General features: G+C 43.6%; 1 long non-coding RNA gene and 1 pseudogene across 1 annotated transcript; both read left to right on the top strand.

Moving 5' to 3' along the window:
• Positions 1-948: 948 nt before the first annotated feature.
• LOC141103976 (U2 spliceosomal RNA) lies at positions 949-1,033 on the top strand (annotated as a pseudogene).
• A 26,731-nt stretch (positions 1,034-27,764) lies between these two features.
• On the top strand, positions 27,765-60,171 carry LOC141103586 (uncharacterized). Its single transcript, XR_012235338.1, has 2 exons — positions 27,765-28,393; positions 59,896-60,171. It is a non-coding gene; the product is annotated as an uncharacterized lncRNA (long non-coding RNA).
• Positions 60,172-69,345: the final 9,174 nt, after the last annotated feature.

Genomic DNA, 69,345 nt, shown 5'->3' on the forward strand with positions numbered 1-69,345 from the left:
TCACTGCTGAACCTGATTCAAACCACCTATGGCTGGCTTAAGGCACTCCCAGCAATAGTCGCACTTCTGTGTGCTCCGCATACTATGCAGAGTTTATAGCTCTGCATTGTACATGATGACACTATGGGAACGCCCGAAGAACCATAAGGAGAGGAGGAGAGCGCCAGAGCTGATTGGAATGGGGGTAAGGTAACGCGGTCTCTTCAGCTCCCCCTAGACTCTTCAGCAGTGCTGGGGTCCCCACTATAAGGGTATATTTAGTCTAATCTCTGGGTTGGGTCTTTACAAAATATTAAAGAAGAACCATGAGATGCTCTAACAATACATTTCACTGCGTTTATGCATTGTATAATATCACAAATGCGTTTTACTGTGCAGGCTGGTGTGAATAAACCCTAATGCTAAGTTCACACCTAACTGCTGATGTGCGATGCGTTAAAACACAAATGTTTTTATGCATTCTTATGATCGTATGAGCCTATTCAAAATGTATGGACTGGCATGCATCTCAGTGGGCCAGAAAGCAGACCTGCACCTTTTTTTTTTTGACAGTGCACCACAATGTAACACACCTGCTGCTGGAGTCCCCTTCAGAATGAACGCCGTTGCATTGCACCATCACAAGTAGCGTTAGGTGTGGTAATGTATGCAGGCATGTGCGCTTTCCCACAATGCAATGGTGTTGAAAGGAGCCTGAGTCTGTGTCCACACTTGTGTGGCATAAAAACAAGTGTTGTGCTTGCAATGTTATTTATTGTTAATGCCATCCTAAAAACATCAAGAAAAACGTCCAAAAAATACGCAAAGCTCAAAAAAAAAAAAAGTTTTTTGCTGTGTTTGTCACCAGTAGTAGGGCACCGCATTGAAATGAAAGGGGCTGTATGAAATTGGTATAACCGCATATGGAAGAAAAATGAATGTACAGTGAGGGAAAAAAGTATTTGATCCCCTGCTTCTCAGCCTTTTGGCTAAGATCAAGTGTAGTATCTGTTCTGATCAGTTTCCAGAGGAGGCGATGTTGTACCGACCAATAGTGGGAAGGGCACATGCAAATCCGATGGTGTAATTGGACCTGGACAGACGGTTGAGGGAAAGTCATCATCTGTTGCCCATGGGGGCTTCAGTGGGCCTACCCAACCAGTCTAGAAAGGACCTCCTGGTGAGGATGGGTGCTGCACATGGGTCTGGCCGGAGGGTCGGGTCCCTGGCCTTCTGGCCTGGATTGTGGTAGCTCTAGCTACGGACAGTTATTCGGGAGAGAACGCTTACTTCCCCTTTGAGTGGGGGGGAGTGGCCAGTATTTCCTGAATGTAATTAGGTAGGAGTGATGGGAGCGACGGTGGAGCCTGATGGTAAAGGGCTCTCACCAAGCTTCTGGATCTCCATGCCTTTCTGCCTGTGGTGGGGGCTGCTGTGGTCTGGGCTGTGGGTCGGGGTTGAACTTGAAAGCCTATGGAGTAGTGCCCCTGGAGTGGCAGACCAGGGGTGCCATAGAATCACTGTGTGTGGCAGACACTTTGATTTTGGGCACCAAGGTCACTGCACCATAACACGCTTTTTAAGCACCTGCCTCTTGGGCCGGGCCTTTTGGCTAGGACCAGAGGAATTTTTTATTCCTGGCCGGAGGGCCTGGTCATTGTTTTACACAATGGCCACTTCTTTCACTCTCCTCTTCACTATCCCTTTCCCCACTTTTTATTTATTTTGAAAACCTATGTTTTGTCACGTCTTGTCTTTCACGTTTTTGCACGTTTGATTAGTAAGGATGCGGGTCCTCGGGCCAGCCCTGAACGTCTTGGGTGGGGGTGGACATGGCCTTCTGGCTTAGTTCGCCCTCTCTCATGGGGTCTCCCTTCGGGGGAGCCCCACCTAGTACTTGGGTGGGTCCTGTCTCGGCAGGCCCTCCAGAGAACGGGGTCTGTCTGGTTTCGGCCGGACAGACCATTGTAAGTACCTTTGTCCCCGCAGGAGCCTAACGCCCCGGGGGATCAGGGAATTGGCACGTCTTGTGTACCCGTGGCACTTTTTTGTGAGCACTCTTTATGTGTGTGCACATTTTTTATGCACCGGGTGAAGTTTTTGGGGTGTGTTTTGCACGCCATAGGCTTTCAATAAAAAAAAAAAAAAATTTGATCCCCTGCTGATTTTGTACGTTTGCCCACTGACAAAGAAATGATCAGTCTATAATTTTAATGGTAGGTTTATTTTAACAGTGAGAGACAGAATAACAACTAAAATATTCAAAAAAACGCTTTTCAAAAAAGTTATAAATTGATTTGCATTTTAATGAGTGAAATAAGTATTTGACCCCTTCGCAAAACATGACTTAGTAATTGGTGGCAAAACCTTTGCTGGCAATCACAGAGGTCAGACGTTTCTTGTAGTTGGCCACCAGGTTTGCACACATCTCAGGAGAGATTTTGTCCCACTGCTCTTTGCAGAGCCTCTCCAAGTCATTAAGGTTTTGAGGCTGACGTTTGGTTACTCGAACCTTCAGCTCCCTCCACATATTTTCTATGGGTCTATGGGATTAAGGTCTGTAGACTGGCTAGGCCCATAACCTTAATGTGCTTCTTTTTGAGCCACTCCTTTGTTGCCTTGGCCGTGTGTTTTGGGTCATTGTCATGCTGGAATACCCATCCACAACCTATTTTTAATGCCTTGGCTGAGGGAACGAAGTTCTCACCCAAGATTTGACGGTACATAGTCCTGTCCGTCGTCCCTTTGATGCAGTGAAGTTGTCCTGTCCCCTTAGCAGAAATACACCCCCAAAGCATAATGTTTCCACCTCCATGTTTGATGGTGGGGAAGGTGTTCTTGGGGTCATAGGCAGAGTTCCTCCTCCTTCTCCTCCTCCAAACATAGTGAGTTGAGTCAAAGAACTTGATTTTAGTCTCATCTGACCACAACACTTTCACCCAGTTCTCCTCTGAATCTTTCAGATGTTCATTAGCAAACTTCAGATGGGCCTGTACATGTGCTTTCTTGAGCAGAGGGACCTTTTGTTTTACCAATTGTTTTCTTGGTGACTATGGTCCCAGCTTCCTTGAGATCATTGACAAGATTCTCCCATGTAGTTCTGGGCTGATTCCTCATTGTTCTCATGGTCATTGAAACTGCACAAGGTGAGATCTTGCATGGAGCCCCAGACCGAGGGAGATTGACAGTTATTTTGTATTTCTTCCATTTGAGAATAACTGTTGTCACCCTCTCACCAAGATGCTTGCCGATGGTCTTGTAGTCCATTCCTTGTGTAGGTCTACAATCCTGACATCCTTGAACAGCTCTTTGGTCTTGGCCATGGTGGAGAGATTGGAATCTGATTGCTTCTGTGGACAGGTGTCTTTTATACAAGTAACAAACTGAGATTAGGAGCACTCCCTTTAAGGGAGTGCTCCTAATCTCAGCTTGTTACCTGTATAGAAGACACCTGGGAGCCAGAAATCTTGCTGACTGATAGGGGATCAAATACTTATTTTACTCATTAAAATGCAAATCAATTTATAACTTTTTTGAAATGCGTTTTTCTGGATATTTTTGTTGTTATGCTGTCTCTCACTGTTAAAATACACCGACCATTACAATTATAGACTGATCATTTCTTTGTCAGCGGGCAAATGTACAAAATCAGCAGGGGATCAAATACTTTTTTCCCCTCACTGTATTGTATGGGCTTAGTTACATAGTGTACGTGCGTTTAAAAAGTACAGCATGCTTCATTTTTCCACACTGTAAACCCACCACAAACATATATGATTGCGTGTGAATGCATGTAAACACAACTTAGTAAAAAAAATTAAGATATTTTAAAAAAACGCAACGCAAATTCATGTAAACACACTGAACATGTATATAAATGCACAGTGAACAAGGGAATTGTGGTGCAAACAAGCCCTAAAGCACAGCTGTGCAGCATGAAAAGAGGACTGAGTGGACATTCAAGGTTGCATTCACACCTGAGGGTATATTTTTCAGGCAGAAAGTCGCACGTTTTTGCAGCGATTTTGTACAAGTCAAAAGGTCACCAATGTAAAAAGCAGAAAAACGCCTGTAATCTGCCTAAAAAGAAGCTTGTGTTCTTTTTTGAGATTCAGGTGTTTTGCTTCAGGTGACAAAACGCTCAGATGTGACCAGGTGCCATTGAAATGAATGAGATTTGTTGGGCATTTTCCATGCATTTTTTTCTGGTGTTTTACGATCTGAAAACGCTCAGGTGTGAATGCAGCCTAAAAGCGCGCTTTTGTCGCGCCTTTCACAAACAGGCTGCAATTGTGAGTCACAATCGCGGTACCGTTATTGGCACCCCCAAGCATGGGTAGCAGACGTATGTTTTGTTGCTTGACAAAATGCGCTACAACCACTCCAAAATGACGCCCCATGACTGAAAAAGGTTCTGGAGCTACTTTGGGGACCCTTGTCATGCTGCCCTAGGCGTGCGCGAGTTAACATGGAGTTCCACCCAAAAATGGAACTTCCGCTTTTCGGAATCCTCTCCCCCTCCGGTGTCACATTTGGCACCTTTCAGGGGGGAGGGGAGAGCAAATACCTGTATAATCCAGGTTTTTGCTCCCACTTTCGGGCATAGATAGCCACGGTACCCGCAGATCTCTATGCCATGTCCGGCCCCTCCTCCGTCCCCCTCGCTGTCTTCTGGGAGACACACAGGTCCCAGAAGACAGAAGGGACCAGTGAGATCACGCATCGCGACTTGCGCATGCGCAGTAGGGAACCAGGCTGTGAAGCTGCAAGGCTTCACTTCCTGATTCCCTTACCGAAGATGGCGCCGTCTCCACCCGATAGCGGAGGTGGCTTCGGGTGCCGACATTGCGGGCGCCCTGAACAGGTAAGTGCCCTTATTTTAAAAGTCAGCAGCTGCAGTATTTGTAGCAGCTGACTTTAAAAAAAAAAAAAAATCGGCAGAACTTCGCTTCAACACGTGAAAAATGTGCGAAGAAAAAAAACGCAAGTGGGAACTCGCTCAGGTGTGAATGGGCATGCGGTTAGGATTCACTGCTGGTGGAGGCTGTTACACAATCACCTTGTTTATCATCCATAGAAATCACCACTTTTGGACACTTGATGGTGTTTTTTGTGAATATTATATTTACGGACTTTCCTAGCATTTTTTTTTAGATTCATTACGTTTTCTGTTTGTTCATGCGCTGCACTGCCTTTTTACCATAGTGAATGGACATGCTGATGGATGCTATATATAAAATGAAAAACTAAAAATAGAAACAATGTTTTGGAAACATAAATCCACATCAATAGCAATATTTACAATCACAGTGACATATACAATTGACAATATTGATGTTAAGAGTTAAATATTTACATTTTGTCTTTATTTAATAATTCTATTTTAGTAGTAAAGAATTGGGTTGGGTAGCTGGCGATGGCAGAGTATTTGGGAAGGACGCTGAGTGCTGATTTGTCTGGAGGGGAGTCACAAGCCCTTTTTTTGGGGAAGGGGGGGGGGTGTAAGGTAGGGTGGGTCTCAGACAGGCCTCTGTTCTTTCTCAGCCTTCCACACATCACATGACAGGAATACCGGCGGGGCCTCGCCCTCCATCCCCCTCCTTCTTCTTGTCTGCTTCACAGCTCTGGAATCCAGTGAGCTAGAAGAGCTGGCTACATTCCTGACACAAGCATTCTCCCTGGGGAAGGTGGGGGAGGCAGCTTTACATCCTGCCCTCTTTAGGAAGATGTGGAAGGAAGAGGGGAGGGGGGGAATGTATTGTCCTGTTTGGGAAATCTTAACCCCTTCTCACGTTATCGATGCGACACGTAAAGAGGTTGTGGAGAGACGCGCTTCGCTGTATTTCACTGTGCTGTGTGTGTGCAATTATATATCTACAGTACAGTAATAGTGTCCATACACGATTCGATAAACGCTTGATTTCTTTTCCTATTGATCTCTTCCGATAAGAGCGATCAACAACCCTTTCAATCAATAGGCCACACACAGACAGGTGGATTTCCATCAAGCACAATCATAAACTATCAATCACGTTTCTCTTTCCACCATGTCGTCTTATAATCTGATGGGAATGTGCTTATTTATTTCAGGTACTTTTATTATTATTAATAATAATTAATAAAGGTACTTCTATAGCGCCGTCAATTTTACGCATCGCTTTACATATACATTGTGCATTCACATCAGTCCTTGACACCGGGGTCCAGTCCTTGACAAGCAAGGTCCATAAAGACATGGATGAGTGAGTTTGGGGTGGAGGAATTTGACTGGCCTGCACAGAGTCCGGACCCCAACCCGATAGAACACCTTTGGGATAAATTAGAGTGGAGACTGCATGCCAGGCCTTCTCTCCAACATCAGTGCCTGACCTCACAAATGTGCTTCTGGAAGAATGGTCAAACATTCCCATAGACACACTACTAAACCTTGTGGAGAGCCTTCCCAGAAGAGTTGAAGCTGTTATAGCTGCAAAGGGTGGGCCAACTCAATATTGAACCCTACAGACTAAGACTGGGATGCCATATAGACCCCTTTCACAGTGGGGCGCTTTTCAGGCATTTTAGTGCTAAAAATAGTGCCTGAAAATCACATCTCAAGCCACCCCAGTGTGAAAGCCCGAGTGTTTTCACGCTGGGGCAGTGTGCCTGCAGGACAGGAGAAAAAGTCCTGCAAGCAGCATCTTTGGGACGGTGAGGGAGTGGTGTATACATCACTCCTCCACCACCCCTGCCCATTGAAATGAATGGGCAGCTGTGCCGAAGCGCCTGCAAAGCCGCAAAAAAGACGCTATTAACCCTTTCTTCGGCCGCTAGCGGGGGTTAAAAGCGCTAATGGAACTGCTAATGGACCCGCCGCCCCAGTGTGAAAGGGGTCTAAAGTTCACGTACGTGTAAAGGCAGGCATCCCAATACTTTTGGTAATATAGTATATGTCTAAATTGATCTGGCTATTTGATTGTTTGCAGATTTGATTGTTTTGATTGATTCGCACATTGATCAGATAAAAGGATTGAAGCATATGTGGCCACCGTAACACAAAGCAGGCAATCAGCAATTAAATTGCTGAATATTGATGAAAGGTATGATGTGGTAGCCAAGTTGTTAGCACTGTGGCCATGTAGGGATCACTGCCTGCGTTGAGTTTGTATGTTCTCTTCCTGTTTGTGTGGGTTTATTCTGGGCGATCTGGTTTCCTCCCACATTCCAAGACCTACTAATAGGGGAGCCATTCCTGCCAGCATAAAGCATCAATGTGGCGGGTGGACCATAACGCTGGGCTGCCAGATATACAGCATGAGTTCATGGGGCTCCACTGTTCTGTGCTGAGAGCACGCTCCTAGTACACTGACCAATCTGTGATCAGCAATTCCCTGTCAGCATTTATGTTCAGGAGCCAGTGGGATGTGATCGGAAACTCCACCTTCCTGTGTTAAAATCCACTTAACCACTCAAGGACTTGGGCTCTTTTTTAAAGTTAAAAACAGTTTTTTTTTGCTAGAAATTACTTTCAACCCCCAAACATTATACATTTTTTTCTAATACTCTAGAGAATAAAATGGCGGTCGTGGCAATACTTTCTGTCACACCGTATTTGCGCAGCAGTCTTACAAGCGCACTTTTTTGGGGAAAAAATACACTTTTTTGAATTTAAAAAATAAGACAACAGTAAAGTTAGTCCAATTTTTTTTTATATTGTGAAAGATAATGTTACGCCGAGTAAATTGATACCCAACATGTCACGCTTCAAAATTGCGCCCGCTCGTGGAATGGCGACAAACTTTTACCCTTAAAAATCTCCATAGGCGACGTTTAAAACATTCTACAGGTTGCATGTTTTGAGTTACAGAGGAGATTTAGGGCTAGAATTATTGCTCTCACTCTACCGATCGCAGAGATACCTCAGATGTGTGGTTTGAACACCGTTTTCATATGCAGGCGCTACTCACGTATGCGTTCGCTTCTGCACACGAGCTCGGCAGGATGGGGCGCGTTTAAAAAAAAATTTTCTTATTTATTTTACCTTTTTATTTTTACACTGTTTTAAAAAAGAATTAAAAAATTGTGTTACTTTTATTCCTATTACAAAGAATGTAAACATCCCTTGTAATAGAAAGAAAGCATGACAGGTCCTCTTAAATATGAGATCTGGAGTCAAAAAGAACTCAGATCTCATATTTACACTAAAATGCAATAAAAAACAAAAAACAAAAAAAAAATTTATGATTTAAAAAAAAAATAACCTTTAAGAGCTATGGGCAGAAATTACATTTTGACGTCACTTCCACCCTGCAATGTCATGGAGACGGGTGGGGGCCATCTTCCCCTCACTCGTCTCTATGCACAGCCACAGAGAGGACCGGATCGCCTCCGCCTCAGCCAACGGCTCCGGTAAGCGGCGGAGGGCATCGGAGCGCGGCGGGAGGGGGGCCTCTCCCGCCGCTGATAAAAGTGACCTCGTGGTGAATCCGTCGCAAAGACCACTTTGATCTTGTAGCGGAACACGAGGATACTGGGGTTATGGCAGATAGCTTGAGCGTCTCTGTGCCCTCCAGGGGATGTATATCAAACCCAATTGATAGCTCCTCCAGTGTTGTTACACACTTCCACATGGACTAGTAAATGGATATCTTATATGGGCTTTTTTGTGCCCTGTGATGATTGGTGGAGCTTTGGTGGTGTGAAAATTCACCCCTGTATCTGATTGGCAACTTTTGATCCTTTCCCTTGCTAGGAATGAACCCAGATTTTGGAGGTACATGGCAACAGATAGTGAGACCTTTTTTCTGTACTATTTGAAACCTGGATGTGTCCTGAGGAAGTCTTTAGAATGAAACGCGTAGACGCATCGGGGCTCACATTATGTATATCCTCACATAGATGCTTTTTACATTTTTTGACAATGTCTTTGTTATTTATGCATTTGTATTTAATAAAATTTACTATATTGTTATTTTGAATATGATCTTTTTGATTTGCTGTGCCTCTAAAGTCCAACCAGGGGCTCTTTGTTAAAAAAAAAAAACCCTCCCCTTTTTCTTTTTTCCTGACAATTCAATTATACGGACGTGGCTATAGGAGTGTTTTCTCTTTATATCTGTGCTGTAAGGCAGAAGTGCTAACCACTGTGCTGCCCCCATTTATTAGGGTTTGGAATATATGACTTTTAATTAACCACTTGCTGAACGCCAATATATGACGGCATAATGGCAGCGGTGGGCAAATGGGCTTACCTGTATGTCCCCTTTAATTGGCGGGGCTAGTGGGCGCGCCCGCCGCGTACGTGTGACCGTGCCCGCGGGACCCGCGGACTCGATGTCCGACGGTCTCCCGGCGATCGTGTCACGGAGCCTCAGAACGGGGAAGTGCCTATGTAAACAAGGCATTTCCCCGTTCTGCCTTGTGACATGACAGAGATCACTGCTCCCTGTCATCGGGAGCAGTGATCACTGTCATGTGAGTAGTAGCCCATCCCCCCCACAGTTAGAATTACTCCCTAGGACACACTTAACCCCTTGATCGCCCCCTAGTGTTTAACTCCTTCTTTGCCAGTGTCATTTACATAGTAATCAGTGCATTTTTATAGCACTGATCGCTGTATAAATTACAATGGTTCCAAAATAGTGTCAAAAGTGTCCGATGTGTCCGCCATAATGTCGCAGTCACGATAAAAATCTCAGATCGCCGCCATTACTAATTAAAAAAATGAATAAAAAAAATGCCATAAAACTATCCCCTATTTTGTAGACGCTATAACTTTTGCGCAAACCAATCAATATACGCTTATTGCGATTCTTTTACCAAAAATATGTAGAAGAATAGATATCAGCCTAAACTGAGGAAAAAATGTGTTTTTTTTATATATTTTTGGGGGGTATTTATTATAGCAAAAAATAAAAAATATTGCTTTTTTTTTTCAAAATTGTCACTCTTTTTTGTTTATAGCGCAAAAAATAAACGCAGAGGCAATCAAATACCACCAAAAGAAAGCTCTATTTGTGGGAAAAAAAGGACGACAATTTTGTTTGGGTACAACGTTGCACGACCGCGCAATTGTCAGTTAAAGGGACGCAGTGCCGAATTGCAAACAGTGCTGTGGTCAGGAAGGGGGTAAAATCTTCTGGGACTGAAGCGGTTAAAGTGCATCTATACAATCTCACTAGAAGTCTGCTTTCTACATATCTATTACTAGATATTCTGAACTGAGGAATAGGAATAGTAAGAAGATCAGGTACTCCATACTAAACCCCCAAGATGTTTTTTTCCACCTTATTTTTTATGGATGAGAACGGAAAAAAGGCATCACGCTGTTCACATGTTCCATTGAAGCTGAGATCCCGCGTTCCCACAATACTCTGGGGAAAGCCAATCGCCTGGACTAGTGATTGGGTGGAGACATGCAAAGAAGGCGGATAGCAGCTGATTAGCATTGACCTTAGTCAGTCTTGGCGGCTTCAGTACATGAAGGCCATTGGAGAAGACAGGCTGGTTAAAATTTTATAGTGGATGCTAATCAGACAGCAGAGAACGTGGCACCTCTTCTAGCTGCATCTGATATACAGTATAAATAGACGGAGCAGTGTGCGGAGAATCTTCTGCTATGTTCTCCTCCATTACAGCACTGATATATTTATTTGCAATGATGGATTTTTATGATTTTCTCATGTTTATTCAGTACTGATATATTTATTACTCAGACCTTTACAGAACACTGCTTGAAGCTCGCTGATAGTCTGCTAACAGCTTGTTTAAAACAACAGCTCTCCCATTAAGATTTGTGGTAATCGCTCCCAGATTGGAGCTGAAGGGCTCTTTAAGGGTTTTGTGAATGCTACTGGAAGCTTACTGGAAGCTCTGGAAATGCCTTGTTAACACTCGCTGTGCACATCACTCTTCTGATTTCTATTTACTAACCCAAGTCCTTATGAACACGACCTCTAATCCTGACATTGGGCTTCCTGGATACAGACAGATCAGCTCTCTGCTATTCTTCAGACAGATATAAAATAACACAAATGAATGAAGCCCTGTATTTGTTAAGGCTTCATGCATGTGGCTGTGCAAGGCCCATACAGTGTGCAGAGCTTGTGCAATTTCCGTATATACTCGAGTATAAGCCGACCCGAATATAAGCCGAGGCACCTAATTTTACCACAAAAAAACTGGGAAAACGTATTGACTCGAGTATAAGCCTAGGGTGGAAAATGCAGCAGCTACTGGGTAAACAATGCCCATCTGCAGCCTCACTGTGCCCATATGCAACCTCACTGTGCCCACCTGTATCATCAGTGCCCATCTGCAGCCTCACTGTGCCCACCTGTATCATCAGTGCCCATCTGCAGCCTCACTGTGCCCATCTTCAGCCGTACCTTTGATAACTAAAACAGCAGGTGTCTCCCACTGTGTCATACAGTCTGTTCGGCGGCCGTCCATTGTAACAAAGCCCCACCTTCTCCTGGTCTGTGGTAGAAGGAACACTGATTCAGTTTACCAGCATTGTATCAGTGTTCCATCTATTACGGACGAGGAGGAGGCGGAGCTTTGTTACAGTGGACGGCCACCAAACAGATTGTATGACACAGAGGGAGACACCCGCTGTATTAGTTATCGAAGGTACGGCTGCAGATGGGCACAGTGAGGCTGCACCCTCACTCGAGTATAAGCTGAGGGGGGCTTTTTCAGCATAAAAAAGTTGGCTTATACTCGCATATATATGGTACTCTCCCAGGAGCCACAGCCACTTATTCAGATGCATTAGAACAGTGGTCTCCAAACTGCAGCCTGAGCGCCAGATGCACCCTTTCCTTGCCTTTATCTAGCCCTTGAACACCAACAAGAAGGCACCATTCCTTCCGCTGATACCAATGAAGGGGCACTAGTCCGTCCCATAAAATCCATGATTGGTACTATTCCACCTCCTATTACAAGAGACTATTCTTCAGACTGACACCAACGATGGGGTACTATTCCTTTCCTTGATATCAACAATTGGCAGTATTCCTCCCACTAATACCAATAATGAAGCATTATATACTCCTATTGACACAAAAGCATTTTCTACTCTGGCCAAATTCTGACTCCAAGACAGTCTGAAGGACAGTAAACCGGCCCTTTGTTTAGAAAATTTGAAGAACCCTGCATTAGAAGATGTAGATTTATCTGAGTGTGTGCCGGCAATTGCATAAAGCACCTGTATGCACACAGATGTATGCTCCGAACACACACTGTGGGGCAGATTTACTAAAACTGGAGCACACAGAATCTGGTGCAGCTGTGCATAGTAACCAATCAGCTTGTAGGTTGTAGTGTCAAACCTTAATTGAACAAGCTGACGTTAGAAGCTAATTGGTTACTATGCACAGCTGCACCAGATTCTGTGTGCACAAGTTTTAGTAAACCTACCCCTATCTGTGCATGGCACCCAAAGGCGTCCTTAACAATCATTGACAGCGGGAAGCTGTCATATGTATTAGCTGTAGTATTACTGCTAATAGTGTTCTTTAACACTCGTGATAAGGCTTACCACCCTTTGAAAAGCAATCAGTGGTGGATCACTTTTTACTTGAGGTATAGCAGCAGCTGAAAGGCTTAAGTAGATGCTACTGCCACCACCTGACACCTTTTTTTTTTTAAATGTTGAATGGCAATTTGACATTGCGAGACCACACCGCAGCTGCAATCCAAGCTTTTGGCTTGTGGTTTCCGATGCAGCCCTATTGATCTCAATGGGCGGCCTAAATGGCTCGCTGAGAGGCTGAGCCAGGTGCTGGTCCAGGCATGTGAGCGGTTCCCGACTTGATTGTCGCGATCTTGCCCGAGCCTGGACCGGCTCTGTGACGTCAGCTTCAGCCCGCTGTCTGCTGAAAACGGGTCACAGGAGTGCTGAACAAACTGCACTCCCGTGATCCACAGAAGTACAGCCAAACGAGCTTTGGCTGTACTTTTCCTTTTAGCTCTGGCCATACATTTCTTGATAAGGTGACATCTGACATCAGAATGATGTCATTCCCAGCTTGTACTGATTCCTAAATACAAAAGGCTTGCAGAGCTAGCCACAGCTTATGCACAGATGTTTCTATGACATGAAAACATAGCCGAACCTCCCAGGATGTCGTCGCGTCAATATGCCTGAGCAAAGCAGGTAGTACGAATGGTGATTTCACTGTCAACGGGATACTAATCCATCGCCTGGCATGACATGACACGTTCACACTGTTCATTCTTCAAGCATTGGTGGATGGGGGACAGAACAGTGACTGACTTACTTCTTCTGCCACTGCTAGCTCCGCATTTTCCTGATTGCATCACTTTGTTAACCCTTCCAGTATCTCCCCGTATTTTGCACTGTTTTAGTTAAAAAACAGCGTTCAATGATATCATCAAGAAATACGTAACAACCTTGTGATGGATTTCATTGGCACATAATGTTATAAATGTATGCAACTGTGTTATTTATCAAAACAGAATACATAAAAGGACAGCCAATTAAAAGTTTTCTTTAGTTGCTATTGGAAGCAGCTCCAGGTTTGTGCACATTTTCTTTTCTCCAGTTTTAGTGAATCCGCCCCATTGGTTTCAAATATTCCCTTATACCTTAAACAGGGCTTATGGGAGGGCTTATATGATATCCTGAACTCCTGGTGGTACAGTGCATTGAAAAAGTATTCATACCCCTTGAAATTTTCACCATTTTGTCATGTTACAACCAAGAACGTAAATGTATTTTATTGGGATTTTATGTTATAGACCAACTCAAAGTGGCACATAATTGTGAAGTGGAAGAAAAATGATAATGGTTTTCCAAATTAAAAAAATAATATACTTGAAAAGTGTGGCATGCATTTGTATTCAGCCCCCCCGAGTCAATACTTTGTAGAACCACTATTCACTGCAATTACGGCTGCAAGTCTTTTTGGGGATGTCTCTACCAGCTTTGCACATCTAGAGAGTTACATTTTTGTCTTATCTTCTTTACATAGCTCAAGCTATGCCAGATTTTCAAGTTTTGCCACAGATTCTCAATTGGATTTAGGTCTGGACTTTGACTGGGCCATTCTAACACATGAATATGCTTTAATCTAAAGCATTCCATTCTAGCTCTGGCTGTATGTTGCAGACTCTAATGCCCCGTACACACGATAAGATTTTCCAACGGAAAATGTTCTATGGGAGCTTGTTGTCGGAAATTCCGACCCTGTGTAGGCTCGATCAGACATTTTCCATCGGAATTTCCGTCACACAAAATTTGAGAGCTGGTTCTCAAATTTTCCGACAACAAAATCTGTTGTCATAAATTCCGATCGTGTGTACACAATTCCGACGCACAAAGTTCTACGCATGTTTGGAATCAAGCAGAAGACCCTCACTGGCTAATGAACTAAATTTTTCTCGGCTCGTCATACGTGTTGTACGTCACCCCGTTCTTGACATTCGGAACTTCTGACCAACTTTGCGTGACTGTGTGTATGCAAAACAAGTTTGAGCCAACATCCGTTGGAAAAAAAACATGAATTTCGTTGTTGGAAAATCCTATCGTGTGTACAGGGTGTTACAGGTTTCTTCTAAGATTGCTCCATCCATCTTCCAGGGGCGGATCCAGAGTCTAGTCTCGGGAGGGGCACTTCCAGAAAATACGTTTTTTTGGGGGCAATTTATCGGAGAAATGGCTGGTGTTGGCGCTTCAATCATCCCGGCAGCATGGTTGATATGGTGTAAGGATGATTGAAGCGCGTTATTTCTATTACTACATTGTTATATGAAATGAAATAGTTCAACTCATCATAATGCAGAATCAGTGGGAGCCCTGAGTGTGTCACTTGCCACGTCGCCTGCCACCAGATGCAGCTTGTCACTTGCCATGTCACCTGCCACACATTGAGGATTGTCACTTGCCAAGTCGCCTGTCACCAGATGCAGATTGTCACTTGCAATGTCACCTGCCACACGTTGCGCATTGTCATTTGCCACATGTACAGATTGTCACTTGCCACATTGCCTGCCGCATGTTGCGAATTGTCTCTTGCTGTGTCACTTTCCTGCTAAGGTGGTGTCCCAGAGTCTGGCAGCAGATTACCAGTCAGGCAGAAGAGAGATGATGTCATCTCTCTGCTTCCCACGGCTGCCTGCACAGTGAGGGCGGAACTGCACTGCAGGGATGGTGCCAGGCGGTGAGAAATGATATCATCTCTCTGTTCCCCCGCCTGCTGGCTCCCTGATTGGCCAGCCGTCCGCTCACACACTGAGCCGCCCAGCTGCTCGTCTGCTCTCTCACCCACCCACCGAGCCTCCCGCCTGCTCACCAACTGAGCCGGCCGAGGAGCCACCCTCTCCCTCACCCGTGGAGCCGCCCGCTCTTTCACCCGCGGAGCAGCCCGCCCACTCACTCACCCGCATTCCTGGGGTGTCCCGTTGCCCCCCCCGTGTTAATTGTCCACCGCACATAGCGTTTTGCTTTTAGGCCAAAAAAAAAAATCAATTTTGGTCTCATCTGACCAGAGCACCTTCTTCCACATGTTTGCTGTATCCCCCACATGGCTTTTCGCAAACTGCAAACGGGACTTCTTATGGATTTCTTTCAACAATGGCTTTCTTATTGACACTCTTCCATAAACGCCAGATTTGTGGAGTGCACCACTAATCGTTGTCCTGTGATTCTTCCACCTGAGCTGTGGATCTTTGCAGCTCCTCCAGAGTTACCATGGGCCTCTTGGCTGCGTCTCTGACATGTCTTGGTAGGTTTGCAGTTGTGCCATACTCTTTTCATTTTTGGATGATGGATTGAACAGTGCTCCGTGAGATGTTCAAACCTTGGAATATTTTTTTTCATAACCTAACCCTGCTTTAAACTTCTCCACAACTTTATCCCTGACCTGTCTGGTGTGTTCTTTGGCCTTTGGCCTTAGTGTTTGTTCACTAAGGTTCTCTAACAAAGCTCTAAGGGCTTCACAGAACAGCTGTATTTATACTGAGATTAGGTCACACACAGGTGGACTCTATTTACTAATTAGGTGACTTCTGAAGGCAATTGATTCCACTAGATATCAGTCAGGGGTATCAGAGTTAAGGGGGCCGAATATAAATGCACGACACACTTTGTGTTGCTCTATTACATAAAATCCCAATGTAAATACATTTACGTTTTTGGTTGTAGCGTGACAAAATGTGGAAAATGTCAAGGGGTATGAATACTTTTTCGAAGGCACTGTATGTCGTTGCCATTGATGGATTGAAATTCAGCCGGTCTAGCAGGGACTGGTGTCATTTTGATCCGTGTGTGGCCGTTCCCATTCGCCAGAAGTCGATTGTTGAAAAACTGATTAGTATATTCTGACAACAGGTCCCATTTTTAGAATACAATGTCCCGGTGGGGGGATTTCTCTATCCACCTCGTTGGTATGGATAAAGGAATATTCATTTTTTTTTTCCTGTTGGCTGAATGATGAAAAACTACTCATCTGTGGCCAGCTTACGTTTGTACATCTTTGTATATGGTGAGCTGGCGATATTTGTACTATGACAGTGTGAAGTTTTCTGTTCTCTCTCTCCGATTAAAGGGCATCTGTTATTTTCCTTCGTCTGCTTCCTCTAGCGTGCAAAGTCTCGCTCATAAGCTGAAAGACAGGTTCAGACTTTTTTCTCAGGAGAATATAGAAAGTACACAAAAGGAAGTACTGAAAGTATTACAACAAGTGTAATAACCGAGAGTAACATTTCAAAGAGGTGAGCAGGAAAAAAAATAATAAACAAATAGGAATACCCAAATACTCAATGTGAGTAATACGTGGCACAGAAATAAGTAAAAACAGCGAATCTAAAGTAGTCCTAGACAGGCAGACCTGTACCTGAAAACAACAGAACATTACAGATATGCTAAAAAAGAAAGTTAGGCTACAGTTATACAGCCACACCTGGGTGACCAGGGGTGGCCACTGGCAAGAATCAGTAGATTGTCACTAGTGGTTCAACGCTGCCTGTACACATTGGGTGCGAACAGCAGCAGTTTGTGACGAAAGCGGATGTCAGACCCCCTGTCCTTCTCGCCAGCACGTGACAAAGAACTGGCCAATCTCACACCACATAACAATGCCATTCTCAGCTGCACCCTGCACAAAGATATTTCAGCTTGCGGGACCACAGTTTCAATACTCTTCAAAATAGGGTTTAATAATGAAAAGGTCAAAATGGTGAAAATAAAATATTTTACAGAAAAGGGGTGTTACAAAGAAATAAATAGACAATAAAACAACAGAGAAATAAAAAGGTGTTGAAAAGGAAGAATACTTGCAAATCCTGGTTTAAGCAGAGTCCAGCGAAAATCAGCAAAAACGGTACAGTGGCTCTCACAAGTCCTTTTAGGTGTTCTTTGGGTTTATGTTAATGAGAGCTATCAAACTGTCCTAACCAGGGCTTTTTTTGTCAAACAATAGGTGCTGGAACTCAACCACGACCCCCCAACCCCCCCCCCCACACACACACACACACACACACACACACGCCCTCCAAATCACATCAAATAGTGGGTGTGGTCAGTCAAATTTCAGGAACAGTAGGGGGTCTTAAAGGGGCATTAAATACCAGGATTGCATTACATACAGAGTGCAGAGTTCAAGGGGTTACAGTGCAGAGCTGTCACTTATAAACACAGAAACCAGACTTCTGTGTTTACAAGTGATTGTGGTGAGCAGCCCCCCCCCCAAGGGTCTGAGCCAGAGTTGGTGGAACCCCAAGTTCCCCCTGAAAAAAAGCCCTGGTCCTAACATTCTTTTCTCTGGGCTCAAAGGGGTGTTGACAGAGGTCATCTGACCAATTAAGCATCCGAGGAGTGGCCATCGTGTTTATAACTGTACCTCCTTTACACGCAGTTTTGTACTAATATCATTATCTTCCAATATGTGCAGGTTGCATTCTAGAAACAGGTTTATTATTGTTCAGCATTCAATTTTCTGTCCAGTGATACCAAACACAGAGTATTTTGGATGAGCCTGTCACCCAGGAGGTATCTGACTGCTATCTCACCCTCTGTATGTGCTAACTTAGTCATGTATGACCTTGATTTGTTCAGTATGATATTCCCCCTTCAAATATATATTCTTAAAGTGGAAGTCCATGCAAAATCTAAAAATCCCTGCATCTATAGTCACCAGGGATCTAACACTAACCTCTCTATCCCTGTAAAGAAAAAACTAGTATACATAACTTTTTGGAAGCCGATCTGACCCGCTTTGACCGGATCCCACGCTGAACTGTCAACCGTGGCTTCACTGTGTAGGCGGTTGCAGAGGAGACGGAGGACAACGTCACTTCCTATTCATTTCACAGCCATTGTCCTCTGTGTCCTCTGCAGAGTTTCCGGTGCTGGAGATCGGGTCGGAGCGGGTCAGATCGGCTTCCTGTTCAATTGTATGAATTGTGTGTGGATTTTGTTAGGTTGTGAATTGGGCAGAGGTCTACAGTACATAGTCGGCAAGTGCATAATATAGGCCATACCCCTCTCCTTTCACTTAACTAAAAATTGTATTTTAAAATACTTTTTTTCAGTGCCAAGCTGGTACTTCTTACCTAGGTCAGCCAGCTTCCTGCAATACCAATGTATTGTACTGTACACATGCAGTAGTGACTCACGGGGAAAGTTGACTCCCGATAATGTAATCAAAAAAGGTGGCACAGGACCTCAGTTTGGGGAGGTGGAGCAGCAAATTAATGCTGAATAATGCTTGATTTGCTGGATGTGAAAGTGTTCTAAGGAAAACCCTACAAAAAAGGGATAAAAAAATTCTGAGGAATTTTGGTTTGCTGCTTGGTGACTCCACAGGCATGTTTTAGCATGCCCAATGTATATACTCAATTCACGCACACAGGAAGCACAGCATTACAACTCGAAACTTTGATCATATGCAAATACAGAGGACTTTCGGTGAGAATATATATCATATAAAGGGGCAAAATTTCTTGTATTGTATTGTATTGTATGTCACGACTTTACAAATGCAAACATATAGTGAACCTGGACTTTTAGGCTATGCTATGAATTGGCACCATTTATAGCGAGAATGTTTACAAATTGACACGGATACATAGCTAAGTATTAGCCTGATAGTTCAGGTGATACTTTAGTTTTGGGGGTAACTAGGTTAAAGGTGGGTAAAGGGTTAGGTGTTAAAGTAGACCAACTCAAAAAAGTAAAGATCTATTATTATATAGGAAACATCTAGAAATGTTAATTGTGCCTAAGCATGAAAAAGTTACAATTTGTCTTGCATTCCTCCTGAAAAATAGCAGTGCACTTCCTTGCCTTAAGTCTCAGCACCACTATATCCGCAGTGTGAGATCATCTAAGACACTGCTGCCTCTGACTGCTAGTTTCAGGAGATATGGAATGAGATTTCAGATTCAGAATACTTTAATTCTCGAAGGCTGCTGATGTCACTACTGCACTGCTCACTGTTCTCCTTGCTGGAGGGGAAGCTGTACCTGAGGCCCTGCAGTGGAAAGATTTCCCTGCTTCTGTTTTATTCATTATGTGGATCTGTGCTTTAAGTTTACGTTTCAATAGTTTGTTTGACAGACCTGCACATGCACATTTTAGTTATATAAACTTCTCCTTCGAGAATCATTCCCATTGAACCCTCACTTCCTCACAAAATGGCAAGGGGAACTTAACCTCATGAAGAAGATGTTGACAGGTACTAATGTAAACCCACAATGCCTTCATCTCTACCAAAAAACAGGAAAGAAATTATAAAATTGTGTCCAGATGGTAAAGATGCCCTTCAGTTTTGCACAAAATTGATGCTTCCTTACCAAATGTTTGTTGTGGATGCATGAATGGCACAGGAACTATGACCCATATTTGGGGGACTTGCCTATTACTCAGTTTTCGGATAAAATTCCACAATTGTACTATAAACTGGTAGGGGAAAAGATCCCCAATACTCCTCTGGTCACAATTTTGACCATGCTGCCTGGCTCTTACATACAGGATAAGAAAGGCCTACTTTGCCACTTTCTCACAGCAGCCAGATCTCTTATATCCAGAAACTGGCATAAAGTAGGTACCCCTTCTCTTACGGAGTGGGCATGTAAAATGGACTCTCTGAGCCACCTGAAACAAATGATCTACTGGCAATTAAAACGTTTACGGGATCACATGACTGTGTAAAACTACTTTTCATATTCCTCTAAATTTGTAACATACTTCGACTGAGGGACTCCCCCTTAGAGGGAGTATAGTTTTATACTACCTGTGACATGAGTGTGGACGTGCTGGGGGTGGCGACAGGCCCCAATCCAGTTTCCCTCCCCCCCTCCCTTTTTTCTTTCTTCTCCCTTTTACCTCCCCCTTTCTCTATGCCTCCTATCCTCTCTTTTTCTTCATCTCCATATATACATGGTGGTCATTGACCCTCCATCCTGAAAGAGTTAATGGACCTGCTTGGTAACAGCTCTATACTTTAACCTCCTTGCGGAGAAAGAGGCTCCTCCTCAGTGTGAAAGAGGCTCTTAGACCGCTTTCACACTGAGGGCACTTGACAGGTGCTATAGCGCTAAAAGTAGCGCCTGCAAAGCCCTTTTAATCCTTTTTTGGCCGCTAGTGGGGGTTAAAAGCGCCCTGCTAGCAGCCGAAAAGTGCTGCTAAAACGACGGTAAAGCGCCACTAAAAATAGCAGTGCTTTACCGCCGATGCCCCCAACGCCCCAGTGTGAAAGGGCTCTTACAGCTTAGGCTCCATGTCAAGAAGGTCAACAGCCACGTTGGTTTATTTCGGGGCTAGCCTTTACCATATTCCAGCTTGAGGTGCACATATATTCTCACTTCTGATTTCTATAGATGGGAGTCTAAGCTAATAGTTGCATACTTTTCCTAGATTGCATTAGTTGAGCTATGCAGAGCTGGTATTATTGTTCCATGTTCAGGTCTCGTAAAGGGCGAATGTCTATGTCAATGTATATCTCCAACATTGTTTTTTTTTTTTAGTGTGGATATGTCTGTCACGAATTCACACCCCAACGGCTACTAACTAACCGCGACGTGCGTTCCGTGACCGGGGTATATGAGGAACTAAGGGAATAAGGGGGAACTTATACTGCGCATGTAAGACTGGCTGCAGTACTTTCACAGCCTACACTACCTTTGGCCACCACTAGAGGGAGACTCCACTCCAATCCAGCTAGCTGACCACACACAGGCAGATACAAATCTTACATACAATCTGGTGCACTCTAAGGGTTGGGGAGCAGTCTAGCAATTACTATACACTTCTAGGGTTCCTCCAGCTATCCTGCAAGCTTGAACCCCGGTGTTAATCACTCTTCCCACTGTCCCCACACCCACACACCAGACACACAATAAACGATAGCCTGCCACCACCCAACAGTTTGTCCGCAGACTGGTCTGCTGAGCCACCACACACACACAGATCTCTGTCTGGAAGATCTGTTAGCTTACAATCTGCATGCAATCTGCCAACACACAGTGCAATTGCATACCGATTGATACGTAACTTAAACCGAGTACTTAGGCACTAAAATACAACAACCTCTCCAGAGATATGAGTCCTAGCTTAGTACACAGAAGTCACTTATTAATTTTATCATTTAATATCCCGAAAGTGGGCAGTGCATATAAGATATACAAAGAAAAAAGATTTACCAAAAAAGATACAAAAAATGCAGAAAGACACACAATTGGCAATTTGCTATGAAAATAAAAAGGGATAAAAACAGAAATAAACTTTACCAAGTAAATCTTTCCGTTAGTAGAAGCATACTGGAACATGTGGGAACTCCCCAGTTTCGAACTGGCTTCGTGGAAGAACAATGTCCATATCTCAGGCTACCCAATTTATTGAAATATGGATGCGGGCTGGACTTTAGCCCTTGGCCAATCAACCCTGGGGGGGTGTTCCTGTCTCAGCCCACAAATGTTTTGTGTTCTGAAATGACCAGAGTCACATTGGCCCAGAACGGCGCTGATTGCTGGGTCATGGATAGGATTTCCGATACCAGCGCATCATGCCGATCGCAACAGTACCAATCACTGCCTGCCTGCCGCAATCAGGCGCCATATAACGGTTTTGTGTGGTTCTCTAGGATTCCACCTCTGCTAAACATACAGAGTTACATGTACACGTAACCCATCACGTGTACGATCAAAAGGAATTATTTTCGTCTCTCTGCCGTTAATATTTTAGCTTTTATGAGAGATAAAAATGGTTCCTTAGATCTCTCGATATTAATCAAAGCTTACAGACTGTCCGGAGCCTTGTGAATGCCCCCTGCAGATCTGTGTAGCCAAGATGACTAGCAGATTCCTTTGAGCCTCAGGAAGGTGGCAATCTATGTTTACTCAAATGGGAACTTTTATTGGCATCTAGGTGTCACTTAGATCCTAGAAAAAACTATCTCTGTACTTTCAAATGCTAATGAAAGAACATATGTGCATGACTGACATAGAATACTATATTTCTAATAACCCAGAATTAAACTACATCTACAGATCACACCACATCTAGTTAAGGCAAAACTATCCTACGCTTATATTTTCGTCACATCTCCCCCTTCCAGATGACGCACAGCTGAGCCTAAACGGGTCAGCTAACGCGTCTGCATGGAAGATTCCCTATGATGGGGGTGAAGGTTCCCCCAACTGAAGCTTGGCACCACCGACATTTCAGCCTGTCCCTTTGCAGATAGGAGAGGGCGACCGCACCCCTCTCTGACTGATCCTAAGGGGTCTGGATCAGGATTGGCCAGTAGATTGCCCTGCGGATCCACTTCATCCACTGGCCACTGACTACCTACTGAAAGGGTACAGGCAAATTTGTCATTGTGTGTTGTCAGCATTCTCAGCCATTGGCCCTGGCCATCTGGTGGTACTCTATGAGCTACCACACCCAGATGTTTGAGCCTGGCATAAGGCCGTCCCTGGGTGGTCCGGGCCTGGTTCCATGACTTGGGTACCAGGGCCTCCACTCTTTGGCCTGTCTCCCACACTTTTTCTCGTTCTGCCTCAACAGAAGGCCTGCCAGCACAACCCCTGAATTCCTCTACGCTGACACCAAACATATCAGCCTGTAGGAACTCAGTGCCATCAGCTGCAGCCTCTGAGAGAGCAGATTCAGATAGGGTCAGTTTTCCCCCATAATCCTGTGGTTCTTCCCCTGTTATGCACAGCAATGAATCCTCAATCATGATACTCATAGCTGTGGGGACAGAGGATAAAGCCACAAAACACTTTATTCTGCCAGGGGTCATCCTTTGACCCGTGTCACACTTTCCTACTCTGTCCTCCTCAGCAGAAGGCCTGCCAGCACAACACCTCAGTTCCTCCGGGCCAACATCAGACTTATCAGCCAGAAAGTACTCGGTGTTGTCAGCTGCAGCTGCTGAGATGGTAGGCCCTGATGGGGCCAGATTTTCCCTGTCACCCTGTAACATTCCCTCTGTGACACACAGCAACGAATCCGCAATAGCAGTACTCGCAACTGTGGTGACAGAGGAGAAGATCACAGAAGACTGAATTTCACTGGAGGTTGTCCTTTGACCCACATCACATACTCCTACTCCATCCTCAGCAGAGCATCTGTTGGCACAACACCTGAGTTCTTCTGGGCTGGCAACAACTGTATCATCCCCTAAGAACTCAGTGCTGTCAGCTGCAACTGCCAAGGGAGTAAAGTCAGATTGGATCAGATTTGCCCCCTCACCCTGTGGTCTTTCCTCTGTGATGCACAGCCCAGAATCCACAATGGAAGTACTGGTAGCTGTGATGGCAGAGGAGCAAACCACAGAAGACTTTGCCTCACATAAGGTTACAAGCACACCTTGCTTGTCCGTACCAGGATCTACTGAAACACAGTTTTCCTTTTCAGCAGGTACTTCAAAACATTCCTTTTCTTTACAAATGGTTACAGAGTCACAGTCCTGTTCCCTGTTCACCCTCATCCCGCCATCCCCAACTGACCGCCCGTCAGCCAGACCTCTGTACTCCTCCAGGCTGATGTCAATTTTAACAGCCTCAGGGGACTCAGAGTGATCTGCCACAGACGCCAGGGAGACAACAGTGTGAGGGGACCTCAGGCCTGCTTGACCAAGTTCACAAGGGTCCGACCCAGTTGGATTGGGCCCTTTCACAGACTGTCCCTCTGTAGCAGTGGGCAATGACCAGTTTGGGGCAGACCGGTTAGCCCCAGGAGTCACCACTGCAGCAGAGGGAACGTCTGCAAGGCACAGATCATGACTTTTTACATCACACAAAACATTATCAATTTCAGAGTTTATTCTGACTTTAGTTTCCTCTCTGGGCCTTGGCTCCAGAAACCCATTAGGGCCAGGACCTGGCACACAGTCACTAGTCCCCTGACCCTCCCCAGAGTTCCCAACGTGCACTGAGTCACCCAACAGTACTTTACGTGAATCCGGGGCTTCAGGTGGAGATGCAGGTTTCAGGGGGGATGAATTTGGCTCATAGCGGGCTACCAACTGCACCCGGTCAGTACCCGATAGTACATTACTGGCATCTGCTATGCCTACTTCTCTCACTTTGCTTTTTGATCCTCTGAGCAAAGCAACACAAGCTGTTGGTAACACAGGGATGACTCCTCCAACCCCTGTGATAACTGTGGCTTTCTTTGGGACCACATCCTCATGGCTCCTCGATCCTGAAAGAGCTAGGACATCCGTGGATCCCGTATCTCGGAGTCCGACTGAAACATTATTACCTGCGGTAACCAGCTGCAGGGTATCCACACGGCCTCCTACATTTGTGGGATCTGCTCTGCCCACTTCTTTCACCTGGCTTTCAGATTCCTGGTTCAACGAAACACAAGCCATAGGCATGGCAGGGATGGCTCCTCCGCCTCCTGTGACAACCATGGCTTCCCCTGGGATCACATCCTCACAGCTCCTCAATCCTGGAAGAGCTAGGACATCCATGGATCCCATAGCTTGGAGTCCAACTGTAACACTGTTACCTGCGGTAACCAGCTGCAGGCTATCCGCATGGCCTCCTACATTTGTGGGATCTGCTCTGCCCACTTCTTTCACTTGGCTTTCAGATTCCTGGTTCAACGAAACACAAGCCATAGGCACGGCAGGGATGGCTCCTCCACCTCCTGTGACAACCATGGCTTCCCCTGGGATCACATCCTCACAGCTCCTCAATCCTGGAAGAGCTAGGACATCCTCTGATCCCATAGCTTGGAGTCCAACTGTAACACTGTTACCTGCGGTAACCAGCTGCAGGCTATCCGCATGGCCTCCTACATACGTGGGATCTGCTCTGCCCACTTCTTTCATTTGACTTTCAGAGTCCAGGTTCAACGAAACACAAGCCATAGGCATGGCAGAGATGGCTCCTCCACCTCCGGTGACAAACATGGCTTCCCCTGGGATCACATCCTCACAGCACCTCAATCCTGGAAGAGCTAGGACATCCTCTGATCCCATACCTCGGAGTCCGACTGTAACGCTGTTACTTACGGTAACTGGCTGCAGGTTATCCGCTCGGTCTCCTACATTTTCCCCAACAAGCAACACAGTAGGGGGAGCACTTTTTACACTTGCTGGTGGGCTAGGCCTCCTCCTCTTTGGACAAAGGCTTGAGTAATGTCCACCTTGGTTACAGACAAAACACTTCAAGGTTTCCACAGATGTAGGTCTGGCTCTTGTAGTTCTTGATGCAGATAGAGGTGATGTTGCATTTCCATGCTGGATTTGGGTACTGTTCAGTTTGTGCTCTCTCTCTCTTTGCTTCATCTGCTGTAGTGATTTCTTCCGCTGAGAGGGTTTGAGAACAGAATCATGCTGTCTCACACAGTCATCTGGAATGGCACAGTCTCTGGGTTTAGATGCCATGGTGAACTGTTCATGGTCATCCTCTATCAACGCACATAAAAGCTGGGTCCTCGTCTTGCCGACTGTACTGATGCCTCTTAGCTCACAGAGGTCAATCGCGGTCTCTTCGGATTGCCTCTTGTACCAGCATATCATCTCGTGGGTTACCATCTCCAAGTTTTTTGCCCAAATAAAAGATAGAAAAGAAAAAACAAGAGGGGGTGGGGAGCAAATAGCCAAGTATGTCTTCTACAAAACAAAAATTATGCACTGAGTGAGCTTCTGTAGGTCAGTTGCTTCTAACAAGCTTCCAACCTTTAGTACACAGGTTAAATGAATAAACCATGTACTAATGTACTAAGCAAATTCCGCTCGCTGCCGCCAATCTGTCACGAATTCACACCCCAACGGCTACTAACTAACCGCGACGTGCGTTCCGTGACCGGGGTATATGAGGAACTAAGGGAATAAGGGGGAACTTATACTGCGCATGTAAGACTGGCTGCAGTACTTTCACAGCCTACACTACCTTTGGCCACCACTAGAGGGAGACTCCACTCCAATCCAGCTAGCTGACCACACACAGGCAGATACAAATCTTACATACAATCTGGTGCACTCTAAGGGTTGGGGAGCAGTCTAGCAATTACTATACACTTCTAGGGTTCCTCCAGCTATCCTGCAAGCTTGAACCCCGGTGTTAATCACTCTTCCCACTGTCCCCACACCCACACACCAGACACACAATAAACGATAGCCTGCCACCACCCAACAGTTTGTCCGCAGACTGGTCTGCTGAGCCACCACACACACACAGATCTCTGTCTGGAAGATCTGTTAGCTTACAATCTGCATGCAATCTGCCAACACACAGTGCAATTGCATACCGATTGATACGTAACTTAAACCGAGTACTTAGGCACTAAAATACAACAACCTCTCCAGAGATATGAGTCCTAGCTTAGTACACAGAAGTCACTTATTAATTTTATCATTTAATATCCCGAAAGTGGGCAGTGCATATAAGATATACAAAGAAAAAAGATTTACCAAAAAAGATACAAAAAATGCAGAAAGACACACAATTGGCAATTTGCTATGAAAATAAAAAGGGATAAAAACAGAAATAAACTTTACCAAGTAAATCTTTCCGTTAGTAGAAGCATACTGGAACATGTGGGAACTCCCCAGTTTCGAACTGGCTTCGTGGAAGAACAATGTCCATATCTCAGGCTACCCAATTTATTGAAATATGGATGCGGGCTGGACTTTAGCCCTTGGCCAATCAACCCTGGGGGGGTGTTCCTGTCTCAGCCCACAAATGTTTTGTGTTCTGAAATGACCAGAGTCACATTGGCCCAGAACGGCGCTGATTGCTGGGTCATGGATAGGATTTCCGATACCAGCGCATCATGCCGATCGCAACAGTACCAATCACTGCCTGCCTGCCGCAATCAGGCGCCATATAACGGTTTTGTGTGGTTCTCTAGGATTCCACCTCTGCTAAACATACAGAGTTACATGTACACGTAACCCATCACGTGTACGATCAAAAGGAATTATTTTCGTCTCTCTGCCGTTAATATTTTAGCTTTTATGAGAGATAAAAATGGTTCCTTAGATCTCTCGATATTAATCAAAGCTTACAGACTGTCCGGAGCCTTGTGAATGCCCCCTGCAGATCTGTGTAGCCAAGATGACTAGCAGATTCCTTTGAGCCTCAGGAAGGTGGCAATCTATGTTTACTCAAATGGGAACTTTTATTGGCATCTAGGTGTCACTTAGATCCTAGAAAAAACTATCTCTGTACTTTCAAATGCTAATGAAAGAACATATGTGCATGACTGACATAGAATACTATATTTCTAATAACCCAGAATTAAACTACATCTACAGATCACACCACATCTAGTTAAGGCAAAACTATCCTACGCTTATATTTTCGTCACAATGTCCTACTCTATTGACAAGTCTGATCATTGGAGGAGAGCAGCCTGAGTTCCCAGCATAGTGTTCTCCAGCTTAGTGTGGTCAGTTTTTAATAGGAAAGGAAGGGGAGTAGCAGAAACACCAGGGATTTCACATAAAGGATGCAATACAGAGAGAACAGGATACGTTCTCATACAAGTACGTGGTACAGCAGCCACATATCAGGAATTTGAAGTGTTTAAAGGTCCACAGCCAACTGTCTTGCATTGGAATTCTGTTGCTTTTAAATGACCATACTGGACTTTATCTATCCTATAGCCTATACATGACTGCCTCTCAATTCAAGAATGCAGCAGAAACATTGCCAAACCCCTTTTTCCTCTATGGCGGCTTTGAGAAAGCCACACAAGGTTAAGTAAATATTCCTTTAGAGATCCATATAATCATGTCAGCTGTGATATACCCAGATGTATGATCAACCCCCCTGCGGCAGAACAGTTATAAATATCTTATTGGCAGAATGATACCAGCACGCCTGTTGCCTGTTGTCTCTGGGCTTCGTAGGAACCGTCAGATGAAAATGGGTTAAGCGGAGTGCTGCTGGTGGCTGGAAGCACACGACAAATTAACAAGAGTGTCAGAAATACACAAAGAAGGTGAGTCACCCAGCCGTGCGGAGGAAACAAGATAGTGCCAGTCTCGCCCACACATCAATGAAAGGGGTGAATGCCTAAGGAAAATTAGAAACAGGTCCGTATTAACCTTTTCAAGGCAAACTGAATACAGCCATTGATGAATTGTTTTCAGTGCATCATCTGGGGGTGGGATCCTTAAACTTGCTGCATCGTTTAGTCAGTAAAAGAGAAGTATAGGAATGTTTTTTCTTTTAGAATCATACTTACCTAGGTGGATGCAGCATCTGTCCCCCGCCGGTTCTAAGGCTGAGAACCGAGCGATCAAAGACCGCCGAGCACTCGGTTCTCAATGTTCCGTGAGCAGAGAGCTAGTGTCAGTCACCACTGTCTACTCTGCCCTCGCCCTCCCTGAAATGCTGGGCTGTGGAGGGGGCGGGAGTGGCTGGCTCAGGCTCAAGCCTGGACTGGCTCTGCGGCGTCAGCTGACAGCGGGCTTCAGCCCGCTGTCTGCTGAAAACAGGTCACAGGAGTGCAAGATGAACTGCACTCCTGTGATTCACAGGAGTACAGCCAAATGAAATTTGGCTGTACTTCTCTTTTAAAGACCCAGAACAAGCATGGGCATAAATCTGATATGCATGTCCTTATGGCAGGTCAAAGGAGAGGACATGTCACCAGCACACCAGGGATCTCCAAAAAGGATCCACCTCATTATTAGACAAACACATCACAGTAAAAAATAGCAATGTTTCGGATCCACGCAAGGATAGGGTGACCAGACATCCCCGGTTTCTGGGGACAGTCCCCAGATTGAGGACACTGTCCCCAGGTTTGTCCCCGGATTGGATTTGAACAGGAGCTGGGGCAATTTCAAAGACAGCCCGTGCAGAATAAAAAGAAAAAATCTGTATTGCAGCCCCCCCCCCCCCCTCCTCTGCCGCTCCTACTAGCTTATGGGGGGTTATTTTTTACCATTATCTGTGCCCCTTTCTGATGATCATGTGCTGGTCGGAGCGGAGGGACTATTTCTTCAGTTTCGGGCGCATGCCCATTCAGCTCCACTCGCATGTTCTTCTGCCTTGGCTCAAGTCCTGGCCAGCCACCTGCCTGCTTATCTCCTTGCCTTCCCTGGTGGAGTGATCTTCCTCTGCTCCCCACCCAGTAGTAGCCGGGGCCCGAAGAGTAAAGCCCCATACACACTATCAGATTTTCTGCTGATTTTTGTCTTAAGATTTACCAAAACCATGTAGTGCAAGGGCCTGCCTGATTGCATACAAATTGAAACTCCTAAGGTTTGACCTCATATTATATGGTTTTGGTAAATCTGAAGGAAAAAATCAGCAGAAAATCTGATAGTGTGTATGCGGCTTTAGACTTGACAGGCTGTGAGGTGGGCAGCAGCGGCGGAGACGGGCAAAGAGTCGTCGATTGCTGCCATTACAAGTAAAAAAAAAAAAAAAAATATGTCCCCGGATTTCATTTTAAAAATCTGGTCACCTTAGTGTATGGGGCTTTAGACTTGACAGGCTGTGAGGTGGGTGGCGGCGGAGATGGGCAAAGAGTTGTTGATTGCTGCCGTTACTAGTAAAAAAAAAATGTCCCCGGATTTCATTTTAAAAATCTGGTCACCTTACGCAAGGACACCTAATCAGGTATGTGACATTACATGTCTGATGAAGGGATCCTGCGTGGCCCAAAACTTTACTGGTTTTTGTTATGATGTGTTTGTCCAATAAAGAGCTGGAACCTTTTCGGAGATTCCTGGTTCACTGGTGACAAATCCTTTGCTCTAAGTGTTTCCAGTCTCCAGCCGGTGGTCACTACAGCACCCACTTACTTGACAGCCTCACCACCTGTTTTATACACTTCAATTCTGCACAAATGAACCACAACAACATTTATTGCAGAAGGTTGCAGGGCAGTTGCAGCACGCCTCCATTCACTTCAATAGGTTATGTTCAGTGGGCAGTAGTGCCCACCAACTGCAACAGGAGGTTTAATTCCTTTTTGCAAAGTATTTTTGGTTGGAAAAACCCCAGCCAGCAGTTTGGGTGTGGTAAAAATGTGGCACGTTTTTACTGCCCCCAACCGCAAGTGCAAAGGACGGCTTAGGGTGACGTTTTTGATTTTTGGCACATTTGCATTATTTGCTGGTTAACATTAGTATGTCTATGATTGCTCTCACCTGGTACCAAGAATTGATATTTTAGGTACCCACAAACATTGGGGAACAATTACCATCTGGTTGCTCTCTGGCACTTGTGAAGGTAGAGTACTTCAGAAACAGAAACATTTGGCTTTCCTGTTCCTGTCTATGTTAGCGTACAGCAGGAGCAGGGAGAACCACTAGTGACGTGTGTTTTGGTGGGCATCTGCCTACATGAGATACATCTAGACATAAGATTTCAGCTGGATCAGGCTACTATCCTCTCATATCTGATGGAAGCTTTGCAGATTTTCACACAATCAAAAAACTATAACAAAGCCTTTAAGGCCTCATACACAGGAGCACCTGGGGCCATATGTACCATCAACTTACCTTTTGATCAAGCATTACTAATAACTGTAAAATACTGTGTATGGCTACCTTACCACCCATGTATGTGTAAAGCTGGTATCCACCATTGGGCCACTGTCTCTGTGCGTTTTTCAGAAGCAGCGTGTAAGTGGCATAGATTACAGTCATGATGTTGAAAATGTTATGTCAATAGCGATATACTGTATATTCACTATACAGTATATGTTCTTTAAGTTAGATCATTTATCTTTGCTACCAAGATGTAAAGGTCCTGAAGAAGCTTATTGATGTGAAACGTGTCAGCCTCTTGGGATATTTCAGCGAAGACATTTCACCAAAGATATTTGTGAATAGATACAATATACATATATACTGTATGGTCTACATTGTCTTAAAGGGATCATAATCCTGTGTTGTTTTGATTGTGATTTTAAACTTTGGAATAAAAATGTTCTATATTTTTTATATATCTATGTGTCTGTCCCCTCTAGTACCAGTTAAGTTCAGATTACCGCTACCCATCAGATTGTGTAACGGAAGTGACGTTTCTACCAAACATTACTTCCTGCGCATGCGGTTATGCGTTCCAAACACTTCATGATCTGACGGGTAGCTGTAATCTGATAGAACACCCATGCGGACATCTTACTACACCCAGCTACGTCTTGAATCTCACAGTAATTTTAGTTATAAAGTGAGCGTACATAAATAAATATAGTATGTTGACATCTGAGATGCTGTTTGAATGTTTCAAAATTTGGATAGAAGCTGGACTCCAGCAGTAGTAAGGTGGCGGAGGCCATGTTGGTACACCCCGCACTGCTCAGTGCTAAATCTTTAGGCTTTCAAGATTTAAACATCCAAACAGCATCACAGATATCAATATACTATATTTATTTATTGCTAAAATGACTCTGAAATTCAAGACGTAGCTGGGTGTAGTAAGATGTCCGCATGGGCGTTCTATCAGATTACCGCTACCCGTCAGATCATGAAGTGTTTGGAACGCATAGCACCGTGGAATGCATGTTCGAACACATAGGGCATGCGCAGTAAGTCATTTTTGGCTGGAACGTCACTTCCGTTACACAATCTGATGGGTAGCGGTAATCTGATAGAACACCGGCATAAATGAGTTTTTGAGGTTGTAATAATAATGGATGTGGTACATTTTAGCCCATAGTGTGATATTCTTTACCTGTCCTGTAACAAACACTGCAAAGCCAATATAGGAGGAAGCCAGTCAGTCTGTGGCAGGAAACCTATACAGACACAACAATGCAAGGCAACACTGCTAACCACTGAACCACCGTGGGCCTGTAGTAAGATAAAGCGGTTTTGTTACTGTATGAAAGCTAAGGGGATTTCTGAACTGTATGAAAGCTAAGCTAGGAAATTTCGTTTTCTGGTTATCATGTGACTGCTTCATCCAACCACTGTGTGAATGAGCGGAAATGAAACGGCAACCAATCTTATACAATCTGCTGCGACACAAAAGTAAGCTGTAATAATCTTCATCCCAAATCGCTAAATGCGATCTCCTCTTTGATGGAAGGACTATGATCATTATTTAGATAATAAAATATGCTGTATCTGTAAGAAAGCCGGAATAAAGGTCGACCTGCGCTTTTCAATAACTGCTAACTCTTGGCGAATATTGTACGTCGTATCTCATTAAGAAATCAGTTTGCAGAATTTCCTGTGTCTAACCACACTACACACCAACAAGGGGCTAAACTACACATGAGACTTTAATCACCTATGAGAGATTAACCCTCTAGATGATGACTGCTTCAAATGAGTTCCTAACATTGCAGATGAGGCAAAGAGTCAACAAAGGGTTACAGGCCAAGATACAAAGTTGGCAAAATCTCATTTGTAACTGTAGCTGAGCTGTAGAATGAAAGCAAGACAAACATTCTTCTGAAAGGTGAGATGATGTCAACTGAAGGGAGGAACTGGTGACTTCATTTAACGCCATAGGCGGGAACTTTACAAGGAAGTATATTCTCGTTCAGCTGATCAAGAGATAAAAGCAAACTTTGAACTTGGTTTCGCTTATCGTAGTAGTTTAGTGAGTTCCTGGAAAATAATGTGTATGCACTAACACTGCAGCGTGGACTTTATACCATCTTGTTTTTAAAGTGCAGCCAATAGTTTACATTGTAAATGTTGTGTCGCTTGTGTCCAGAAGTGCATGTAACCCTATGTTGTGCAGTAGTTGCCACCTCATCCCTTTAAAAACTAACACATATGAATTACACAGGTTATGTGGCTGATTAAGGTGGTAATTAAACTCACTTAGTGCCTTATCTGCATTAAATTAGCCTCAGAACCCGTGTAATTAATATGTGTTCAGGTTTAAAGGGTTTGTTAACCCACATGTCTAACTTTATATAGTGCCACCATAGGAAGTGGCTTCCAATGGTGGCACACTGAGAAGAGGAGGAGCCAGGAGAACCGGCAGAGGATCCCAAGAAGAGGAGGCTTGGGCCGCTTTGTGCAATTCCATTGTACAGAGCAGGTAAGTATAAACCTGTTGTTGTTTTTTTTTTTTTAAATTAGGTTACAATCACTGTGACAGACCCAACCGGGACAGGTGCTTTTGGAGGGGACTGCAGGGTAGCCTCTTGCCCAGGGGCGTTTCTAGGTGGCCACACTGACCTACCTACCTGACATACACTGACCTACCTACCCAACACACACTGACCTACCTGACACACACTGACATACACACACTGACCTACCTACCTGACACGCACTGACCTACCTGACATACACGCACTGACCTACCTACCTACCTGACATGCACTTACCTACCTGACATACATACACTGACCTACCTACCTGACATACACTGACCTACCTACCCAACACACACTGACCTACCTGACACACACTGACATACACACACTGACCTACCTACCTGACACGCACAGACCTACCTGACATACACGCACTGACCTACCTACCTACCTGACATACATACACTGACCTACCTACCTGACATACACTGACCTACCTACCCAACACACACTGACCTACCTGACACACACTGACATACACACACTGACCTACCTACCTGACACGCACTGACCTACCTGACATACACACACTGACCTACCTACCTACCTGACATGCACTGACCTACCTGACATACACACACTGACCTACCTAACATACACTGACCTACCTGACATACATACACTGACCTACCTACCTGACATACATACACTGACCTACCTAACATACACTGACCTACCTGACATATATACACTGACCTACCTGACATACATACACTGACCTACCTAACATACACAAACCTACTTGACATACATACACTGACCTACCTAACATACACTGACCTACCTGACATACACTGACCTACATACACTGACGGTAGTGACACACACTGACCTACCTGACCAGGAGACTTCATGTGTCCTGCAGCAGCAGCTCAGCTGTGGTGTGTGGTGTGCGCCCATCATCACAGCAGGCAGCCGGAGGAGAGGAGGAGAGCCGAGCACCAGGCTGCATTGTAATTCCCGCCTTCTGGAGCCTGCAGAGCCTATGATGGATGTCACACGTCCCACGGTCCCACCATTGGACCAGTGGGATCTCCATCATCGCTGCAGACTCCAGAAGGTGGGACCTGCTATGTGACTCGGCTGCACTCGGCGGTGCTAGGGATAAGATCAGTCCCGCTCGGCGGCATAAATAGAACGGTGCCCACTGAAGACTCAGGCCTTTTCGGGACCCACTCGGGGCTTCAGGCACAGTGAGCCCCCCCCTGCCAACGCCACTGCTCTTGCCTATTGACTATGGGCCAGGGCTTTTGAGGGGGCTTTATTCTTTGAAAGGTGTGAGGCTGGGGGGCTTTCGGGGGGACCTGGGGGACCCAAACCAGCAAAGACTGCTTCACCGCCCCTCTTAGACTCAGAAAATCAGAATAGATGTTAGTATAATCAGCTGAAAACGACTTGATGCTGGGGTCTCCTGCTGTAATCTGTTTATTAAGATGTCTTTCGCTCAAGGTATAATTCCCCATTGTGTGCCTCCTAGGTGTCAACTATTCTTTCTGTCTGTCTGCTAGTATTGTGTCTACTTCATCTCATTACCAAACTATTGTGGGATGTTATATGTTTGTGTTAATTAGCTTACTGTATAATTAGGTTACTGTTTATGTTAGCTGTTTATTAGATGTACTGCTATTACTGTTTACAGTTTGCATTGTTTAGGATAATGCGATCAAGCTCTTACCTGATTTTGTGTGGTAAATATTCTGTGTGAATTTACAATAAAGTCAGTTCCAGTTTGTACCTAAGCTAGTGTCGTCTAGTTCTTGGGTGCAATGCTCAGCTGTAATCAGAGGCGGCTCTCTAATTAGGCGAAATAGGCGGTGGCCTCAGGCCTCGCAGTCATAGGGGCCTCGCACAGCTGGATTGTTTACCTAATCAGAGAGCCGCCTCTTCCAGCAGCAGAGATCTCCGTCCCGAGTCCCCTCGCCCTGCTACAGGGAGAGATAACAGGCGGCAAGTGAGACGTGTGATCGGAGCTCACATACATCTCCGGATCACAGGGAGGGAGGGAGAGCCTCTCAGTAGAGCTCTGACAGATCTCCCCCTCCCCCTGCTGACCGCACAGCCAGACAGAAGAGGAGAGAGAGCTTCTGCTCCTCCTCCTCCCGCCCTCTCCTCCTGTGTCTGCCCCGCCCACTCTCCTCGGCAGTGTTCTCTGTTCTGCCTCACAGAAGGGGATGTGTGGGCGGGAAGATTCAAACTGGAGCCCAGCAAAAGGGGAGTCTGATCCATCCATCCATCCATCCCTCCAGTCCCATCCATCCATCCATCCCTCCAGTCCCATCCATCCCTCCAGTCCCATCCATCCATCCATCCATCCCTCCAGTCCCATCCATCCATCCATCCATCCATCCCTCCAGTCCCATCCATCCATCCCTCCAGTCCCATCCATCCATCCCTCCAGTCCCTCCAGTCCCATCCATCCATCCATCCATCCATCCCTCCAGTCCCATCCATCCATCCCTCCAGTCCCATCCATCCATCCATCCATCCATCCCTCCAGTCCCATCCATCCATCCATCCCTCCAGTCCCATCCATCCATCCATCCATCCATCCATCCCTCCAGTCCCTCCTGCCTCCCAGTGAGTACACTGATGTAGGGGATGCTCTTCCTTCCCTTCCGTCTCCACCCCCTTCTCTTTCTTTCGTTCTTTCTTTTTCTTTCCCCATCCCCCTTTCTTTCTTTCTTTCTTTCTTTCTTTCTTTCTTTCTTTCTTTCTTTCTTTCTTTCTTTCTTTCTTTCTGCTTGAGGAAAATATATCTTTATTATGCCCACTTACCTACCCCCTGTATTGTCCACTCCCCTATACTGTACCCTCTTAATACAGTGGGGCCTCATGTCTAAGTTTTGCCTAAGGCCTCACAAAGTCTAGAGCCGCCTCTGGCTGTAATACCTGGTTCCAGAGTGGAGGAAGCTGTATCTTGGCGGAAGCACCCAAGCGAGGTGCTGGGCGGTCCGTTACAAACACTTGAACATAAAAACTATAGTCTAATTCCTTTTTTAGATGTGATAGTGTGTCTTTAATCATATCAGTATTTTAATATTATATAACTTCCCTATATACAGTATAGTTAATAATATATCTGTACGTTGAGGTAGGCAATATGTACCTAGTTACATAGTTAGTAAGACTGAATAAAGACACCAGTCTGTGTGCGTGTTTATGTCACTCCTATTTTCCATATCCCTGTACATTGCATTCTCCAAGAAACACATGTAAGTTTTTTGAATTTATCTACACCCCCTCACTGACACCAACAACTGTGGAAGTGAGTTCCACATCCTTACCACTTTAACAGTAAAGAATCTTTTATACATTCATTGCATACTATATACAGGTTCTTTTTTTCAGATTAGTAGTGCTGCAAAGTGGTTTTGCTTTACTGGTTCTCTCTGTCAGTAGAAATCAATGGGTCTGATCTGACCCACTGAAAAAAAATGACTGATATATGAAACATTGTTAGGTACAATACAAAGTGCCTCTGGTGGCTAATCTATAATTCTCAATGATTAAAGAGGAGCTCCAGGCTCCTTCAGAAAAAATTAAAAGTCAGCAGCTACAAATACGGTAGCTGCTGACTGTTAATATTAGGACACTTACCTGTCCAGGAATCCAGTGGTGTCTTCACCAGAGTCGATTTTTCAATCAGCTCTCGGGTGCTGCCACCTCGGGTAAAGGAAACTGGCAGTGAAGCTTTGCCGCTTTACAGCTGGTTCCCTACTGCGCATGCGTGAAGCACACTGCGCTTTGTGAATGGCTCGACAGGGGGGGAAGATGGAGAGGGGAGTCGAACTTCCGGCTGAGTCCACCGCGGCGAACTCACCCGAAAGTGGGAGTGGGTACCTGTCAAAACCAGGTACCTGCTCCCCCCTCCCCCGAAAGTTGCCAAACGCGGCAGTGGGGTTGGTGGGGGGTTTAGGAGGAGGCAGACAAGCAGAGCTTCCACTTTTGAGTGGAACTCTGCTTTAATACTTACTTATGGCCATTTCCTCTGCTCTTGGTCCTGGAAAGAGAGTCTCTCTCCATCCTCACGTACAATGCAGGGCTGTTGGCCATCATAGTGTAACTGCAGACTAAAGTGTCTTAGAAAATTGCCTTTGGGGGACTGGATGCACAGTGTGGAGGAAGCCTGTTGGAAAGAGAAACAAATAAGTATTACACCTCAATTATCAATCAATCCCTGAACCTTTTGAACATTTAAAGTATAACTAAATGCAAAACTTTTTCTTTTTTACTTCTGGATAGAGTAGAGATGGATTATAACACCTGTCAGTTTTTATTGATGTCTGTACCCCCCCGTTGAAAGTAAAAGAAAATTACAAATTTTGGGTTGTCCCCAGAACAGTAATAGAGGGAAAATCTTCCAATGGGGAAACTAGTTCTGGTTTGCATGGATTTCCTCTCACTTCCTGTTTTGGCTATGGGACAAGAAGTGAAGGTAAATCTTCGCAATGGGACAAAGATGGCAAAAGCAAAACAAAACAAAAACTGACAGGGGTTATAATCCTCTCTTACTCTTTCCAAAATGATAAAAAAGGTTTGTCTCTAGTTCTGCTTTAACACTTGCAGTGTGGAGGTCCCTCTGCAAGTATTTTTTTTAATAATTTCTGGACTTGGCCATTTTTCTTCTTTCACTGCTGGGGAAGTACAGGGTGACCTGGGCTCAGAAGAAGTGGGATGAATGATGCTGGCCATTAGATTAAGGACATCTAGTGGTAGAAAAAGCCAATGTTTAAGAGTTTGTTTAATTTGATAGGTAAAAATGATATCAATAATCCCTCAGTTTCTCTAATTCATACATAGTTATTTTGGTTAAAAAGACATTCTTCAAGAAAAACATTTTTAAAAATAAATGTTTCAAGATTCAGCAGTTTTCTGTAGATACTTACTAGAATATTACTGATTTGGCTGATTTCCCAAAATACACATCTAGATTACAGTTGTTAAATGTGATTGTCTCTTAGGTGTATTCTTTATTTAGTAAACTTAGGACTGTTTGTAGGGTTGTAAACCAACTGTCAGTCTGTTGGAGCTTCGCTGGTTTCACTAGACGGTGTTATTATGACATTTTTGTGTTTTTTTTCTGGAGATAGTAGTAAATGAAAAGAGTGACTGATGAAGATAGTGACAGTAAAAAAACAACAGTGACGATGCACAAAAGGAAACAGGAAGTAAAAAGTCCATATGTGTTCTACACTGAAGGTCAACCTGTTGCCACTTATTTTGAAAAAAAACAAATGAACATGGGGCATTATTTACACTTCCTGTCTGTTTTCTGTGGTTTCTTCTTTTACAGACAGCACATTTTAGTATCATGTTATTTTCTCTACAATCATCGATCTGTGTACCATTTTGGGTTTATGAACACAGACACACCGGCTATTTATACATTTTTTTCTCAAAACCTTTTCACACAACATTTACATACCTCCAAACTTTTGAACTTGAGAATGAGGGACATTTCAGGAAGATAGTGACCTGCTAAGCACGCCACAGCAAAAAGTGAGTGTGGTCAAACATGATAGCAGGAGGGTACATGGAAGGCAGCAAGGAGCACTATGGTACATGGAAGAAAGGAAAGAGGGATCACTATGGTACATGGAAGGCAGGAAGGATCACTATGGTATATGGAAGGCAGGAAGGATCACTATGGTATATGGAAGGCAGGAAGGATCACTATGGTACATGGAAGGCAGGATCACTATGGTACATGGAAGGCAGGATCACTATGGTACATGGAAGGCAGGATCACTATGGCATATGGAAGGCAGGAAGGATCATTATGGTACATGGAAGGCAGGATCACTATGGTACATGGAAGGCAGGATCACTATGGCATATGGAAGGCAGGAAGGATCATTATGGTACAGTAGTACCTTGGATTACAAGCATAATTCATTCCAGAAGCATGCTTGTAATCCAAAGCACTCGTATATCAAAGCGAATTTCCCCATAGGAATCAATGGAAACTCACATAATTTGTTCCAGTGTCACTGCTAGTGTATGCAGTACTGCATGTGGTGGGGGGTGCCAGAGACACTCGGAGATGGTCAGAGACCACTCGGAGCCACTTGGAAACGCTAGGAGATGCTTGGAGACCACTTGGTAGATCCCACAGGTATAATATATGCATGCTTACATTGGTCCAAGCTGGAGCAGAAAATATTTTAAACTATTGTGGAGGCAGCGTGGACTCTCGTGGTACGATATGAACGTACAGAAGTCAGTTTACAAAAAAATATAAATTTATTATACAAAAATATACATAATAATAAAAAGCATTGAATAAGTAGATACTAGACACTGGATGCTACTGTTACTGGAACATCCACTTATCTGACACAAACTGGAAACAATTAGATGTATGTAATGGTTCCGCACTGTTATACACGAAAACTATTCTTTCAGTTGTACACTCTACATGTTTCGGGGTTACCCCTTTCTTCAGGAGTATATTGGGTCAGAAAAAGATCTACAAAAAAGCATATGAATCAGATATACAGTATTAACATCAGAATACATACATAACTAATAACCAACCTTCATGGTAAACGGTCATGTATCTATGTAAATAAAGGTAAAATATAATATAACCCCTTGGTACGTCCCTCAACACTTAAGGATTAAACCCAAGTAGAATGGTTAATTAGGAGCAGGAAAAAACCTCACCCACATAGCCGGCACCAGAAATCTGGGCGTCTCAAGGCCAAAATAGGCAATCTCCCGGGCGAGTGCGGGAACCAGGGAAAGTGAAGTAGCATAGAAAAACTATTTCACAAAGAAAAAAAAACATATGTTTAAATAAAGATTAATATAAAAAGTGGCTATATTGCAACTGATTTATACCGCAAGCCTAGTTGGGGGTAACACTATTTTACATGCCCATAGTTCTCACCCAGCTCCACTTATTAGAAGCATACCATATGCACAATATCTGCGTCTTCGCAGGAATTGTTCATCTGAAGAAGACTTTTTTCGTCAATCCGATCTTTTACGATCGAGACTATCTGATAGGGGATATTCTAAAACCCTATTGAGGAAAGCCTTCAATAAAGCTAGAATAAGACCTAGAGCTGAACTTCTATTCAAGAATACCTCAAAAACTGAGATGAACACAGTGAAATGTATCACTCGTTTTTCTGCTCATGAACGATACTTACGTTCATTGATCTCTAATAATTGGCATCTTTTAGACTATACTTTGTCTAAATACATACGTTCTACTCCAGAACTCGTATTTAGACGGGCAACCTCACTGTGAGACACATTGACTAATAGCCACTATCAACCCAACCTGGAGACGGTATCTCGTTCCTCCAAGGGAACTTACTGCTGTGGTAGATGCAGTCGTTGCCCCTGGATTTGTCAGGGCAATGGCATTCGTCTACCTAATGGTCAGTGGCTCCAATCCAGACAATATGCTGATCGTGCCACTCGTGAAGTCATCTATCTAATGACTTGTCAATGTCATGTATTCTATATAGGTAAAACTATTCGCGGACTAGGGATGAGAGACCATCTTTATTACTCTGGTGGAGGTAAAATTCTGACACCTGTCACCAGACACATAGGCCTGCATCACAGATTGATAATTCAGTGATTTCATTTTTTGTACTGGAAGTTGTCCCCTCTAATCCTAGGGGTGGCGACTGGGACAATGCCATTCTGAGAGCAGAAACTTACTGGATAGAAAAGATCTCTGCTCTTAATCCCCCAGGGATCAATGAGGTTAACTCTTATAAACCCTTTTTATAGGTGTTGACCTTAAAGGATTGCCTAAAAGATCTCATTGCCTCTATCCCATCTCTGTCGTTCTATATTTTTCATCTATTTTTTCACCTCCTCTTTTTTTTTAATACCCTAGTGATATGCTTTATCTTCTTTTTCATTCCCTTAGTTGGTCCAGTTTTATGGTACCTAAATTTGTGGACACTGTGATGTTGGAGGTTTAAAATTGTTTAAAATGAAGGTTACTTGGACACTTTGATATTGAACCTATATGGCTAATACTATCTAACAAATTAAATATCTTGTGTTTTTTTAGATTAATATTTTTTTCATCCCCTCTCTTTCCTTTGATGGTACCCTTCAACATTGGATTGGATCCTCGCGAATAGAAGCTCTCACGTTCCCATGGCCGACATCCCGGTCTATTGGGGGTCTATATCTCTTGGGCGAATGTGTGATTCCCCATCCCTCTGATGTTTGTAACATGTCCACTAGATGGCACGCGCAGACGTTAGACCTTGTCAGGATGGGCCGATGTTTTGTGTTTCTGTGTTTCACACTGACAGACCATCGTGCAGTACTGCGCATGTCCACGCTATGCGTACGCGCAGTTACTCGCGCGTGCGCAGATGCGTTCTCTGGAATCGTATCCATTGACGTCACTTGGCAGCGCCTTGGCGCACGCTGGTGATGCCTAAACGGATAGGAATCAGGTGTACCTTACGGTATATAATGGGAACTAATCTTTTAGACGTTCCCTGTGGCAGCGTGCATGGCGGTGGCGATATCGTGTGGAGTGGACTGATCGGTATGTGTCACCCTATGTGTGTTGGTATGATCTTTTCGTCGTGTCCATGTATGAACCACAGCCCAAAGATATGCTTTTTTATAGATCCTGTCAGATCTGTTCCTTGTCTGAAATCCTGTGCAATATCTCATATACATATCACTTGAAGCCTGGAATCTAACTGAGTACATCCAAGCTTTGTCATGTGATTCCAACATCAAGATCTGTGCTCCTTCTGTGGCAGGAGCACATTTTATTGCACGACAATCGCGGCAGACCCGCACCGCGATTTGAGGTGTCATTTAAATGAATGGCATCTCGATTGCGAGTTCTGCGTTTTGTCATTCACACCTCGGTGCTGTCAAATCATGGGCAGATCTGCGGCAAATCTGCCTGCGATTCAAAACGCTGTAGTGTGAATGCAGCCTTAGACGCATAAAAAAACAGACATCAAGTGGTGTCTTTGATGCCCAGTGTGCATGAGGCATTTAAATTGTTATGAGAACAGGAGGTGAGGAGGACACTTTGGAAAAAGTTCTTTATTGGTGACCTTGCCAGCAGTAGTTTGGATCTCTGACCATTCCCACATAGCCATGATAGCAGTGCCCCTATTTTGCAGCTATATTCCAAAATAATTGGCTTATTCAGTATTAGAGCAAATTCATTAAAGAGGAACTGCAGTCTGCTCACATAATTTGTAATAAAAACACCTTTGTCATTCTGAAGCTTCCCTCCAACCACTTTGCATATTATTTTATATATACTGTGATTCTTTACTTGACAAATATGCTGCAGAAATCCCCCTCCACTAAGTCTGACTGCAACCATTTTAACTGTGGGCAGCTGAAGCTGCTGCCTGTCCAGTTCCTGGATTTACACAGACACACAGAGGCACACCTCCAGCCCTGCAGCTCTGATTGTCCCTCTTATGACTCTTTCCCCCTCTCTTCCTGGAAAACTCTCACGAGAGTGAGAGAGAGCTGTACATGATGTCATAAGCCTAGGCTTTTTACCAGACAAGAAACAGGAAGTGGGCTGTATAAGGTATTTACTGGCAGAAAAAAAAAATTTACTATCCAAAGTTAAAACAACAAGGGCAGAAGATTTAATAGATGGAAAGATGAAAAAATGACCGAAGGTCCACTTTCACTTGATTTTTTTTAAATGTCTGAGACACTTCAGAAATGGTGCTTTTTGCAGCGCAGCATAAATACTGATTTTATACAGGACATCTTTTTACCAAAAACAGTAATGCCCAACAATGGTAGAAATATTAGTATGATTATTTTACTCTTTAATACTAGTCCTGGATAATATATTTAGTATTTGAAGCTTAAAGGAGTTGTAAAGGTAAAAGTTTTTTCACCTTAATGCATTGTATGCATTAAGGTGACAAAACATCCGACAATACCGCCCCCCCCCCCAGCCCCCCCGTTTTACTTACCTGACCCCTCGAAAGTCCTGCGCTTGCTCCTGACATCCTCTTTGCCGCTCAGCCTGGCAATTGATTGGCTAGAGTGGATGGAGTGAAAGCAGCGCAGCCATTGGCTCACGTTGCTGTAAATCACATCCAATGACGCGGCGCGCCAGGGGGGTGGGGCCAAGTGATACAGTGAGCGGCTATGGCTGTATCACGGGAGCGCGCCCGCAAGCACTCAACACCATGCGAGGGAGCTCGCATGAAAGTGTTCAGTCCTTTCGGGGGGGAGCTGAGACAGCCACCGAGGAACCCCAGAAGACCAGGTTCAGGGCCACTCTGTGCAAAACAAGCTGCACAGTGGAGGTAAGTATAACATGTTTGTTATTTAAAAAAAAAAAAAAAAAATAGCTTTAACTTTTTAAAACTTGTAATTTTTACAATGCTGTTTAATATTATACAAGACGTTATTTTGCACCACAAATACTTTTGACATAAAATACAAATAATACACAAAAGCATGGCTGTTACATCTTGCTTCAACAATGAGATAATAGAATAATTGTTATTTTCTTTCTTAAACAATGGGAAGTCTGCAGCAGGGGACTACACTTGAATTTGCCTAGGATACACTGCAAACATATATTTTTTTTTAGCAGCATAAGGAAAATACAGAATGCCTGAAAATTTGTCAGCAAACAGCTAAAAATAAAAAGTAAAAACATTCACAGAGTTATTCAATAATCACTGTCCAAAAAAAAAAAAAAAACTGGGTAATTTTCAAATTTTACTGAAAGTACTTTGAACGTTCACACTTTGCATGTATAAAGCTGTCTTTAAGCCTTGCACTCACCACTAGCATGGAAAAAAAAACCTGACAGCTTAGGTCGGAGCCGCTGTACTAACAATCTGATGTTAGTACAGCAATCTCCCCTGCTGTGTTATTGTGTTCTGACCCCCCGCCAGAACACTCCAGTCAGCGCTCTCAGTCTTCAGTAAGTGCCCCCATGAAAAACTGCTTTCCATGGGGTCACCCGTGTGGGCTTGCTTCTAAGCCACTCTGTCTGTGTCTATTGACACAGACCAGGCAACTCGGCCCAGCTCCTCGCTTCCTCAGCACAGCATTTGATTGACAGCAGCGGAAGCCAATGGCTCCTGTTATTAATCTGCACAATGAGGAGGGAGATGGCGGCAAGAGTCGCTGCTCTCGTCAGGGGCATGGATATGGAAGTACCACTGGTCCTCCTGTACGGGGCCCAGGCAGGCAGGGGGGCCCTGGCAGTAGGGTGAATCGGATGGGGGTAGGGAGGGTGAACGGAGGGGGGGGGGGGGCAGTTACTGGAACCCATCCACTATATGGCTCTCTTCTGCAGCAGCTAAAAGCTGGCTTCTTCTCTCCCTGCCACCAGCTTTCAGTTGCTGCAAGAGAGCGATACAGGGGATCGGTTCCAATAATAGCATCCCCGCCGCACCGATCACCCTCGCTGTGCACAATACCTTTCCCCCTGTTACCCAGCCCCCTGTGTGCTCCCCCCCACCCCCGCAGTGCTTCCGGTTTCCCTCCTGTATCACCGGTGTGCTAGAGTGCTAAATTTTTTGCTGTTAGTGTATGTAAATTGTTCAGGCTTGGCTGTGCTTCTTTTTTTTTACCTGTGTCTGGGCAGAGACTCAGGGAGGGCTAGATGACTCACAGACAGCAACTCTGATACCTCACCCTTCTTCTAGAAACTTGGAGAAGATTCTAGAAGAATGGGAGTGGAGGTGAGGAGGAGCTGCTTGGAGTATTCTGAGGGCCCTCACCACATCTACAATAGATGGGTTGGCAGGGGAAAGGCCCCCTTAAATACTCAGGGTCAGCCCAGCTGGGGCAGTGGAGTTCGGGTGGAAGATTGAGATGGAGTGTTAGGAGGCTGTCGGTGGCCCTTGAGGGTAACCCCCTAATCTGGGGGGTGACCTTAGGTCTGGGAGATCGGGTGCAGAAGGGACCCTCTTCACAACACACAGGAGTGTCCTGACCAGCGGCATGGGAGCAAGAGAAGGACAGCAGGACGAGAACACTGCCAGGCAAATCTCCAGAGAGGAAGACAGCCAGGTGGGCTGGTGTGTGTTACAGTCAGGTAGGACTGAGAGGCAGCCTGAGAGGACTGGGTGAGAGCAGTCTAAGATGGATGCAGAGTCAATCTGGGGCACTGTGTTTAGCCAAGAGGGCTGGAGAAAGAGGCAGCTGCAGCCAGGGGGGCTAGCAGTGCTTGAAGACGTTGTGTTTGGAATCAGTATCCACAGAAGTATACAAAAGATACGCTGCGCTAAGGTGAAAATATCCATCTGGAGATTATTAATGCATATGAGATATACTGAAAATACCGCATAAGCGGCTTATCCAGCCACAGCAAGGCAAAAAGGATATATATAAAAAAACAAGTGATTTTAAGGTGCAATGTGTAAATAATATACTAAATGTATACCATTAGAATGAGAGTAGCGATGACTAAACTACTAACTGTATATATAATGAATGAAAAATTATTTATATAATCTGAAATTTACAGTGTAAAAAATATATAAATATATCGCAGTGATAAGTGCAAAAATACAACAAAGTGCCAAGTGCCACACAATGAGTGTGAATATCAAATCCAAGATGTGATACGTGGTAATTAAAGTCCAATTTATGAAAGAAATGCACATAAAGTCCATAAAAACAGTTCATAAAAAATCCAACGTGCCTGCATTAATCTTAGTGCTTAGTGCTCAGAATTCCATGCTCAAGTGCCATCCAGTGACCCCCCAGGGACAGGCGCTCACCTCAGAGCGTGCGACTCAGCTGTGAGACTGAGTCTAAACACGGTTATGAGCCATCCCACGGCTCAGTGATGGAATCCAGATACACAGTTTTCAGCAGCAACTCCACAGTTAGGAATAAAGGAAAAGAAAAACTGGATATCATTTATAAATGTTTATTAAAATAAAAGCTCCCCACATTAGGGTACTCACATTTGCAAGGTGCGTGAGTGCACCGATCTGATAACAGTTTCCAAAGTTTGCCTCAAAGTTTGCCTGTCAGGAGGGATAAGCTGTGCATCGCATCTCAGTGGAGTGAAAGGCTCCCACAGAAGGACAGCTGGGCACTAGGACTTTGCTACACAAACAAGGGGCACACGATCCCTGCCTGTAAAGGAAATTTGCTACCAATCCAAAAGTGCCATCTGGTCCTGGGTGTTGTAGCGCTTCAAGCAAGGGTTGTGCTGGAGGAAACTGAGGAGTGTAAATAGCTGTACAGAAGAAGTTGTCCCTGAAAGTTCTACTAAAGTCAAGTGGGCATCCCATATTACCCTTCTCCCTATCCAAGTTAAACCCCTAGTTAAAATACAAAACAAAGCACTGGACTGTTCCTTGCCTCAAGTGTGCTGTGAAAATGCGCTGTGCCTGGCTGTGCAGAGTGGGGAATCCCTTTCTACTTGCAGTTCCTTAGGGGGTGCGCTGCACTCCTCTCCTTTCCGCCGGCAGCTGTAAGCACACTATAGGATCTTTCAGGATAGAGAGAGGGGGAAAGGTCCAGTAAATATGTCATATTTACCAGACACTTCCTTTCCTGAATGAACACAATGAATGATTGGTAATGATCACTCACTGTGTTTGTTCATAACAGAAGCATAGTAAATTGTGTTAATTTGGAGGAAGGGCCCTGTTAGGTTGGCTGTATGGAGCCCCATGGTTTCTAACAGCAGCCCTGGCTCTCATGCACATGGATGGATCAGATCGCGTTAATGTAAGAATAAGGCAGGGCTGGGGTGATCCTGTAGCAGAGAAGGTTTTTTTACCCTAATGCATAGAATGCATTAAGCTAGAAAACCTTGAGGCTTTGGAACCACTTTAATATGCCACAACAAATAAGTGATAGCCCCCCTTTAATTGTGACTGACAGCTATTTTTTCTGAGCATTGTGCAATGCATAAAGTAATTGAGCAATAAGATCAACACTGTCCTCATATTCCCTCCATCTCTCCTTTCATGTGTAAAGTTTGCAGGCTTGACTGGTTCATGAGCCATTGTAATCTTCTTATAGCCATAACTGTTGAGCTTTGGCTCCCTATGAGATGAAAATGAATGGTTTAAGGCCAAGGCTAAATGTCACCCTTGCCCAAAGTCATGTAATGAAAGCAGCCCATTACTAGCTGTTCAGCAGGATGAAAGTTCACTGCTTTGTGAATAAGGCCCCAAGGAGTATGTTATCTTATGAGGTGAAATGCTGTCTCACACCATTACCCTCTTAGATGGCTGGCGAGATTTACTGCATCCTATTGTACAAATGTGACACAGGAGACAAGCAAAATAAAAGAGATGAATCAAAGCATGAGCTGCCTGTGCCCATTAATCATACCGGATGATGGGAAGGCTGCCACCGGGCATATTACACAGTTCCCTTTTCTATTGCTATTGATCTGCATCGCTGTCCCCGTCATCTTACCAGATCACTAAATCATTAAACGGGGTCAGTAGGTAAAGGACCACTAAACCTAGAATTAAAAAGTTCTCTTTTGTGAAAGACGTACATGTAACATACAGTCCTATATATAAAACATCCTTTTATCTCTACAGCAATTAAGGGTCCACCAACATGGAGAGCTTGACTACGTGTTCATGTAGGTCCATGCTCTTCTTACAAGAGAATGCACAGGTGGTGCCTGCAGTTCCATGTTGGTAGTCCATAGAAGTCTACTGGGACATGCGGCTGAACTTACAAAGCTGCTATATCCAAGTATGACATGCGGGTGTGTGCATGCACACAGGGTGAGTTCAGTGACCCACACCTGCACACAGCCACATGTTATATTGGGACATAGCGGGGCGGCACAGTGGTGTAGTGGGTAGCACTCTTGCCTAGCAGTAAAAAGGGTTGCTGGTTCGAATCCCAACCACAAATCGCTGGTTCGAATCCCAAGACACTACCTGCCTGGAGTTTGCATGTTCTCCCTGTGCCTGCGTGGGTTTCCTCTGGATACTCCAGTTTCCTCCCACACTCTAAATCAAAGCTGGTAGGTTAATTGGGTTCTGTCCAAATTGGCCCTAGTATATGAATGTTAGTTAGGGACCTTAGATTGTAAGCTCCTTGAGGGTAGGCATAGCTCCCAACTGTCCCTGATTTTGAGGGACTGTCCCTGATTTGGAGCAATGTCCCTCTGTCCCTCTTCCCCCCTCATTTGTCCCTCATTTTGGTCTGATCTATATAGTTGTATATAAAAATCCCTTTTTTTCTTTCAAAAAGTGTTCCCCAGCGCTAAATCTTTCATCCAATTTCTAAATTGCTGCATTTGTACATTTCAAAAGCCAATATAAAGGAATGGTAGTGGTAAAAAAAAGCCTTGTGGATTTAATTAACCTTTTTTTTTTGTTTGGTTAATTCGCCTTTAAGGGGGTGTGGCAGGGGATGTGTCCTATGCCTACATACATTTGCTAGTAGGTGTCCCTCATTCCCATCTCAAAATGTTGGGAGGTATGGGTAGGGACCGATGTGAAAGTACAATGTATATGTAAAGCACTGCATAAATTGATGGCGCTATATAAGTACCTTAAATAATAATAATAATAGCGGCTTTGTCCATTCATCTGCATGTCCCAGTAGACTTCTATGGACTGCAGACACGGGGATGCACTCAACGCCTGTGGATCCCCTTGCCAGAAAAACACAGACTTGCACGCAGTCAAGTTGAAGTTAATTCTTGCCTTTATTTTGGCTTTCTTGGCTCCTCTTTTCTCCCTCATCAACATGGTAACGACCACCTCAATACCGGCCATTTCTGACACTGCTCATATATATGTAAAAATCTACATTTTTTTGCTAGAAAATTACTTAGAACTCCTATATTTTTTTAGCATAGGCCCTAGAGAATAAAATAGCAGGTGTTACAATTTTTATGTCATGCAGTATTTGCACAGTGGTTTTTCAAATGCAATCTTTTGGGAAATAAAATGATTTTTATTGCACACAAACACTATATAATTCCAAATTTTTTGAGAAAATATAAAACATGATGTTACGCTGAGTAAATTGATACCTAACATGTCACACTTTAAAATTGCATACGCCCGTGGAACAGCACCAAACTAAACTAAAAATCTTCATAGACAACGATTTAAATGCCTTTACAGGTTAACAGTTTGGAGGTCTGGCACTAGAATTATTGCTCTCGTTATAACGTTTGGGATGATACCACGCATGTGTGGTGCAAACACTGTTTACATATGCATGCGCGACCTACATATTGGGGGGGGGGGCAGGGATGGGTTTAAATATATATATATATATATATATATATATATATATATATATATATATATATATATATTATTCATTTATCACTTTTATTGTTATCACAAGGAATTTAAACATCCCTTGTGATAAGAATAGGCAATGACAGGTACTCTTTACTGAGAGATCTGGCCTTCAGTGCAGCAGACACAGTTCAGTTTGACCAGTTGTTTTCTTGGCCAAAAAAAATAAATAAATAAATAAAAATAAAAATAAAAGTAAAAAAAATCCAAGTGGTAAGCAATGAAGATCAGTGATAACGAGGAAGGGTCCACCACCAGGTATTGAAGGGGTTACTCCTTACCAGAAGGCCATGACCCCCCACTACAGAGGATCACAGCAAGCAGAGATCTTTTAAAGCCAGAATGGGGATTAGCAGCGGTGTCCACCAGGGGTCATCTCGTCAGCAGCCATTCCAACAACCCAGGGCATTGATACCATAAAATAAAAAGGGGCTCACATAGTGTAAAACCACTTTACATTTTATTAAAATAGATAAAAAACAGATATACACTTACAAAGTGTCAGATGGATAAACAGCCTTAAGTCCGGCTCCGTGGCCACCGGAGCTCGGACAAACCCGTCCTACTGGGAAGCAACTCGCTTGGGGGTGACGTCAGCGCGTCGTCTGGCTCCGCCCTACGCGTTTCGTGACATCATCACGTCTTCCAGGGGAGTCAGACGACGCGCTGACGTCACTTTGTAAGTGTATATCTGTTTTTTATCTATTTTAATAAAATGTAAAGTGGTTTTACACTATGTGAGCCCCTTTTTATTTTATGGTATCAATGCCCTGGGTTGTTGGAGTGGCTGCTGACGAGATGACCCCTGGTGGACACCGCTGCTAATCCCCATTCTGGCTTTAAAAGATCTCTGCTTGCTGTGATCCTCTGTAGTGGGGGGTCATGGCCTTCTGGTAAGGAGTAACCCCTTCAATACCTGGTGGTGGACCCTTCCTCGTTATCACTGATCTTCATTGCTTACCACTTGGATTTTTTTTACTTTTATTATTTATTTATTTATTTTTTGTTGGTGATTTGGACGCTTTACAACACTTCATTGATGGTTTTTTCTTTGGACTTTTTATAACACTCAATTGAGGTTTTAATTTATGGACTTTTTTTCTTTACTACTAAAGTTCTGCACATTGATTTATTTATAATTCCCATATGAATTTTTTCTTCACTGTAAATTATTTATTGTGTTCCACTAGCATTAGCGCAACCTCTTATTTTTTTATGCTTTTTTACAATTGATGTTTTTGTGAGGATTGCTGCTTTTCACTGTATTTTATTTTTGTACTTGGTTTTTAGCGCAGTTTCTTTCACTATTTTCTCTGTTTTCTTGGCCAGTAAGATAAATAAAGAGCCAAAACCGGAAGTGATTAAATCCTCGCCGCTTTTGGTTTTGGGGTCACAGAGAGGGAGGAACAATGTCAGCTCCCCTCTCTGTGTGTAATGCAACCGTTGCTGCCAGTCACACTGGTCAGCTGCGGGGGGGGGGGGGGGAGGACCCTTCTGCCACCCGCAGATGTGATCAAGTGACCAAGTGACTGTTCAGCCACTCAAATCACTTTTGATTAAAAAGGAATTGGCAGCTGTAAATTATGATACCAGGGAGGAAAGTGTATAACCACTTCCCTCCCCATGTCCTTGTCTCCCCCCCAGTATGTGACCCCTCCATACAAGCACATTTGTGTAGTGGGTCTTTGGATGCATGTCCCCATTACATCTTGTGGGACTTCCTCCCATGTCAGCACACTGTTGCCCCCTGTACGCACGTCAGCTTAACAAATAAACACTCCTGATGAAGCTTTACAGTGAAACTCATTGAGAATTCACATCTGGAACAATATGCTATGACTACGATCATTTTTTATTTGTTTATATTGGAAAGTTTTCATATATATTCACCTATAAAATATCAATGGATGTGATATGGTGTCTGATAAAGGCTGTGCTGGTTTTCAAACAGTAATGCTCTTTTTATATCCTTCTTTTAATATTCATACTCAATAAAAATTGTTTTTATACATTTGGTCGATTCCTGAGATTTGCACCTTTAAAGGCCCATTGTTTTTTCTTTTTTTCTTTCTGTAGTATATTACTTTGTCTTTGGTGGTTCTTAAACAAAAAGTTTTATGCCTCAGAACATGAAAGTTTTGTACTTCAATAAATTTTGATTGTTGCGGAAATTTGGGGGTTTGATAAAGCAATACTGACACAGGTCAACCGTTCCTTGTTCTTTCCAACTCAAAAAAAGTTTGGGCTGGAGTTGGGCTTTATTACAGGTTATTAGCAGAGAAAGCTCACTTGTATACTACAAGCCAAATGTCTAGAAAGGCTTCAGGTGTGCATGAACATGGGTGCTTAGCAAGCTCAGTATTCCATTTGTGCTTGGCTCCGTTTGTTCAGAGAAAGCACATCAGAGCTTGGCATGCTTTTTGGGTTCACTGAACACCCCTAACAGAAAGCCTGTCTACATAAGGACTAGACTTCAACGGCAGACTTAAGTCAGCAGGACGTGGTTCTTTTGACTTGCATTTGGCACAATTTCCTAGTGCCTGAGTTCACAGACCGGTCTATTCTTTGTTTTGGTCAAAGAACCCTTTGACAAGTGCCAACTCTGCAGCACTTGCCTTGCACAAACAGGGCGCACAGGCTTACAAGAGGACCAAAGAACTCGGCTCACTCATTCATACCTGTCAGCTGTCCATGATTAATAGAGATAGCCCCAGCCAGGGTCAGAGGATCAGGAGCTGGTCCATAGTACTGACTGGTGGTACCACCAAACCCACCATTTTAGATTTATTTATTGTCATAATGTGCTAGTATGCATCACATACTAGCACATTATGGATCTTGCCTTAAAACGCAGCCCTCCAGCGGCACGCTGTCACCGCTATCTTTACAGTGAGGGCCGGGTCTTCCTTCCGGGTTCGTGGCCCCCGGCTATATGAATGGCCGAGGCTGTGGTGACATCACTCCCCCGCATCCATGTGAGAGCACTCGGCTACGGCACAGGCTCTAAAGGTCCTATACTGTATAGACCTTCAGAGTGCATGCGGTGGTGACATCACTGGCTGCATGCAGTGTGAATATCTGATAAAAAGCGCAAGTTTAGGAGATATTCACAGTACCTACAGGCAAGCCTTATTATAGCCTTATGGTACTTGTAGGTACAAGTTGAAAAACTAAGTTTACCACCACTTTAACCCCTAATGCTGGTGCCTCCCGACTCTTTAAGAGGTTTCTGATGCTGGGAGGCAGGGCGGGGTTTCTGATCATGTGACTCCCGTGATTGGCTGTCACAGCGGTCACATGATTGGAAAGCTCCCAATCACAAGTAGAGATCGGGAGCTTTCCAGTAGCCGCCGGTAACTGTGTCGGGAGCGCGCAGGGCTCTCGGCACAGCTCTATTTACATGGAACAGCACAAAGGACTCAAAGATATTAAAGAGACATAACACAATTTATTTCATGTTGGCTATAATGGCCACGTAATTTTTTAAGGGGTAACCCAAAACTGAACAATAATAATCCATAACCAGCAATATATTTAATCTTAAAGTTACATAACCATAAATCATTTATTTATTTAATACTATAACCTAGTCCATCCAGAACTGAACTGAATGACAAACCCCACTAACAAACGGCATGACATAAATTCATATATATTTTTAAGGGAGAGTGGGTGGGAGCAGCACGGGGCTCCGTCTTCAGCGGGGGTCTCCTCAGGCAGTGAATGGAGTGGGAAAGCCGCCAGCTTTATAGCCTCTGCCCGGCTCAATCCTGCCCGATTCAGCCAATCGGGACCCGTTGCTATGGTGTACCACATTCTGCCACAACTCGGAGCAACCTAAAATGAGAAGAGGGGAGGGGGGAGAGAACGGCAAAGAAAGGCAGCCCTCTGTACTGTCCCGTGGAGCCCCTCATAAGCGCTAGGGGCTCAGGCATTCTATTTACATTCAGGTATATGTGGCCACTCTGCATTAAGGCCCACATACCAAGAGGTGACATATATACGTTAGGCTGGCGTGAAGAAGTTAAAGAGAAATTCCACTTTTCTTGGGAAAAAAACGATACCGTCTGGGTAATCTATGTACATTGCAAGGATTTTAACAAACTTTGTAGCAGTGTTTACACCCCTTTAGAAGTAATTAAAGCAGTATTAAATCAAAATCAATAATTTATCATATTACAGCTTACCAATTCTTAGATGTGATGGCTGCATTTGTTTTCTTTGTAGGCTTTCCTTCTTTTATTCTCACCAGATGATCCAGCCAGTAAGTCTGTTATTTTTCAAAAAAACAAGCTGTCCTGCAGGTGCTACAGTTAAGGGGTTGAGACAAACCATTTACCACTGATAGGGGTGCTTACAATTATATTGTAACTTACTAATTATTAGATGTGATGGCTGTATTCCCTTTCTTTTTTTAGCCTTTTTTTTCTTTCATTTTTACCTGGTGATCCACCAGTAAGTTTATTGTTTTTCAAAAGAACAATTTGTCCTACAGATGTAGCTTACGATGATCAACTTTTATTTATCTGTTAAACCTTTATACCAAAGGGGGAAAAAAACAGTTTGCTGTAACTGCTTATAAAGTGTTAGCTGGAGTTTGGCTTCAATTTGTTAGCGTATCTAAATCTGCTAGTACATCTAACACTCCCCCCACCCCCCAGACTGGCAATGCTTCTGTCCAAAGGCGCCCCTGTGATTCTTCATCCAGAGTGTAGGCACTCTAATACAGGTGGTGTGTTACAGGCCAGATCACCAGATGAAAAATAAAGAAAACTAATATAGTCACCATATCTGATTGGTAAGCTGCAATATATATATTTTTTTGGTTTTGGGTTTAATACTGTTTTAACCCTTAGGGAGTATCTCACCAAAGACATAATTCCTATTGCAGTGGATGTATAAAATTTTACTTGCATCTTAGTGAAGATTTCTGGGAAAATTGAATTAGAATATTAAATTAGAAAGATTCAATTATAATATGGCTTCTCTAACTATTGTAAATGATAATTCTTTTTTTTTTTTTTGGTTTGCTTTGCTATATTTTTTTTCCCAAGAAAGTGGAGTTAACCATGAAACATTCTCAGTTTGCAATGTGTATTAAAGTGAATGTAAAGTCTCGTTTTTTCTTCCTATAAAAATAACAAACATGTCATACTTGCCTCCTCTGTTGCAGTAGATTTGCACAGAGCAGCCCGAATCCTCCTCTTCTCAGGTTCGTCTTTGTAATCCTGGCCCCTCCCTCCTGTTGAGTGCCCCCACAGCAAGCAGCTTGCTATGGGGGCACTCAAGCTGAGTCACAGCTCCCTGTGTCCATTCAGACAAGGACCCCTGGCCCAGCTCCGCCCCTTCTCTCCCCTGATTGGCTAGCTGACTTTGATTGACAACAGTGGGAGCCAATGGTGCCACTCCTGTTTCTCAGCCAATCAGGAAGGAGACTCTTAGACGACACTCGTGGACATCGCTGGACAGAGAGGGACCTCAGGTAAGTATTAGGGGGTTTTTATGTTCTTATGTTTTATACATTTTATAAATTTTTTGCTATAACATGAAATATAAAATTAAGTCTATATGGCATTATTCATCTATAAGCCTCTTAGATAAATTAGATTAATGTTTTATTCTTATTTCTCATTGCGTATTGACTATATGCACATTAGGATCCAGAATACACTATTTTTTGATTATATAATTTTTGATCACATATATGCTTTCTTTTTCCATTTGAAAGCCGGATGGAATACGGGTGGCCACTTACACATTACGTATAATTTTAGCCAATCCTGTATGTGGGGGACCGATACATCTGTCCATTGGTCCGTCTTGCATCACAAGAGTGTGTCACATCTGATGACCCTAACGATGTTTTGGCACGCACGCTTTGTCATGATGCCATGACATGCGTTTGACCACCACATCAAGGCGTGGAACGCACGCCAGTGTTGTGATCTTGGACATGCGTTCCACCTCTTCTGGAGCCCAAATCTAGCCTTGACGTCGTGACGTCAGCTTCGTCACGAGGTCCTAATATGGAACGCACGCCATCTTGCGGATTGCGGGACAGCGAGCCCCTAACTATTTGTTATTGGAGAGGGACAGCTTTCTTCTTAATTTTAGTTTACTTAATTTTAGTTTATTTGAATCTTTTTAATTTATGGGCACGCATAATACTATATCTGACCTAATTTGGTAGCATATAAAGGGAGATATAAAAAGTATTCTTAAGGTGCTGGAACGCATAGCTTAATGCAATAGTGAGGCTTGGAACGCATGCGGGTCCGCCATCTTGGAGGAACCCGGAAGTGCACGATTCGAACTTGTACGAGCTGGATTCTCATCATGGGGGTCACAGTATCTATATTAAGGAGTATGGCTGCAGTGGAGGAGCACCCCAGACTAAGTCTAGTGAGATGAAACGCGTCGGCAGGACTCCATTGCCTCCATGATTTTGTACTAAGCGCTTTTTTTACTGCACAAATGTAAGTGTTATACTCTTTATCAATAAATGTTTTTTATTTACGGAATTATGCTATGTGGCCCCTTTTTATTTTTCACGGGCTACTTTCCCGGGATGGATAATCACTTATCAGGAGAAGACTCTTTTGAAGCCCTGATGACTTTAGAGTTCCATCACCATTGACTTTAAAGGTCCCTCCGCCATTGCTGGGTGGCAATACAAGCTCATCTGACTCATAGAATGTATGTTCTTTTGAGTCCTATTTTCCTGGTAAGCCTGCACTTTACTTGGGTGGTGGTATCATCACATTGGTATTTTGACCACTTATTCATCATATTGGCTACTCACGTGGTGAATTGGACTGATCCATTCCAAATACGAACTGTGAATAATCATTGCACATGAGGAACACTTGGAAATTACTAAAGACTTTACTATTTCACTTTTAAACTAATTTTCACTTTATTCATTATATGTACAAACATTTTTTGTTTATATTGTCACTTGGCACAATAGCGCTACACTTTGATATATTTGTTATTTGGAGCAAAATATTCTGTTTGTTGTGTGAGCTGCTAAATTACTGAGCAAGCGCAGGGTTTAAAATCTTTTTGGTTTAAGTATTAGGGGGTGCTGGGGCAGCTGCTGCACACAGAACGCTTTTTTTTCTTAATGCACAGAATGCCTTACGATAAAAAATCTTCTGCCTTTACAACCCCTTTAACACAAATCATGAACAATGCAGAATATGTATATTTTAAATGAATACATATTTGATAATTGTGCATGTTGCATCTCATGATGCTCAAAAATTGCCCTACAAGTACAGCAGCTGGGTCCCTGTAAACTATGTTAACAACTATAGTACTTCCCTTTATGTAAATGCATAGATAAGTCTTTCTCAACCTTTTTAACATGGAGGAACCCTTGAAATAACTTTATGGTTTCAGGGAACCCCTGGTAGAACGTACTATATCTACAACCCATGATACATTAGTGTTATGGTCAGTGGGAAGAATGCTCCTTATGCTTGTGGTCATTGGGAAGAAGTACCCCCTTACAAATACTTAAAAAGATCAATGGTGCCAGTGAAAACATATCTAAGAAAATTTCTCAATGCTTAAGGAACCTATAGTAACCTCTGGAGGATTCCTAGGGTTCATTGGAACCCAGGTTAAGAAACCCTGACTTAGATGATGGAATCTAAAGAGAAAGTGTTTGGGGGGGGGGGGGGGACAGGTGTTGAGAGACAAGTTCAAAACTTATTTTCATGCCCCATCAACTAGGACAGGCTTTCTAAACCAAGGTTCCTTGGAACTCTAGGGTTCCCCCAGAGTTTGCTTGGGGTTCCTTGAGCAATGACGGATTCACCTCCCACCTACAATGACCATCAATGTAAAGGGGTCATTTTCACTAACTTACAATGTAAGGGGGTCATTTCTTCACTGACTTCCGGTGTAAACCCATTGCACTTAGTAGGAGCACGTGTCTCGGGTGTCTTGACTTAGCAACAGTGCTGGCCTTATTGGAGCTGAGACAGCTGCAGTCTATAGTCGTAGAGGATTGATGGGTATGCAGTAATACGATGAACTATCTAAAGGTTTGTGCATTTCAGGTCTTTATCCCTAGCAGTAAACTCAGTGTTGACTGACCACAAAGACCTTTGTAGCATAAAAAAGTACCTTTTTGCAGAACATTCATGCTATTCAGAACTTAGGGATTAGGAATGAAAAGTGTCTTTGAGAAAGAGCATGATTGTATTGCACAATCCTGGTGAGCAGTGGGGTTACGCAAACAGTAAAATGCATATTCTTGAATAATTAGCAGACGTGTGCAATAACCTTGCTCCAGCTTTTCAGCAGCACTGGTGCACTTACTGAGTTCCTCTTTATTTAGTATGATAATACCACTCTTCCTGTGTTATGGCTGTTTAACATCTGTTAGCAATCCCCTTGCTTAATTAATGCAGGATTCATATTCAGCAATGCATAAACTTGGCACAGGCATATGCAATGACAGATACAATATTTTATGTCCGCTCTAAATCAAGAACAGCAGCAAAAGGTGATAATAATTAATATACTGGTTCCACTAATAGATTGTGGGTTCAGTTTATGAACTGAAAGAAATATGGAGATATAGACAATATTGTTTAGGCCTCGTTGCACATATACAGGTAATCTAAATACCCTTTTTACTTTTTTTTTCTGTTTATAGGGCACAAACATATGTTGTGTGTTTCTAAATATACAGTACATTATATTCATGAGGATTCAGGAGTTATTGGGATACTATCAAGGTTGGAACGCTGCTTCACCCCCTCCAATTCTATACATTCTATGGCACTACCCACTTCTGGTTGGCTTCTTAGAATATGAGAGAACTGTCTCTCCTCTACTGGAACCTTTTTTCACATGGTGTGGCAATGTTTAGCTATCCGTTCATACTGTGAGTCGGTGGTTGCCGGTTTAAATTAGCTTTTTGACTGGTCTCTACAGCTTGATCCACGAATGGTGTTACTGGGCATTATGTAAGTTGTACCCTCTAGATATATGAAGTTATTTTTGTTCTTTGCCGTTTATTATGCACAAAGGGAGCTTCTTCTTAGATGGAAGCAGCCCACTTCGCCCATGCTAAATAGTTGGGTGGCTGCGGTAAACGCAGTTTTGCCATTGTACAAATTAACCTATGAAAGTAGAAACTGTCCCAAGAAGTTTGACAAAATATGGTCAACCTGGATTGATGCTCATGGTTCAGCTGAGCCTAGTGATGGGTAAAATGTTGTACAAGGGTATGGTTCGGAAATGGCTCCAGTTCTTCTCCTTTTCTCTGCCAATTTATCTTCTCTCCTAATCCATCCCTCTCTGCCCCCCCCCCCCCCTTTCCCCTTTTATTTTATTTTTTTTTAGGTGGAATTGGGCGCTCTATGCTTCTTCTTATGGTGGATGGGTGATCTTCAAGTCCTTGGGGAAGGAAATTGTATGACTATGTACCCCCGCTAGTTCTTGTCAGTGCTTTTTGGGAGTGTTGCTATGACCTGTTGTGTACTTTTACTTCTGACTAATATGTAATGAATTTGGATTGTGCAAATTTATATGTGATCTTGTATTTACTGTGTGCATTATTTGATAAACCTTTAGCTGTTAAAAAAAAAAAAGAATACGAGAGAACTTCAGTTTATTCCCCTGATCTTGTCTCCATTATTTACTTGTTTCCTTGTACCATAATGTATTTCTATGTGGAGGCAGCCATCATAGTAGAGAACTAGGGCTTTGTCAGAGCCGTGCCGCTGATGACTGGTGATCTTATAAGAGGTGAGGTAATGATCAGAAAGCAGTAGTGAAGGATTCACAGATACACAAAATAAATGATATAGGAGCAGGGAGATCCTTGCACTGCAGATCCATAGTTATAGCTTCCTCTGCAGCAAGAAGGGCAATGAGCGACACAGTGAAAACATCCCCAGATCTCACTTTAAAGCTTTTGGGATTAGCAGTCAAAGGCACCAGTGCCTGAGATGATCTCACACCGTAGAAATACAGCTACGAGGCTACAGGAATACCACGGCACAGTCATATGTCAGGAGGTGCAATGCTGATTTTCAGGACAATTTTTCAGCTCACTGCTTTGGAAAAATTAAAAGGGAAGAAAGACTTAATTAACCATTCTTAAAATGTTTCTCTTTTTCCCCTCCTCTTGCCCAGAGGACACCATCTGAGACTGACAAAGAAGGCGTGGCTTGCCTCCGAAGTGCGTTCCGATTGACCATCCAGCATCTTGGGTTGACAGGTCGCTCTTTGAGCTTGACAGCTCCCTCTCCGTGGTGTCCATCGGCAGGATTGTTCAAAATCTGGCTCTGGCTTTCCTTGGACTTTCCCGGAAAGATTAAATCTGGCATAACACTGCCTATTGCCCAAGACTGTTTTGTGAGTGTATTTTATTTGTAATTTTATGCTTCTACATTAAACCGTGCAAGACAAGCGGTGGCTTGGCGCCTCTCTTTTCCTCCCCTCTTTCTGTTTCAGCACTCGGGTTCCCAGCCCATTTTGAGGAGGCAGCCTCGCTCCAGCCTTGGATGTCAGCCAGTGTCTGATAGATTTATATTACTTCTAACCTCTGGGAATATATTGTGTTAGATTAGCACAGTATATTGAGATAATAGTCCATGTTGCTATTTTTTTAAGGGTTGTGTATAGACAAGGGTAGTGCTGAGAGTGTGTGTTTTTGGTTGTCTTACCCATCCTGCATACCCTGTATAAAATAGATCTGTGTACTTACCTATTTTTAGTCCTCTTCCATCTTATCAGTTAATCCTGCAGCTCTGGTTCCCCTGTGTCAGTGAGTGGCTGCTGCAGGGGAGAAGAGGGAGCGCCAACAATGGCTAGGCCATGGGAGCATATGAGTGATGTCATGGCTAGTTCTCCCCTACACAGTGGAGCTTGAGCTGCAGAATCACGTGACTGGACCAGGTTGGAAAATAGTATACAGATCTTTTTTATACAGAGTATGCAGGATAGGTAGGAGGCAATGTTTTTCAGAATAGTTAGTGTTAGCCTTCACGACCACTTTAACCTTTCTATATACGTATTCCCAATGAATAAGGTATCACATTTTCATTTTTTGAGTACAGGCACACTTTAAAAGCAGGACAATTCAGAAGAAAAAAAAAGTTAGGTCAAAAGGATACAGAAGTTAGACAGAACTCTGGAACGTGTTGATTACTCACATGTACTGTAGGGTGAGTCATATGAGAATTCCCTGCTTTTCTGAGTATTTTCATGTTTACTTTTGCATTCGTTCAACTGTGTAAAGGTCACATGAAGTTACATCATTCATGACACTGCTGTGACTGATACCACATTGCACACAAAGAGCAGACCAATACTTAACCCTACTGCATGTGTTAAATCCACTGTAGCTAAAATACAAAATAATGCCTTCTGGTAATTTATGTAACAGTGTTAGCTGGTTGAAGTAAGTGATTTCAAGAGTTCCTCAAATAGAATGCTAATTCTGAAATAGATAGCACTTCCTTGGTTGTAATGCTATAGGATTATCCCTGTACTGCACTAAATTTTAAGCTTGTGGTTCTACAACCAATGGAAACACTAAAAAAAGTTTCCTACAAAAATTTAAATAGCCATTACTGTTATGGTCTGCAGGTTATTTAAGAGCAAGCAATTGGTGGTGTTGAAGATAGCAACCAATAAAGCTAGCCGGGGGGGGGGGGTTTATTTACTAAAGGCTAAAGGCACTTTGCACTACAAGTGCATTTGGAGGTGCAGTCGCTGTAGATCTGAGGGGAAGAGCTGAAATGAGGGGAAGCACTGCTGATTTTAACATCCAATCATGTACAAGCAAATATGCTGTTTTTTTTTATTTTCCTTGCATTTTCCCCCTCAGATCTACAGCGACTGCCCAAAGTGGATTTGCCCTTAGTAAATAAACCCCATAGACTTTAGAACAAGGATATGCAATTAGCGGACCTCCAGCTTTTGCAGAACTACAAGTCCTATGAGGCATAGCAAGACTCTGACAGCCTCAAGCATGACACCCAAAGGCAGAGGCATGATGGGACTTGTAGTTTTGCAACAGCTGGAGGTCCACATATCCCTGCACGGGAGGACATAGTGAATGACCTGCAGAGAGCTGGGACCAACGTAACAAAGGCTACTATCAGTAACACACTACGCCGCCAGGGACTCAGATCCTGCAGTGCCAGACGTGTCCCCCTGCTTAAGCCAGTACATGTCCAGGCCCGTCTGAGGTTTGCTAGAGAGCATTTGGATGATCCAGAAGAGGATTGGGAGACTGTCATATGGTCAGATGAAACCAAAGTAGAACTGTTTGGTAGAAACACAACTTGTCGTGTTTGGAGGAGAGAAAATGCTGAGTTGCAACCAAAGAACACCATACCTACTGTGAAGCATGGGTTAGCAACATCATACTTTGGGGCTGTTTCTCTGCAAAGGGAATAGGACGACTGATCCGTGTACATGAAAGAATGAATGGGGCCATGTATCGTGAGATTTTGAGTGCAAACTTCCTCCCATGAGCAAGGGCATTGAAGATGAAACGTGGCTGGGTTTTTCAGCATGACAATGATCCCAAACACACCGCCCGGGTAACGGAGTGGCTTCGTAAGAAACATTTCAAGGTCCTGGAGTGGCCTAGCCAGTCTCCAGATCTCAACCCCATAGAAAACCTTTGGAGGGAGTTGAAAGTCCGTGTTGCCCAGCGACAGCCCCAAAACATCACTGCTCTAGAGGAGATCTGCATGGAGGAATAGGCCAACATACCAGCAACAGTGTGTGACAACCTTGTGAAGACTTACAGAAAACATTTGACCTCTGTCATTGCCAACAAAGGACATATAACAAAGTATTGAGATGAACTTTTGATATTGACCAAATACTTATTTTCCACCATAATTTGCAAATAAATTCTTTCAAAAATCAGACAACGTGATTGTCTGGATTTTTTTCCACATTTTGTCTCTCATAGTTGAGGTATACCTATGATGACAATTACAGGCCTCTCTCGTCTTTTTAAGTGGGAGAACTTGCACAATTGGTGGCTGACTAAATACTTTTTTGCCCCACTGTACCTCGATTCCATATTATTGCAGAAAAACAACAGGAAATATCTTACTAGTTATAGTTAGCTTTTGTATTATATCAATGTATAGTTAACAGCATTTTTTATCATATAATTGTGCATGGGACAAAAAAAATGGAAGGGTATAAACAAGAAGGTACACATATTTATTTATTTTTTGCTATACCCAGTGAGGAGCCATAGAAGAAATTATTTGTAATGGGCTTTCTTTGGTTAAGTACATCTTATGCCGCGTACACACGAGCGGACTTTACGGCAGACTTGGTCCGGCGGACCGGAGTCTATCGGACAATTCGATCGTGTGTGGGCTCCAGCTGACTTTTTTTCCCCAAAAGTTCGAGGGACATAGAAATGAAACATGTTTCAAATCTTTCCGACGGACTCGAGTCCGGTCGAAAAGTCCGACGGACAAAAACCGACGCTAGGGCAGCTATTGACTACTGGCTATGAACTTCCTTGTTTTAGTCCGGTCGTACATCATCACGTACGAATCCATCGGACTTTGGTTGATCGTGTGTAGGCAAGTCCGTTCATTCGGAAAGTCCGTCGGAAAGTCAGTCGAAAAGTCCGCCAGACTTAGTCCGTCGAAAAGTCCGCCCATGTGTACGCTGCAATAGTCTGTTCTACTTGGAGCCAATGGCAGTTAAGCTGGCCATACAATATACAATTTTCTGGTTCAATTTCCTTTAGATTTACCTTCAAATACTTACTGCATACAAAATGAAAGTATTTAGGGTTTACCTCATATTATATGGTTTTAGTAAATCTAAAGGAAAATTGTACAAAATTGTATATTTTGGGTGATTAGTGATTACAGTTATCAATGAACAAAGAGCAATATAGTGTGCCTGGTGATCTCACCATTTCAGGTATTTCTAGTCCAGGAGTAAGACAGGTGCCAATGACTCAGTTGTTTCAGTTTTTATTGGTCATATAAAATATGTTTTCTATATTTGTAGACAATAATATATTTCTTGCCTTTTTGTTATGAGCCACCTCAGATAATGTACTATACCTTTACTTTTTTTGTATATTATTTATTACAGGTACTTATATAGCACTGTCAATTTAAGCAGGGCCTTACATATATATTGTACATTCACGTCACTCCCTGCCCTCAAGGAGCTCACAATCTAAGGTCCTTAATTCACATTCATACATACACATACTAGGGCCAATTAAGACAGGAGCCAATTAACCTACCAGCATGTTTTTGGAGTTTGGGAGGAAACTGGAGAACTCGGAGGAAACCCATGCATAATTATACATATATATGCATATCTGTATATATATAAAAATATATATACACATACATATACACACACACATACACACATACACACACACACACACATACACATACATACACACACACACACATACGCACACACAGTATCTCACAAAAGTGAGTACACCCCTCACATTTTTGTAAATATTTTATTATACAATGTAAAGTAGTGAGTGTACAGCTTGTATAACAGTGTAACTTTGCTGTCCCCTTTAATAACTCAACACACAACCATTAATGTTTAACCACTTGCCGACCGGGCCATAGCCGAAAGAGAGCAACAGCGCTGTCGGCTTATTCTGGGTGGACGTCCGTGTGACATCATTCCAGAATGTTGTTCCCGCGCGCCCCCTGGGGCGTGCACCCAGGAACATCCGTGACCGGACCCGGCGCATCACAGATCACGGTAAATAGCCGCTGATCGCGGCCGTTTACCACGTGATCGTTCCGTCAAATGACGGAGCGATCACTTGTAAACAAACCGGCGTCACATCATGACGCCGGTTCCTCCCTCCCCTCTGTGTACCGATCGGTACAGTGCGAGGGGAAAGGGGGAGAGGGGGAAAGATGGCAACAGCGCTGAGGGCTGGATTTTTAGTGCCCACAGCGCTGCTAAATGTCAATAATCTGCAATACTCTGCAACACTGCAATACTATGCAAAACTGCAATACTCTGCAACACCGTGCAATACTCTGCAACACTGTGCAATACTCTGCAACACTGCAATACTCTGCAAAACTGCAATGCTCTGCCAATACTCTGCAACACTGCAAAACTCTGTCAATACTCACCAATACTCTGCCAATGCTCGCCAATACTCTACCAATACTCGCCAATACTCTGCCAATACTCTGCAATAAATTTTAACAGAAACAAAGATTTTTTTTTTTTTTTAATCGAATTTTCAGTCTTTTTTGATTTATAGCGCAAAAAATAAAAAAAAACAGCGGTGATTAAATACCACCAAAAGAAAGCTCTATTTGTGTGAAAAAAAAGTGAGTACACCCCTAAGTGGAAATTTCCAAATTGGGCCCAAAGTGTCAAAATTTTGTGTGGCCACCATTATTTTCCAGCACTGCCTTAACCCTCTTGGGCATGGAGTTCACCAGAGTTTCACAGGTTGCCACTGGAGTCCTCTTCCACTCCTCCATGACGACATCACAGAGCTGGTGGATGTTAGACAACTTGCGCTCCTCCACCTTCCATTTAAGGATGCCCCACAGATGCTCAATAAGGTTTAGGTCTGGAGACATGCTTGGCCAGTCCATTACCTTTATCCTCAGCTTCTTTAGCAAGGCAGTGGTCATCTTGGAGGTGTGTTTGGGGTTGTTATCATGTTGGAATACTGACCTGCATCCTAGTCTCCGAAGGGAGGGGATCATGCTCTGCTTCAGTATGTCACAGTACATGATGGTATTCATGGTTCCCTCAATGAACTGTAGCTCCCCAGTGCCGGCAGCACTCATAAAGCCCCAGACCATGACATTCCCACCACCATGCTTGACACTATCGGAACCATATAAGTTTATCTTGGTCTCATCAGACCACAGGACATGGTTCCAGTAATCCATGTCCTTAGTCTGCTTATCTTCAGCAAACTGTTTGTGGGCTTTCTTGTGCATCATCTTTAGAAGAGGCTTCCTTCTGGGACGACAGCCATGCAGACCAAATTTGATGCAGTTTGCGGCGTATGGTCTGAGCACTGACAGGCTGACCCCCCACCCCTTCAACCTCTGCAGAAATGAAACACTCATACATCTATTTCCCAAAGACAACCTCTGGATATGACGCTGAGCACGTGCACTCAACTTCTTGGGTCGACCATGGCAAGGCCTGTTCTGGGTGGAAAATGTCCTGTTAAACCTCTGTATGGTCTTGGCCACCGTGCTGCAGCTCAGTTTCAGGGTCTTGGCAATCTTCTTATAGCCTAGTTCAGGGATCCTCAAACTACGGCCCTCCAGCTGTTGCAGAACTAGACGTCCCATGAGGCATTGCAAAGCTCTGACATTCACAGACATGACTAGGCATGATGAGAATTGTAGTTTGAAGACCCCTGGCCTAGGTCATCTTTATGTAGAGCAACAATTCTTTTTTTCAGATCCTCAGAGAGTTCTTTGCCATGAGGTGCCATTTTGAACTTCCAGTGATCAGTATGAGAGAGTGAGAGCAATAACACCAAATTTAACACACCTGAGACCTTGTAACACTAACGATTATTGGGCCCAATTTGGACATTTTCACTTAGGGGTATACTCACTTTTCTTGCCAGTGGTTTAGACATTAATGGCTGTGTGTTGAGTTATTTTGAGGGGACAGCAAATTTACACTGTTATACAACCTGTACATTCACTACTTTACATTGTAGCAATGTGTAATTTCTGCAGTGTTGTCACATATAAAGATATAATAAAATATTTACAAAAATGTGAGGGGTGTACTCACTTTTGTGACATACTGTATATACACTCACTGGCCACTTTATTAGGTACACCTGTTCAATTGCTTGGTAACACAAATTGCTAATCAGCCAATCACATGGCAGAAACTCAGTGAATTTAGGCATCTAGATGTGGTGAAGACAACTTGCTAAAGTTCAAACCGAGCATCAGAATGGGGAAGAGAGGGGATTTAAGTGACTTTGAACGTGGCATGGTTGTTGGTGCCAGACGTGCTGGTCTGAGTATTTCAAAAACGGCTGATCTACTGCGATTTTCACGCACAACCATCTCTAGGGTTTACAGAGAATGGTCTGAAAAAGATAAAATATCCAGTGAGCAGCATTTGTGTGGATGAAAATGCCTTGTTAATGTCAGAGGAGAATGGGCAGACTGGTTTGAGATGATAGAAAGGCATGAATAACTGAAATAACCACTCGTTTACAACCAATTATGCAGAATACCATCTCTGAACGCACAACACATTGAACCTTGAAGCAAATGGGCTACAGCAGCAGAAGACAACACCTTGTGCCACTCCTGTCAGCTAAGAACAGGAAACTGAGGCTACAATTTGCACAGGCTCACAAAATTGGACAATAGAAGATTGGAGAAATGTTGCCTGGTCTGATGAGTCTGGATTTCAGCTGTGACATTCAGATGATAGGGTCAGAATTTGGCATAAACAACATGAAAGCATGGATCCATCCTGCCTTGTATCAACAGTTCAGACTGGTGGTGGTGTAATGGTGTGGGGGATATTTTCTTGGCACACTTTGGGCCCCTTAGTACCAATTGAGCATCGTTTAAATGCCACGGCCTACCTGAGTAATGTTGCCGACCATGTCCATCCCTTGACTACAGTGTACCCATCTTCTGATGGCTATTTCCAGCAGGATAATGCACCATGTCACAAAGTTGAAATCATCTCACCACTGGTTTCTTGAATATGGCAGTTAGATCACTGTACTCCAATGGCCTCTAGAGTCACCAGATCTCAATCCAATAGAGCACCTTTGGGATGTGGTGAAATGGGAGATTTGCATCATGGATGTGCAGCTGACAAAGCTGCAGCAACTGGGTGATGCTATCATGTCACTATGGACCAAAATCTCTCAGGAATGTTTCCAACACCTTGTTGAATCTATGCCATGAAGAATTAAGACAGTTCTGAAGGCAAAAGGGAGTCCAACCCGGTACTAGCAAGGTGTACTTAATAAAGTGGCCGTTGAGTGTATATATATATATATATATATATATACACACACACACATATATAACAAACATGCAGTATGCCATGGTTACTAGCCATAGTTGCTGATTTTCTTGTCGGATACACACAAGGTAATTCCTATTATTTTAATCATATTTCAGTACTGGATATCCCTACTTCTGCAGCAGCCACCTTTAAAATCTGTGTGAATGTGTTTTGGAGTACATGGCATGTTGTCAGCCATGCATTGGCAACACATGGAAATGCATTAAAACACAATAAAGGGCATCTATCCTGATTCGATTACCGCAGAATTAATAATGGACACAAGCTATATTTATGCTCTGCAAGGCATTTCAGAAGTGTGAATAGACACAATATTATTAATATGGCCTGTAGTATCACATGCATTTTAGCATAGTTAAATATGACAGTGTAAATGGCCCTCAAGCTGCAGTGTCGGCATCATCTTCTCTGCGCTTTTCATACGTATACTATGCTCTTCACTGTCCTGCATTGCTTCCCCCATATGCATGTTCACATCCCATGGCAGAACACCAATGAGTCAGACCTTAAGGTTGATCTTCATGCTTGCTATACTGTGTTAACATGTACCCATTTATAGGCATGAGAAAAATGACATTGTTCATGCCACAGTTCCCTCTACCCATGAATCTTTCTTCTTCTGTAATGGCCTTGAGCAGATGGTAAACTGATCAGCTGCCACTGTCTGAAAAAGCACGTGTTCATTGCTTTGCTGCTGCTGTTGCATAAGGCAATTGATGATTGCTTTATGTTGCATGTACAGGCAGATGAGCATCTATAGGGTAGAATTCCTTCAAGGAGTAGGGATAAGCTCGATGTTCAGGTCGAACATTAATTTACACAACTGGTGTTCGCCGAACAGCAAACATTATGGAGCATTTGCGGAAAATTTGAGCGCCACAGAATGACCCATATGCTGTATGATGACTGGCCAAAGCGTGCACCTGACCTGCATGCTTTGGCCAATCACAGCGCGCTCTGCTAAGAGAGACATAATTGGCCAAAGGCAGGGTGCCTTTGGCCAATCATGGATCAGGGGGACTAAGTCCACGCCCCACACTATATAAGGCTGCTTACACGGCGGCTGTGTGTAGTGTTGTTGGCGTGGGACAGATAGCTTGATTTAGATTAAGCAGGCAGGTTATTCAGTTAGTGGCAGTGTATTTGATTTTATATATATATATATATATATATATATATATATATATATATATATATATATATACAAACTCCAGGCAGGTAGTGTCGTGGTTGGGATATATATATATTGGATCACCTAGCAGTAAGAAGGGTCGCTGGTTCGAATCCCAACCACGACACTACCTGCCTGGAGTTTGAATGTTCTCCCTGTGCCTGTGTGGGTTTCCTCCGGGTACTCCAAAGATATGCTGGCAGGTTAATTGTATGCTGTCTAAATTGTCCCTAGTATGTATGAATGTGAGTTAGGGACCTTAGATTGTAAGCTCCTTGAGGGTAGGGATTGGTATGAATGTACAATGTATATGTAAAGCGCTGCGTAAATTGACGGTGCTATATAAGTACCTGAAATAAATA

The sequence above is a fragment of the Aquarana catesbeiana genome, linkage group LG07, assembly GCF_042186555.1.
Source record: "Aquarana catesbeiana isolate 2022-GZ linkage group LG07, ASM4218655v1, whole genome shotgun sequence".
Taxonomy (NCBI): Eukaryota; Metazoa; Chordata; class Amphibia; order Anura; family Ranidae; genus Aquarana; species Aquarana catesbeiana.